This window comes from Triticum aestivum, chromosome 2A (assembly GCF_018294505.1).
Source record: "Triticum aestivum cultivar Chinese Spring chromosome 2A, IWGSC CS RefSeq v2.1, whole genome shotgun sequence".
Lineage (NCBI taxonomy): Eukaryota > Viridiplantae > Streptophyta > Magnoliopsida > Poales > Poaceae > Triticum > Triticum aestivum.
Genome location: NC_057797.1, coordinates 725,388,783 through 725,460,871, shown reverse-complemented (window position 1 = coordinate 725,460,871; position 72,089 = coordinate 725,388,783). Strand labels below are relative to the sequence as shown.

The following is a 72,089-nucleotide window of genomic DNA, read 5'->3' as shown; positions in this document are numbered from 1 at the left end:
CGCAGCGTCCGCGCCGCTGCCGGAGCGCGTGCGCTCGCCGCCACTGCAACCAAACACCGCTGCAGCACCCAACGTCCGCCTCCACCACCACCGGTCCACGGCGTCCCCGCTGCCGCCGGATTGCCTTCGCCACTGCAGCAGGATCCTGCGTCCGCTGTGGCCGCGCTGTGACGACGCCTGGCGCTCGTTCTTCTGGTAGCCAACGGCATAGCGCACGGGAGAGACTCTCCGAAACAAGCAAAAATCCGACGAACCAAGCGCAGCATATACATGTGGGAATATCCGGTTGTATTTTACAAATCTCCTGTAATATACTACCTCCGTAAACTAATATAAGAGCGTTTAGAATACTAAAATAGTAATCTAAACACTCTTATATTAGTTTACAGAGGGAGTACAAGGGTATTCATATACGGATGTAAAACTTCTACAGGGATTCCAAGCGGGGCCTTAGGGTCGATGGGGTTCCCGGCGATGCGTGCACGCTTTTCTTGCCGGCAATACGTTTCCACGACTTGGTTAGGCAGCCCAGTGCTCGACGCCATGTTGTTCCGGCAAGACTTGATCGATCTCTGCCGCCGTAGTGCACCTCAGATCAGAAGCCGGTATGCTAGGCACTGGGGTAAGATTGCGGTCTTTTATGGGCCACCTATGTGAAGGAGTCCGTAAGAACTCTGACTCCCGAATAGGCCTACATGTATGGTCCAGAAAATCAGCTCAAAAAGATCTGCATCTGTATCTATAATTTTTACTTTTTATTATATATTTTTTGTACTAATTATACATTTAATATTCTTGCTTCGTCACATAGTTTTACAAGAAAATTCCCTTACCTTTCAGAAAATCAACCCGCAGTCCATGGTACGCGTACGCATTGCTTGCTTCAGCTAGGGTCCTGCTTCGGGCCTGGGCCACAACCTCGCTATGGTTCCTGCACACCCATCCTGCCTTGACCGAGAGCAACTAATCAGCGAGTACTCCTTCAAAAGCCCTCGCAAGGGTCATTTTTCGTGGGTTGGCAGCGCGTCATTTGACGCGCTCTCAGCCGCCGTCACATGTCGCGTTATTGGCGCTCCCTTCAGATTTTATTAATTTTTTTGTATTTTCTGTTTTTCGGTATTTCCCCGGCTTATCTTAGGTTTTGGACCCCCAAAAAATCAAACTTCTTTTTGCACGAAAAACGTGTTTTATTTTTTCCCCTTCCGCGATAGGCACATTTACTTATCACGGAGCCATAGAGCCAGGCGCTAGGACGTGCTTGCCCCTTGTTTAGAGCTTGCATGATCGTGTCAGCATCAGTCGGTCTGTCATCGAGCTGCGGATTGTGTTGACCAAGTAGGTTCTTCACGGGCCGGCGATGGTGATATGCCTTTTGTGCTTCAGTTCAGGCTACGTCGCCTCCTGAGTCGACCGACATGGGCAGGGTTCTCTTCGATGAGGTCTTAGTCGGCAGTGGTGTGCTCCGCCATCGGTGTTGGTCTTTGTGGTGACCACTTCGACATGCGACGACAGACTCACTCTGGAGTGTGGTGACCACCCAAAGGTCTTACAACGTTACCTTCTTGAACGCATTGTGCCGATATGCTCGGTCTGTTTCTTTAGAGTGAAAAACTTAGATTCTGGTCTTGGGTGGATGGATCCGGTGACGCCGACGCATGAGCGTCAGTGTCTTCCCCAAAGTGTTGTTGTTGAAGAATTTTGTCATCCGCGTGAATGTGATATGATGAGATGGTTGGTGTGGATGGTCACTTGTGTAATTTGCTAATCACGGGTCTGGTCGTTTTTCTTTTCTTTCCTCGCACATGCATAGTTTTGGTCTTATTTGACTTTGCTATTTGCCACCGTGTATTTTATGTTTGTGCATTGATTTTGACGTGTATTCTAACTATACAGAACCCAGGTTTATGCTCATTGATTTTGTATTCTCTTGATACTTTATTTTAAGCCTTCATAAAGAAACAGACTTTTGATAGAACAAGGAACTAGTTTGCAAGCAATCTTGCACAACCCAGTAAGTAAGTACACATGCCATGCTCACCATCCAGGGCCGATCGCACGCTGCTCTCGACAATTTCTTTCTGCAAAGAACCTTTATCGCTGACCCGTTTCGACGAGAACACACGAGTAGCACAGCTGCACAGGCACGGATGTCACGAGTTGATGCCCAGAGAAACGTGCCGCCCATGTTCATGATGAAGAGAGTGACGGTTGAGCTGCGCGCTCGACGGTGGCGCGTTTGCTGGAGCGGCAGAAGGCTCCGTGACTACCAAATCCTTGTCAACACAAAGACAAAGGGTCCCCACAAACCACGAATTAGATAAACACAGTACAAATACTACAACCTTCGTTCACAAATACATATAAGATGTTTTAAAAAAATTCTAAATTGAATGTATATAAACACGTTTTAGTGTGTTTGTTCACTCATTTCAGTTTGTATATAGTCCATATTTTAAAACATTCGAAACATCTTATACTAGTGAAGGTAGGGAGTAGAAGATAAATCCTTCGATGGATTTAGATATAAATTTGTGTATTTAAAAGACAACAACCTAAAAAGCAAATGTTCCCGAGTAGCAATTCCCGTTTATTGTAAAAAAAGAGGTACAATGACACACAGTATTGTGCAACTATTGTATACAAAATTGTGGAAGAGGGATGCCGCAGGAGGTGACGGTGTTGCGGGCGAAGCTGCCCGCGAAGTAGCGCCGGTACCTCGGATTGGCCAAGTACATGCAAAGGAACTGTTTCTGCGCCCAAAGGTTCAAGCAACACAATACCGAGGGCGCAGTACCGTACTTGTTCGCCGTCTGGCAAGAAGTAAGCCTCTCCGGGTGTTGTGGCTTTGCCGCCATCGCACCCGCCACCACAACCGCTACGACCAGCACCCACACGGGCACCGACACTGTCCTGGCCATGATCTTTCGCGACTACAACTCCTCCCTAAACACAAAGTCTGGCAAGGTAAGCAAAGCGAAGCACACCTCTCGTATTTATATGCAACAGCGAGGCATTTGCAGGCAGTGTGTACTATGCATGAACGCTACTAAACTAAGCCTTGGGTGTACGCTTCACCAAGCATTCTTAGCCAGAAATCACCAATGGATCCATTAATATGATACCAATTTTGGCACTGAAATTCTAGATTCTACTGTGCCAAATTGCATTGCAGTTATGTGGCTAGTTGGATATATGGATGACCAGCTTACTACTTCAGTCCTGCTTTATTTGTCCCCTTTTTATTTTTTGTCAAATTTGACCATAGATTTAACTAACAAAATGTTAATGTATGTCATAAAAAATTATAGCATTGGATTTATATTTGAACACAGTTTTTGGTAATATTATTTTTCTATGTATAACTTATATTTTATAGCTAAAATCACGGTCAAAATATGACCTGAAATACGAGGGGGCTAATAAACCAGGACGGGGTAGTAGCTGAATACCTATATATATAGTTAATACCAATCAACTATTAATTTAGTCCATTTTTTACCATGACATTATAGCATGCCAAATTATAATGCATTGATATGGATGACTACAATTTTATAATGGAGTACTTACAAGACGGGTACCTGGACGCCATCACATGCATCCTTACGGGCTAGTATTTATTTGTGGCATCATATGTTTCTTGTATATCATTTTAGAACTTGGTAGATGGCTATTAAAAAGAAATAATTAGATGAAAAGGACAGCTAAAGATTTCTGGAAATAGGAGAGATAGCTCACATTTTTTCTTCGTTTTTGGTTCACCATGTTTGCATCATCTTGGTCAGGGATTAGTAAAGTAAAATGAACTTTTTACACGAAGGACCATCACTTATGGGAGGGAATCGGATCTTCTAACATTGAGAAGGAAAGTTAGAGAAGCTATAATACCTAACTTTTCTTCTTTCTATCCATATGATTATGACTAAAACAACTTAAATTAATTCACAAATTGATGACGATGGTATACATTTATCGTAATTACATACAAACAAAGTAAATAACCTACTACTATCTACTAACGGTCTCTAACTTTCCTTTTTCATTTTATACTAGGCTAACACTATAGGACGGTGATTTTTCTTGTCAATGTTAGAGAATCCATTCTTTTACTGGAGTACTTTTTTGGAGTTTCTTTTCTCTGCCAAAGACATTTACCTCCCGCCGCCGGCGAGCACCCGACGGCGTCGCCGCCAAGAGGCTGCCGGGGACACTCATTCGCCGCCACGGCCGCCCCGTGAGAGCGCCCGTCTCCAAGTGCCTTAGCTCGCTCCGCCGCCTCTCCTCTCTTGCTGATGAGGCCGTCGGTCCACAGCGACCATCCGCCACGGGCACCTCCTCCATCTCCTGCGGCGTCTCGTGACCTGCCCTGAGCTCTCGTCGCCGGCCGGAGCACGGTAGGGGCTCCGCGCTGTCGCCTCCCCTCCTTCCCCTTCCTCGCGCGCCGTACTCCCTCCCCCAACCTTCGGTCGCCAAATCGTCCGGCGAGGTGGTAGACGGCTAGACGCCCACAAGGTGTTTGCCAAATTGCCCAAGAGGTATTTTTTTTAATTTCTGGATTCTTGGCATCTACGATTTGGTTTGCTCAGTGACTTAGGCCCCGTTCGGATTCCCTCCCACTCCCCAACTCCGCTCATGCAGCCATAATCTGAGGAGTGGCTAGAATGACGCTCCCCGCGCTCCGCTCCGCAGTGGGGGAGTGGAGGGTTGCCCAACAGTGCCTTACTATTACCAAGTAAGTATTGGTAATTGTTCATGGGAACTTAATTTGGCCACCAATGATCACAATGTTGCTTGCTAAATAGTTTAGTGATTGGATATTAACCACGATAATGTGACAATATATATGATTACCAACCAATGTTCAGCTTGTAGTAATAACCAAGGACCTTGGTGACTAAAGGTCTAAATCTCTAGTAGTTATATAATAGTCCATCGCAATACCCAGTCTTAGTTTTTCCTCATTCAGTAGTTTCTTGTTAATGAAAAGCTAGATTATCCAGTAACATTTGTAGAAAAGTCAAATTTTCTTACATCTAGCTGACATGTTGACTTTTTCACTGATTGACCTTACCGTAATGATGGACCTGTAGTATTTTATCCGAACAGTCACAGAGGAATGCAGCGTACAGCTAGCTAGTAGATCTGAATGCAGAAAATACTACTACTCCACTAGAACGTGAATGTTCCTTAGCCTGCAAGGGGTAAGCTGCATGGACACATATATATTGCATCCGCAGTTGCACACTTGCAACTTCTATATACGTGTAAAAATACCACATCTAGTTCGTTCCCTCCAATCGAGGATAAGTGGACAAATTCAAACTCTGACCTGGCTAGCTTATCTCTGTCAGTCAGAGTCTTGGCATTGTTAGTTAAGAATTCCTGTATCAGATCGCCCCTCGATAAGTACGGTGGCCTAGCTTAGCTGTTGGTGCATTCCCTTGTAGCCAATTTAGCCATAATATTTTGCTTAGGAGTAGGAGGAAGGTCCCTAATGATGGCAGTAAACTGCACTCTTCAAATCCTCCTCCTCCTCTTGTTCATACTCCTCTCCCCTGTAGCCATCACCGCCGGTGCTACTGACACATTCGGCAAGGGCCAGAATGTCACTGACGGCGAGACACTCGTCTCGGCCGGTGGCACGTTTACACTGGGATTCTTCTCTCCCGGTGCGTCGGCCAAGAGATACCTCGGGATATGGTTCTCGGTGTCCAGCGATGCCGTTTGCTGGGTGGCCAACCGTGATCACCCTCTCAAGGACACCTCCGGCGTGCTGTTGGTGGCCAGCGACACGGGGGACCTTCTCCTGCTCGACGGCTCCGGCGAGGTGGCGTGGTCATCCAACTCCCCCAACACCTCCTCAGTGGAGGCGCAGCTTCTGGAGTCTGGCAACCTGGTCGTACACGACCAGAGAAGCAAAACTATCCTGTGGCAGTCGTTCGACCACCCATCGAACACCTTGCTGCCCGGCATGAAGATGGGCAAGAACCTGTGGACCGGCGACGAGTGGTACCTTACGTCGTGGCGGTCGCCGGATGACCCATCTCCGGGGAGCTACCGCCGCGTGCTGGAGTACGCGACTCGGCTGCCGGAGGTCGTCCTCTGGCAACAGGACGCCAAGGCGTATCGCACGGGGCCGTGGAATGGGCGCTGGTTCAACGGCGTCCCGGAGGCCTCGACGTATGCGCACGATTTCCCGCTGGACGTGACGGCCAGCAAGTCAGAGATCACATACGGGTACACCGCCAGGCCAGGCGCGCCACTCACCCGTGTGGTGGTGACGGACGCCGGCGTGGTGAGGCGGCTGGTGTGGGACGCGAGCAGCCTGGCGTGGAAGACCTTCTTCCAGGGGCCAAGAGACGTGTGCGATGCCTACGGAAAGTGCGGGGCATTCGGTCTATGCGACGCCAGCGCAGCGTCGTCGGCGTTCTGCGGCTGCCTGCAGGGGTTCAACCCCGCGTCGCCACCGGCGTGGTACATGAGGGAAACCTCGGGCGGCTGCCGGCGAAACGTGCCGCTGAACTGCGGCGGCAACGAGACAGCGACGGATGGCTTTGTGCTGGTCCGTGGCGTGAAGCTGCCCGACACTCAGAACGTGTCGGTGGATATGAGCATCTCGACGGAGGAGTGCAGGGATAGGTGCTTCGCCAACTGCTCCTGCCTGGCTTACGCATCCGCTGAGATCCGAGAAGGTGGCGGTGGCAGTGGCTGCATCATTTGGACGGGTGACTTGGTCGATCTTCGTTACGTGGACCGAGGGCAGGATCTGTACCTCAGGCTGGCCGGGCCTGAAATAGGTATGAAAACAATGACAGTCAACCTCATTTTTCAGTACATCAGTTCACTGGCTTTAGGCGATAGCTTTAAGGGTTGACTGCATGATCACACCAACAAGTATTTTCTTCTTCTGTAACAGCTGTGCCAAAGGGCTCGAAGTTTGCTATTGCGACTGTTCTTGCGCCGGTAGCTTCCGCTGTTGCTATAATACTTGTCTTGTTATTTGTCATTTGCTGGAGAAGGAAGCACAGAATCTCACGTAAACGACTAAACGGTACTCTGCCGTAGCTTCTAATCTCTTTGTTTTTCCTAATACACTTGCATAAATCTAACTCGGCTCAAACTGCAGATGGTATTCCACAAAGTTCAGCTATGACAGTTCCCTCGGTTGATCTGCACACTCTAAAGGAGGCTACACTGAATTTCTCCGAGAGCCATGTGATTGGTCAAGGAGGATTTGGCATAGTGTATAAGGTGTGCGCGCATCCATTTGATCCCCTCATCCAATTAAAAAGAATTTTTATAGAGATTATAGGCTAATTAAGAGCTTGATAATGGTACACTCACCAGGGCCAATTACCTGACGGGAGAACGATTGCAGTGAAGAGGCTTAGGCAGTGTGCTCTCACAAGGAAAGGCAAATGCGACTTCGCAAGAGAAGTGGAGGTGATGGCCAGGCTCAGGCATGGCAACCTTATTCGCCTCCTTGCCTACTGTGACGAAGGCGAAGAGAGGATACTTGTCTACGTCTACATGCCCAACAAGAGCCTCGATCTCTACATATTTGGTACATATACTTGCACAACTTGTCTTGCCTCTTATCAGAATTTGGAGCAAAATAGATCATTAGGTTCTCCTCTGTTTGTCTTTGCATTTGGTTTGCCAACAGCAAAAAAATGTTTGCACATTGCAGGTGAACCCAGCCTCCGTGCTACGCTGAGCTGGAGGCAGAGGTTGGATATCATCAACGGCATTGCACAAGGCGTGGCGTACATGCACGAGGGATCGGGCGAGAGCGTCGTCCACAGAGACTTGAAGCTTCAAAACGTGCTGCTAGATGACAATTGGCGGGCCAAGGTTGCGGACTTTGGCACCGCGAAGCTGTTTGTCGCTGAGCGGGTGGACTCTAGCCTCACCATCGTCAACTCACCGTAAGCCACTCTACTCTACTCTCCGTTCATATCTGCATGATTTTTTTTGTTTCGTTTGCAAATGTTGGGTGGGCTCAGATGATTTTACTGGTGTGTCATGTCTGTTGCAAAAAAAGTGGATATGCATCGCCAGAGTCATTGCGGGCGGAGATGACGCTCAAATGCGACGTCTATAGCTTCGGAGTCGTGCTGCTGGAAATCCTTAGCGGGCAAAGGAATGGCGAGACGCAGAGGCTCCTTTTACATGTAAGTAGAAACTGCATTGCCTCAATTGTCTACGGTCTTGGCCGTATCTCATGAAAATTATGTTAGGGATTCTCTTGTGTTTTGCAGGCATGGGGATTGTGGGAGCAGGACAGGAAAATGGCGCTCCTTGATCCGACGGTGAATCTCCCTCCCCTCTCCCGGCCTGATTCCGACGTAGGCTCTGAACTCGAGAGGTGCATTCAGATTGGCCTTCTCTGCATCCAGGAATCACCCGACGACAGGCCGGCCATGTCTGATGTTGTCGCAGTGCTAACCACTAAGACCTCACAGATCGCTCGGCCCAACAGGCCCGGAATATACAACCAACGAACAAGGTTTGTGACAGGTCAGGCGGATCTCACTAGGACCACAACGATCGATCTCGAGTAGAAAGATTTGAAATCAGAGTTTAGAAGAGCATGAAATGCCCAAGTGAGCTCATTTTTCGTTTATTTTGTTCCGTTGGCCGCTAGTAGCGTATTCGAAGATGAAGATATGTTCTACCAGAAAGTGTAACTTCCTCTGTGTTATCCTTTACTTGATGTGTTCCTTGTCCATGGTTAAAAAAACGCAAATGGTAAGGAAATGCTGGCATTAAAATGTACGTATACTCGCGATCTCTTCTCACAGTTTGAATTTGGGCTGTTACTAGTGGCACATGCGTGAGTGAATAATCGAGGGGAAACATGCGTTGGTTTTCGATACTAATGACAGACGGTGTGTGTTCATATCTTTGATAGGTAGGATTGTTGTCTCCTGAAATGGGCTATGGTAAGGCAGATCTCGGGATCATCAGTTCATCATCCTAGACCCAGCTGCTGGAGTTCTACGGTTGTCCTGGAAATGGGTCGCTGCAGCTTTTAATCCAGAGCAACTCAGAGTTTTCTGAACAAGGCAGGACTCAATACACTATCAAAATAGCTACTACCTCTCTTCCAATGAACATTTAAAATTGTCTTACATTTAGGAACAGAGGGTGTAGATTGTATACGTAACAGTTGCGGCAAACTTGACACTGAAAAACAACCGTTCAAATTTTAGTGTGATGAAGACGAAAATTATGTAGATTTAGAAGAAGATCGTTTTTCTTTTGACCTAACAAAATTCACATCGTCGGTTCAACCTTTTTTTTTTTCATTTTCTTTCGTCTGCCCCTTCAGACTCACTCACACGTGACCTTCCCTTCCAACGCGACCTTAGCGTCACCGCCGCCGCCTCAGTACTTCCCGTCCTCCCGCCTCTCGGGGACGCGCGTCGCCGCCGCCATTGCCGTTCCCCTTCTTCCTCGCCTCCCGGGACATCCTGATCCTGCAGCTACGGACTTCGCCCAGTCCCAGTCTTTGGCCATTAGGATTGGGTCTCCTTCCTTCCTTTGAGGTATGAGCAGCTAGATTCTTTTAGGAATCAACGTACTACTGTACGCTTGTTTTCATCCAGCGCAGCATGAACCACCTCAGATTTTAGCTCATATTTGAGTCCTTTGTAATTCAAATCGATCCCGCTAGGTTGGGGGGTTCACAATTTCTGGGGTACACCATCCAGATCCGCCCCTGCTCCCGGCAAATCCAACTGCCATTCAGATCAACCCCCACCCCCCGCCCTCAGTAACAAGAAAGGAAAGTTGCAGCAACATGAACTGCTTGACCTCTGCGTGCCGCCGCCACACAGCCTCGCGGCGCCCAGATGCCTTGGGCTCCATGCGAGGACTCTTCTTCTGGCACACTGCATCAGCTGTCTGTCGATCGCCGGCGGCACCACACATTCAGAACATTAATCATGTCATCGCTCGTCCACCTGCACTAAGGCAGGTGGTGGCGCGGCCCGCTCGGCACTACTGCACCATCCTGCCTAGACCAGTGACCCACTTCACCCATGGGCACTCTCGGTCTCGGCGGTACTCGTACCCACGGAAGATTATCGTGGCAACGGCGCCTCTCATCATCATCGGCATCGGCGATGCGGTGATCGCTGCCGACCATGGATACCTTGAGACCGTGCCCTGCACCAATCGCACTCACTTTGTTCTCCGCACTCGCCAGGAGGCCGGAGCGCGAGTACGGTGAGTCCGGCTTCGCCCACCTCAAGGAGAGGTGTGCTGCCATTATACTTGACCCACACCACCCGAAAAGCGTCCGTGTCAACAACATCACCACGAAACTTGTCCACGCCATCGACAACCACATCGCCATCAAGAGCCATGACACCGTCATGCTCCATCGTGGCAGCGTGGACTCGGCCGTAGAGGTTTTGAGGAGGAAGCTGGGGATTAACGCAAGGCCGGCAACCGGGCATCTCAATGGGCTCAAATGGGAGGTGATTGTCGTGAAAAAAAAAGCGTGTTGCTATGTGGAGCTACCCCGCTGGCAAGATCATAGTCCCCACTGGATTGCTCCAATTGTTCAATTCAGAAGATGCTGAAGTTGCCTTTATAATTGCTCATGAGGTAGGTTTATTGGATCAATTGGCTGATGTGTGCCTTTTGGATTTTCTCTTGTCAATTCAAACTAACTATCATTGGCCCTCTTTTATTTTTATAGATTGCCCACATCGTTGCAAGGCACGAGTGTCAGAGAGCATCATCTACAAGTGGCTTCCGAGACCCCTGAGGATGCCCTTCACCCGAAGGTATATTCACTTGTAAATCAACCTTTTTTTCCTTCTACAGTCGAGTGACGGAGCTCCTGCGCTTTTACACATAAAAGAAGGATATGAGCCACTACTGCTCTCCATATGAAACTGGCTGCTTGTTTGTCAGACACAGAAAAAAAGGAGTCAAACTCTAGTTATTATAGTAGAGAATGGACTTTTAGATCCCGGGTGCCTAGGCACCCTCTTATCTGTACCATCCATTCAAAATATAATGCCTAGAGATTTGAGCCAAGCATTGTAGCAATAGAATCCATTAGCAGTTCATGTCTTTCTTAAGCTCGGGTGTACCAAAAAATATTACACGGGTCTAGTCTAGCCCTGCCCTTCCTGGCATGATTCCACCTACTGAAAAAAGATGGAGATGACCTGTTGTTCTGCTAGACTATACAGGTTGAAGATTCCCCATTAACACCTTGGTGGCCACTCTCTGATGTGAAGGAAGAAGATGAACGCCTGTTATAAAAGCTCTGTTGTGGGTGCGGCATTGGTTGCACCACATGCACGCTGCCTATGACCAGTCCTTTCACCGCATGCACAAAAAAAAAGGACAAACAGCACCTCCCTGACAGTGACAGGTCTACAACAGTGCTGTCAAATCATCTCTCTCTCCATAAAAAAAGGTGCCTAGACCAGCCTTGTTCTGTCTCCTGCAGCGGTCGAGCGACCCTGTTCACACCCTGTAAAACAACTGCCTAATTAACATGCAGATGTAAGTGGCCTGCTGCTGTCTAATCATCAGCATGAATCTTCAAATCGTTGGACGCACAGGATAACAGGGTGTCAGGGCACCCGGGTGCTATGGCACCTTTCCGATTATAGTATAGTGATATCCCCTTTCCCTCCATGACAGTCCTTTCGGAACTAATCCATAAATTCCACAGTTTTCTTCCTTTTTTGCATTATCAATTCAATGTAAGTATGTCATGTTACAAGCTCTTCTGATGATGTTCATGATATGTAGGGCGGAGAGAGAGGCAGATCAGATTGGAATGATGATACTTGCTGCAGCCGGTTTTGATCCTCTCATAGCCCCACTGACCTTTAAGAAGCTAGGAGATAGTAATAGAAGATTCTTCTCTACTCATCCTTCAAATAAGAAAAGATCACAGCTTTTATCTGAACCTAAGATCATGGAGGCAGCCCTAGAGTTATATAGAGTACACAGAGAATCTAATCCCGATACTCAAGGTTCTCTCTAAGTTTGAGGTTTTGGTATTCCCATGTGCTCGACACATAAACATGCTCTTGTTGGATACATAGTGATAACCTGCAATTTTAAGAGTGCATCTCCATCTGTGAATATGTGTGCTTTCTTGGCCTGTCAGTTCCACTTCTTCCAGGGGGTGAATGGGCCTCAATTGGCCATTTCCTAAGAAGAAACGGCTAATCACTTCTTTTAGGATTAAGAAATATAAACAAAAGTTCTTCTCATGTTAATGAATTACTTGTTTGAGTGCGTCTTCTTGACCCCATTTTCCCACTAGTTTATTAATGTTGATTAGTTTTCGTTATTCAGTCATAACTGATTAATCTTGAGGGCTTATTATCTTTACTTGCTTGCAATCTTGAGGTGCTTGTGTACTTTGCGTTTCTGTTGGTAGATAGTACATCCTTATTCTCTACTTGCTGTAGATGTGCTTCGTGTGTAACTGGTCAAGGTAGAGTTACATAGGAAAACATTGATTTGCCACTGGGACACGGTTTGTCATGCATAATATTGCCACTTCTTGTCAGTTCACGGGGCAGAATTCAAATTGATTTCTGCACTGGATTTGATTAATCATTTAGAGGCGCATGTATTGGCTGGTGCTTGTTGAGTTCTGAAATTTCTTGGGCAGTAAAGTATTCTCTCCGTCCAAAAATACTTGTCGGTGAAATGGATGTATTTAGACGTATTTTAGTTCTAAATACATCATTTTTTATCCATTTCTCCGACAAGTATTTCCGGATGGAGTATGTCTGATGTGTGACTTCAACATGCCCGTCCTACTAATGTGCAGTTGAACAAAATCAATATACAATTACTAGGAGCTTGGAGAAAATGTGTGATGATGATGAATACACTCCGCTTGGAGTTGTTTTTTGAAACGAAAAACTAACTTTGTGGTAGGTGACAGCGAAAAAAGGGTAGTTCTATGGAAACCTTACCTTAGACCGGTAGTTTTATGTTATATACTCCATAGTTTTGAGTTGGAGACGCATTTCTGCATTTGTTGTTTGTGTCTTATATAAGTGATGGTCTCACATAAAATTAATAGTGTATTTTTTTTATATATTTCTATTAGGTCCTACACAAATGAATAAAAAATATACTTCTTTATTTATGTGTCTCGGAAATATTGCTAGTCCCACATGTAGATAGGGATGCATTTGTTTACCAATGAAGGTTGTTGATCTCATACGTGAATTTACCATCAATTCTAACCTTTATAAGTAGGATAAATGAAATGATTTGTCAATCTTTTATAGGCTGGACTCGGTCCACCGAAGCCCATTCTCTGCGGCTCAGCCCGCTTCTTCCCCAACTCCATCCTCTCCACTCGCACGCACGCACGGCCGGACAACGGCACAACCCCACGGTAACGACACACTCCATCAGTGCCCACTCGCCGGCGGTGTCAGCAGATATGAACGCCGCCCACCGCCGAACAAATCCATGTGTTACTGCCCTAGTTTCTCGCGCGACTTCGCTTCGCGACGGGAGGGGATATTAACGGAGGGGTTGGCCACGGCGGCCAATGGCCGCGGCGACGGGCCACCCGCGACCTGCGCGTGGCCGGCCCCACCATCGCCATCTTCATCGACGCGCAAGAGGATCTGGCCCTCCAGTGACGGCGCGGCGCCGTCGACTGGATCTGCGGGCGGCGGCGACCCCCGATTCCCCAGCCCCCACGGCAACCAGCTGGCCATTCCCGCTTCCCGGGCCATCGCGTTGGCAGTTTGGCACCTCACCATCGTGCCTCAGCCCTCAGGCGGGAGTCGTCCCAGCAGCACGGACGTTGGTCCAACCCTCGGATGCACCTTTGGGTTCACAAGTTAGAATCCGCCGAGATTCCACCCCAAGTCCAAGATTCCACCGCCGGGAACGCGGTATGTCATATTTTATCTCCTCCATCAGACCATCACTCAAGTCAAAACCTGAAAAGTCAAGCATTGTCATCATGTCGTGGGTGGGCAGGCAGATGAAATTGCATCGAAAGTCATGGGTTTGACGGGCATAATCATGTAGAGAAATGCAGATAGTAACAGCTACTCGTGCAAATAATACTGGCTGACACTAACGCGAAAGCTGCGGGGCATGTATTGTATTGCAGGCTTGCAACTTCTTGGAAGATTAACTGCCATATTATATGGGGATAAGTATATTTTTTGTCCTTCAACTATTTCGAAAGTCTACAAATGATCTCTTAATTTTAAAACCAGCAAATGCTAGTCCCTCAACTTTCAAAACCGGATAAGTTTAGTCCTTCGGACCATTTAGGGTGGTTTGGTGCTGATGTGAACATGGTTTTAACTAAAACTAAACATGTCATGCAAGTTTGACCGCCATGTCACACAGGTTTGACCGCCACATTAGTATCCACAAACTCACCGTGGCCACTGTCATCGAGCCACTCCTCCTGTAGCATGTAGGAACTCGTGACAACGTACGGGTGCCGGCCAGAGGGCGTTGTGCTGCAGCAGCAGCACCTCCTCGGCAGCTCGTCAGGAGGCGCCAGCCGGCTGGGCTCAGGCGTGCTCTACGAGATTGCATATGGGTATTTACACGCGCCGAAGCTGGCTTGGGTTCCACCGGAAGACAATACACACGTACAGTAGAGCTGCTGGACCGATTCACAGGAGACTAGCTAGCTACGTTACTAGATGGATTTTCGCCGGATTGGAAAACGCCTTGACTCTCACCGGGAGAGGAGCTCGTGCCTCCGCCACGTACAACCGGGGCTTGAGAAGCACCTCGCCATGTTCTTAAGGCCCCGCTTGGTTCGTCGTTTTGGAGCGATTTACACCGGTAAAATATGCAAGTGTAAAACAAAACGAGCCGTATTGAGTTATGCGGTTGGTTCGTCGGTTTTGGGTGGTATTTTTTACACCGGTTTTGTCAAATACACTTGTATTACACCGGTTTTGGATACAGACCTGGGCCCGACGTTTTCTGCCTCCGCATTCTCTCTCTCTCTCTCCAAATCGTGGAGGTGGGCACGCGCCGCCGGAGCAAGAAAGGGGTGAGGCACCAGCGGCAAAGGCTGCGACGGGGCCAGGTGTCGCCGCCGGCGCCCGTGCCAGTGACCGTGACCGTGAAAGAGACGAGGGGCGCTGTCGACCGCGACCACGCCGGGAGAAGCTGCCGCGGAGACATCCGGAGCTTCTCGGAGAGTAGCCGGCCGAGGACCCAGTCCCGCTAGCGATTGAGCGGGCTGCCGGCAGAGGCGGCGAGCGACGGACCGCCGGAACGCCCACCTCGATGAACACGGAGGAGATGGGTTGGATCTTGCCGGATAAACTGGAGAGCCGTGCCCTCCAACGAGGACATCGCCATGGCCTGGAGCAGCTGGACGGTGCAGTTCCTATCGAGGCAGAGCATGATGACCGGGCTGTGGCAACGCGATAGATCGCGCATGGCGAGGTGGTGAGGTTGCCGAGCACCAGGAGCGCCCACGGCGACCGGGGACAGATTGATGGCCGGCGGCCCGGCGGTTGAGGCAGAGGAGTGAGACGATGACCAGGAGGGGGATGAGCAGCAGGTAGAGCGGTAACTTGGTCGCACGGGCCCTGGCTTTGTCAATGGCGTTGGAGGTTGGACGTGATGATGCTTGTGTGCTTGAATACGGTGGCATTACAACCTGGGAGCCAAGCGCATGTTACAACCGGAAATTATTTACACCAGGAATTTGTTGGAGGTGGGTAATATACAGGTGTAAAATGTTACCGGGGTAGCAAAAATACAGCATTCCAATCGGGGCCTAAGCAACCTCGATCGACAGTGTGCACGGAGACGAGTATCAGAGTCGAGCCTGGACGTGGATTCATCCGCATCAGCCGGTAGGGCCGTGCACAAGGTCGCCCATGGACATCCTTCGCTCGGCCCAGGACGCACTGATGACCCTCGAGTGGTGACGGCGGCTGCTGCGCAAAACCGCTCATCAGAGGCACCAGAACGTTGGTCGGGCTGCTGGGCATGATCTCGGTGTCGAAGAAGGGCACGCCGTAGACCTGCTGTGCGTCCCTTGACACCACCGTCCGAAAATATAACACGCGCATGACATGTGTTTGATAAAATGCCAAGAAAAACCATGCCACGTCATCAACAAAACCACACAAAGCGGTATGAGGGACTAAACATATCCGGTTTGAGAAGTTGAGGGACTAGGTTTGCTGGTTTCGGACTTGAAGAACCATTTCTATACTTCGGAGAAAATTAAGGGATGAAATATACTTATCCCTATTATATGTAACTAAATGTTGTTGTCTCTGATCGATGGAGGACCAGAATTCAAACCTCAGTAGGTAAGCTGGTCAGCACTTTGTAGAACAGTGCTGGAGGATGCACCACCTATAAGGCTCTAACCATTCTTCTTCACCAGGAGCAAGAAGGGTCGCTGACTATGGTGTTAATCTCCAGCCTTCTTCTATGCTCGTTCTTGGCCCTTTCTCCCATAGCCTTTGCTGCTGATGTTACTGACACGCTCGGCAAGGGCCAGAATGTCACTGATGGCGAGACACTCGTCTCAGCCGATGGGTCATTCACCCTGGGCATCTTCTCCCCTGGGGTGGCTGCCGAGAGATATCTTGGTATATGGTTCACCATGTCCGAGGATGTCGTCAGTTGGGTAACCAACTCTGACCGTCCTCTCACTGACGCTTTCGGGGTGTTGGTGATCAGTGGCACCGGAAGCCTTCTCCTGCTGGATAGCTCCGGTCAAGTCGTGTGGTCTTCAAACACGACGGGCACCGGCTTCATGACAGCGCAATTGCTCAATTCGGGCAATCTGGTCTTGAGCGACGGAAGCGGAGGCGCCGCCATGTGGCAGTCGTTCGACCACCTGTCGAACACGCAGCTTCCCGGCATGAAGATTGGCAAGAACCTGTGGACCGGTGCAGAGTGGCGACTTACGTCGTGGCATTCGCCGAACGACCCTTCCCCAGGTAACTTCCACTACACGACCAATTTGGAAGGCGTGCCGCAAAACGTTCTCTTGGATGGTGATAAAGTGATATATCGCACCGGACCATGGAATGGCCTATGGTTCAGCGGTGTCACGGAGATGGCCACATATTCTGACTTTTTCGCCTACCAGTTGACAAATACCCCAAGCGAGGTAACCACTAACCTACGGTTATGTCGCCAAGCCTGGAGCACCCTTGTCACATCTACTGCTCACCCACGACGGAGTATTCCGGCGCCTAGTGTGGGAGCCGAGCAGCCGGGCATGGAAGGTCTTCTTCCAAGGGCCGAGGGACATCTGCGACGACTACGGGAAGTGTGGGGCATTTGGTATGTGCAATGCCAATGCGCCGTCGACATCATTCTGCAACTGCATCAAGGGGTTCAGCCCGACATCTCCGGTGCAGTGGAAGATGAGGGACACCTCCAACGGATGCCACCGAAACGTCGTGTTGGACTGTGGCAATGGAGCTTCCACCACAGATGGTTTCGTGGTGATGCACGGAGTGAAGCTTCCTGATACACGCAATGCGTCAGTGGATGCAAGCATCACGTTGGAAGAATGTAGGGCGAAGTGCCTGGTAAACTGTTCATGCCTAGGCTATGCAGCATTGGATATCCGGGGAGGAGGCGTTGGAACTGGGTGCATCATCTGGAAAGATGACCTCATGGATCTGCGGTATGTAGATGGAGGACAAACCCTCTATCTAAGATCTGCCAAGTCTGAATTAGGTGCGTCCAGTTCTCCTTAAAGACTTGGTGTGAGCCCACTTTTACTTTCATAGGCCCATGAAATTTACGGTGACTTCTTTACTCAAGCCTGGATGTTTATTAAAACCAGACAGTAAGATAGTGCACAATCTGGGTATCTTTTAAATTCATTTTAAACTTCATGACTAGTGATAATCTCCATCTGCAGAATTAAGATTGATGATGGTAGAGTAATTATATTTTTGTGGTAGTCTGTTGGCAATCTAGATGGTAATCTTCCTTTTGTAGTTGCATCTGTCAAATTTCTTGAATTTAATGATAAACTAAGTTAGCAATACCACGAGTCCACGACTAGCAAGATAAAGAGAATCTAAACTTATTCTACAGAGGGAATACAAGTGGGTGCTCTCCGTTGCTTATGTCTATTGATAAACCGATACCATGCACGATCATGCTTTGCTATGCTGCTGTTTTGCCATCTGCTGAACTTGCCCTAACCGTGCATCTGAAATATGTTTTAAAACTGTAACAGCTGAGGTGCGGTACCGAGCATTTCCAACTGGGCTTATTATTGGTGCATCGATAGCCTCCCTTGCCGTGGTTCTCTTTTCTCTTTGGTTGTTCGCTGTTGTGAGGAGACGACGACGGGAATCAAGAATATCAGGTAACAACATGACCATGCACACTGATTGCTTTCACATCCCTTTCTTGCAATGATAAGGAGAATGCTGTAAACATTCTGATAAGCCTGATTGTTTTTCCAGTAGACAATGCCCAGGGAGGTGCAAATGGTGCTGGTGCTGATATTCGCTCCAATCCTGCTTCGACTGTCCAGTCCGTCTGTGCAGTTGGTCTTCCTACTATAACGGAGGCTACAGGAAATTTCTCTGAAGAAAATATCATCGGTGAGGGCGAATATAGTGTCGTCTATAAGGTATTATTTATTTCTTGTACATATCAACTGACATTTGTCACAGATTGACTACACAGTACACAGAGTAATGAAATCAGACTTCCTAACCACACCCTATAGTAGTTGATTGTACAAGACATATATCTACTGAATCTACATCGTAACATGGTACTGTATTATCACCAGGGGCAGCTACACGATGATACAATAGTTGCTGTGAAGAGGCTGAAACACTATCGTCTTACTAATAAAGGCAGGGAACATTTCTCAAGGGAAGTGGAAATGATGTCAAAGCTCATGCATGCCAATCTTGCTAAGCTCCTCTGGTATTGCCAGGAAGGAGACGAGTGGATATTAGTCTATGAGTGGATGGAGCGCCAGAGTTTGAATCTCTACATTTTTGGTACTACTAGTTCCAATGCATGACATGTTAATCTATCATTATGTACAGATGTAACCCACAACTATTCCGATCTGTTTTTGGCCTCACACACCTATTTGGAAATGCAGGGGAAGAAAACGGATTCCGTTCCTCACTGAATTGGTCGCAAAGACTGGGAGTAATTCATGGGATTGCCGTAGGCGTTAAATTTCTTCACGCAGAAGGATTCATTCACAGGGATCTAAAACCTGGCAATATACTTGTCAGTGACACGTGGCATCCCAAGATAGCGGACTTTGCCACCACGAAGCTGTTTATCGATGAGCAGACAAATCCGACACTAGTACTGACGCCGTATGATTGAAATATCCAACTCTTATAGTGTTACATATTCAAGTTAGACTACTTGGACATGAAGAATGTATGATTGTTCCTTTTCCCTGTTTCTCCATGTCCAAGAGACCTGAATTAACCCCATGTTTTGTGTTAAATGAAGGGGACATGTCGCTCCGGAGTATTCATCGGAAGGGGCCCTGACGTACAAGTGTGATGTATATAGTTTTGAAGTCCTGTTGTTGGAGATAGTCAGTGGAAAAAGGAGAACAAGCATTCAAACTTTCCTTCTTCATGTAAGTCTGCTCATGACAAAACATACTCCTCCCTTATGCATCCTCTTAATTTCTTCCCACTGAAATGGTGGCACTAAGTATGACGTAATCTTTGTTCAGCGTGCTACACAATATCCCAACACAAGTTAACCATCCACACATAGCCCTATCGAAAGACGAGTGCTATTCTGTATAACTGAGTTCTTTTTCTTTTTCTTTTTGCGGGCCTGGGAATTGTGGAATCAACAAAAGATCAGGGAGCTTCTTGATCCGCAAGTGGGTGAACCTAGAGGTGAGGTCTTATCAGGGCTAGCCAGATGCATCCAGATTGGCCTTCTCTACGTGCAGCATTTTCCTGAGCACAGGCCTTCAATGTCTGAAGTTGTGACAATGCTAACCGACACCGGCTCACGGCTCCCTACGCCATGGAAACCCACACCAAACAGCGGAGCAGTACCCGGCACACAACCCGGACAGAGCAGGACCTTCTTGCAGTGGCTATTCCACTCGTGTGGTCGTGACTTCGCGAGCCCGCGCATGGTAGCTATGGTGTACTGCTTCGGTCTATCAGGGCGAGGCAGTGGCAGTGAAAGCGAAATAAGCCTAAAGTTGAGTGAATTGCAAGAAACCACCATATTTGGGGCTTATCTTGTAGAAAACAACATAGTCGCTAATCATTTGCAAAAGCCACCGCGGATTCAATAACAGTTTTGCAGATTGCACTGAACATGTAATTCCGCGCGGTTGAGGGCGTTTCCGACATGTGGGGCCCAATATGCGTGACGTGGCGTAACGGACGCGCTGACGGCGCCGTTTGAGCATACATCTTGTCGAGCCGGACCGACCAACCGACGGCGCCCGACCAGACCAGATCTGCTCCGTCCTCTCCCTCCAGCTCCAATCCATGGCGACGACGAAACCTAGCGGCGTGGACGGCGGCGGGGGAGTTGCTGCCGGTGGGGATGCTCCGGGCGGCGGTACTGGAGATCCGCCGGAGTTCTGCGGGAGCTCCAATCCGTCGAGCGCGCTGCCTCTTCCCCAACCGCCGTCGCCGCCGAAGTCGTTGGAATACGCGGCGGCTACTGCGTTCGCCCAGGCGGTTAAGGGCAATCCGACGGGCAGCCACCATTTTGCCTCCTCCTTCGGCGGTGTGGAGTAAGTCATCCTCGTCCTCCTTTGTCATTTCCCCGATTGGTATTCTAGGGTTAGGGTTGTAGTGTTAGGGTTCTATGGTTGGTGTTCTTGGGTAGTTGTAGTACGGCTAAGGTTGTAGTGTTAGGGTTCTAGCATTAGGGTTAGTGTTAGCTGTTAACTGAATTTTCAGTAAACTGTTAACTGTGTACTGAATTTATTGAACACTGTATATTGTTAACTGAATTTTTTGAAGACTGTTAAGTGGATTTTAACACTGTTAACTGAATTTCTGTTGCCAACAATTTTAACTCTATTAACTGAATATTGTGAACACTATTAACTGTTAACTGAATTTATTGATAATTGTATGTTGTTAACTGATTTTGTTTACACTGTTAACTGGATTTTAACACTCTAAACTGAATTTCTGTTGCCACCAATGAGACCTCTTAACAATAATTGTGAACAGTGTTAAATGCATTTTATCTGAATTTGTAGCTTGGATGATGAAGAATGGGAAGTGAGGTTCCATTTCCTAGACAGAGATAACTTGGAAAGAACAATCTGTTTATCAGACATAACCTTCTGGAATCTCATTGCCCTAATAGAGGTAGAAGGCTATAGTTCAAGGGATTTTATGTATTATGTTAGAGATCCAGGAGTTGGTGTGTCAGGAATGGAAGAATTAACTGATGATGACAAGGTGGAAGAAATGTTGGATGACATAGCTAGTAAAGGAAAGAATGTTGTTAACATTACAGTTATGAGAAGTGATGCACCTAGACCAGTTGATTTGAACATTGGTCATGCTTATGAAGAGCAGGTTCCTTTGTCAGAAATAGGTGTACCAGTTGTCTATGAGGTAGACAATTCAGGAGTTCTTTTCCCCAGTCCAGTGAAACCCCAACCACAGCCAGTCTAAGTAATGAACACACAGGAGATCTCTTGTTTGTTGAAGCAAAAGGGCCCAAGTGAACCTGAGTTTGCTTTGGACAATGGTAATGAGAGGCATGAGTATTTCATGGAGACAAACCAAGAGCAAGAGCACATTGAGCAGATGATGGAGCAGAAAAGAAATGAAGAAATTCAGAGGTACAGGAGTAATATGATACAAAGAGAGAAGTACAAGGCAGCAAAAAGAAAACTCCCACAGCTGCTTGCTGAGGAGTTCACTGATAGTGAAAGTGAGGATGAAGATCTTGAAGATGAGGACATATTGGCTAGGTTGGAGGCAATGAAGAGGCATAGGGATGATCCACTACATCACTTTGAAGGAGACACTGATGTAGAAGAGCTATATGGACCAGACGATGAGGAGGAGAATGAAGAAAGAGATGAAGAGGAAGAACAAGAGGAGCCACTAGATGAGGGCTTGAGAGGAGGAAGCAGTGTAGGAGGAAGCAGTTTAGGAGGTAGCAGCAGCACAGGAGGAAGTAAGAGGAGGGGGAAGGGGCCAACAACAAGATCCCATGCAAGTTTGGATCAAATCATAGAGCAAGACTGGGCACCTTCATCTGATGAGGAGAGCAACCCAGGTGACTTAAGTCAGGAAGAGAATGATTGTGCTCAGCTTCCACCATTTAAGCTACCAAATGTAGGAAGAGCAGGGCCAGAAAGAATAAAGTTAGGGTTTGGTATGATGAGGAGAGGGAAAACCCACAAGAACAATTTGTCAAGCAAATTTGTTTCCTAGATGTCCAGCAGTTCAGGAGGGCACTCCTAACATTTCACATCTCACAAAACAGGAACTACTCATTTCATAGGAATTGCTCAGATGGAGTTATTGTAGTTTGCAGTACACATGACTGTCCTTTTTTCATTGCTGCTTCCAAAATTGCACATGAGAAGACATTTTGCATGAAGAAAATGAACTTGTACCACAACTGTCCTGCTGTTGGAGAGAGCATCAAAGTCACTGTAAGATGGTTGGCACATGAGTGTGAGCAACAGTTAAGGTCTGGCATAAACACACCAGTCCAGGCAATAATTGACAATTTGAAGAAAAAACATGGAATTGAAGTGTCCATTCACATGGCCTACAGGGCAAGGAAAGCAGCTAAGGAAGTTGTCCAAGGAGATCAGAGGGCACAATACACTAGGATAAGGGATTACCTCCAAGCTGTGCTGGATACCAATCCTGAAAGTAGATGCATTGTGACAACAAAGCATTTAAAGCTTCATCCTAGCAAAAACCCTAGATTTCATGGCTTGTTCATGTGCCTCAATGCTTGCAAAGAGGGCTTTCTAAATGGTTGCAAACCCTTCATAGGTACTTGCATAATTATTTTCCCAACATATTTGCCATTGCTTTTGTTTATGTTTGGTGCTAATGTGTTATGTTTGGTTGTAGGTGTTGATGGTTGCTTTGTTAAGTTGACAACAGGGCAACAAATATTGGCTGCAACTGGAAGAGATGATAATAACAACATCTTTCCCATTGCATTTGCTATTGTTGACAAGGAGGACACTGCCAGCTGGTCTAACCCAGCTCAAGTATGCTCTTGGTGGTGAGTCAGGGAAGTATGTCAAGTACACTATCATATTTGATAGACAAAAGGTACCTCATACATCATAATTCTTATTTTTACTGAAGTTTTACCATGCTTAGTACTGTCAAATAGCATGTTGTTATACTATATTTTGAACACTAGTTATTTAAACAGGGCCTTCTTAAAGCCATAAACAATGTCTTCCCAAATTGCCCTCAAAGATACTGCCTTAGACATATTTATCAGAACTTTCAAACAGCTGGCTTTAGAGGTGAAGAGTTAAAGAAGTATATGGATCAGGCTAGTTATTCATATCTGAGCATGGTTTTGAACAAGCAATGGAAGGCATGAAAAGAGTGTGAGGCAGCTTGGAAATGGCTTAGAAAGATACCCAAGCATACATGGGCTAGACATGCCATGGACAAGAATTGTAAAACTGATTTGGTTGTTAATAATATTAGTGAAGTGTTCAACAAAATGATACTTGATGTGAGAGGGAAACCAATTAAAACCATGGTTGATGGCATCAGAACAAAATTGCTAGTTAAGTTCAATGCCAATAGGACCAAGACTGAGACAGCCAAGTGGCAGATATGCCCAACATATGCTGAGAAGTTAGAAGAAGCAAAACACCATGCTAGATATTGTCAGTCAATCAAAGCAGGACCTGATCTATACCAGGTTAGCAGTGGAGAAAGCACATATGCAGTAAATCTGCAAGTGCACACATGTGAGTGTAGCAAATGGGACATGACTGGTGTTCCATGCAAGCATGGTGTTTCTGCAATTAACAAGGCAAAACTTCATCCAGAAGATTTTGTTAGTGATTTCTTCAAGAAACCAATGTACCAAGCAGCCTACAATCCAATTGTGTATCCTGTGCCTGGGCCTGATCTATGGCCAAATACTGGGACCGCTGACATAAAGCCACCAGTTTTCAGAGACAAGCCAGGAAAGAAGCAGACTAAGAAGAGAAAGAATCAGTTTGAGAAGCCAGCTCCCAAAGATACTTGAAGGATGGCAACAATAACCTGCAGCAATTGCAACTTGACAAGGCATAGGTACACTAGCTGCCACAAAAATCTGAAGCCAGCCCTAGCAATGAGAAGGAACCAACACCAGGTTAAATCTTGTTTATATATGTTGTCACTGCAGGTTAAATCTTGTGTATATCTCTACTATTAAAGCAGAATCGAACGACGATCTGCTCACCTCCCCTCGTACGATAGTAACAGAAAGAAAAAATCTGCCAAAAACCTCACGCACCAAATCGACGCAAAATCAGGGAAAAACCCACTTCCTCCACCTTCTCCCCGACCCAATCTCCATCTCTCTCCCAGTCCCTAACTACCCACCCAGCGGCTGCCCCTCTCTCCGCCGAGAAAAATCGCCGGATCCCCGCCCCAAGCCCCCAAAACTCCTGCCACGGTTGGGGTCTCCGGTGTAGGAGGATCCACAGCCCGCGGTGGGTCTTCTCCCCTGCACCCCGAGCTCCGATGGCCTCAATCTGGGAGCCGAGTGGAGGCGCGGTGGTGCCAAGCATGGCGATTCTGATCCTGATAGCGTCCTGGCCACGGTCGCCGACGGCACGCCCTCACAAGAGTCCCGCACGGGAGCCATAGGAGAGGGTGGCACACTGGCTGCACCGATGAGTTCGCAGCCATCATGCACGTCGACATTAGCTGCGGCACGTACGAGCCCTGCATCATCGGCGAGATCGGCCTAGGTTACTACACCGGCGACCTCTGTGGTACATGCGATGATGCCAGCAAATCCACAAGATTAGATGCGTGCACTTGTAAGGCTGTTCGTAACTCCCATCTTCTGCTTTCGCTCTATTTCTACCGCGATCTGCACATTGTACATCGTTGACTGGTGCACCGCTCTGTATCTCGGTTGCAGGCTGGTGATTATAGCCATCTTGGACGCCTTCTTCGTGGACCCCGGCTTGCTCAAGGTGATGATTGCTTGTCCGACTTACTCTATCTGTGGCATAGGATGCACACTAAGTGTTTGCTCATTTGTTTGTGTTACCTTGTAGGTTCCCTGCCTGTCGAATTTTTTTCTCTGCCGAGAAGTGCATATTGTTGATTGGTCCGGCTTACAAAGAGGAGTACCAGCTTCCCGAGTCTCTTACAGAGGCACTCTAAGTCTCTCGTACTAGCATTTGTTGCTCTGTTAAGTTCGTTAGCTTGAGAATGCACTGTGCATATATAAATACTTGTCTCTGTAACTATAGCTCCATCTATCAGGTGATTCTTTGACTTGAGTTAACACCTGCTGTTTTTCTGAATGTTATCTGAATCTAGGAAATTACCTGATTGTTCAATTCATGTATATGATTTTTGGTTATCAGTGATGTGATCCTACTTTTTTTTTCGTGTGTGTGTGTGTGTGTGTGTGTGCGTGCATGCGCGCGGGCGTGCGTGTGCGTGCGCGTGTGCGTGTGCGCGCACGCGTGTTCTGTGGACAATTAGAGAGGACAGACTGTTGCACATTAGTTTGATTATCATAGGTTGCACATATACAAGTTTGCTTAGAGCTTTTATACTACTCAAATGTCTTTTAGATTCCTGTGCATATTCATGAATGATTTCTTATTTTCAATTTAGTCCCGATAGATTGAATACAAGAAGCATGCTCATCGACAATTTCATTTATGTCTATTGCCATTGCGATACAAGGTTAGGTGTGTAATATGTTCAGATATGCGTTGTGAGTTGTGATATAAATTTTTATAGTACATTTCCATAGATAATTGCTTACAGTGTATAATTCAAAATTAAGCCTCATACCTCGTTATTTATTTTTAGTTTGGATCTTGCGTAGTAAAGTAACCTGTTTTAAGAAAATTCACACCTGGAAGTATTGTACCAGATTAAGCTTATTTTTCCTTTTCTCCATGATGCTACAGATGGTCAAAGCATGACTATATTAGTACATCAGCCGTGAGGATCTTCAGGTTTGCTCTAGAATTAGACCTTGTAGTTATTCTAAACTGATATATACTGGCATGGCATGTATGCGGAATTGAAAATCTTAGCTTCAATTGCTTCTGATGCATAATACTGTCTTCCAATTCTATAATATTTATTTCCTATGCCGATACTATTAACCTGTTCCTTGGTTTATATCTTCTCTAACTGGTTCATTATGTATGTTGTAACTTCATCAGAGTATACGTTAACAAATAGAGATGTATACTCCTAATGCCTTTTCTTACAATTGTATATGGGTGATTGTGATGCACATATTTCTAGCAGCAGCAGTGCTACCTGCTATTGTGAGTCTGTACGAAGGCTGGTGTGACCGTCTTGGAGGTGATGTCGTTTTGGGGAAGCTTGTATTGGATATCTATGCTTTGGACGGGGTGAACAAAACCATGTATAAAGAGTACAACGTTTGAGATTCTAGCATGGAAAAGAGGATATGCTGACTGAACTTAACCAATCTGGTGCTACATTTAGACTTGAACAGATTAGGTTTATTCATGGTTCAAATGAAAGATAGTGTTTATTTACTATCTAAAGACAAATGCAAAATCAGATATGCACCAGTGTTCATATCTGATTTTAATTTGGAATATGAGAAAACTATGCAGAAGATGACACAATACCTTTTCTTTAGAAAGGAAAGGATTGATTTTGTATTAGAAGGGTGTGGTGTCCCCAAAAAACTGAAGGTTTTGGTTGCCGAAGTGACATAGAACACACTTTGCCCAAATCGTCGTGGTTGGCAAAGTGACATTGGACGCACTTATCCCAAATCTCCAAATAGAACAATACATTGCGTAGCGAAGTTTATTTTTCTGTCATGATTAACTAAAATTATAAACTAATATATAGCATCCCACAAATGATAACATGTCATCAGCTTTCACAGCTTTTGCAAAGACAAGACTTTGACTTAATAGCATCAAGAGCAGAAGAATACATAAATATTTGGCCTCTTAACCAGACAACTAACCTACATAGCCATGCTCTTCATGCGTCCACAGTTGGTTTTGCCACTCGACTTAGGGAGAGATCATTCATACTCTAGTGTTTTGGCCATCACATCTAGGAGATATCACTCATGCGTGAACCAAGGCGAATAGGACAGGAAATACATTAGGACTAAAAAAACATAGAAAAGGCTAGGAAGAAATTAATAATAATTACATAAAAGAAGCTAGGGGGAATAATTAGAGGTGAAACAAGGTCTTTTAAGAGATGAAGCATGTCCCCCGTGATTATGCAGAGCCGCTTAATGCGTCATGTTTTGTTTCCACGATCTGTAAATCTGGAGCCAAGGGTAATGAAGCAAAAGAGAGAGAGCATGTAATGGTGTTATGTTGGTGGAGCCAAGGGTATTACTGCAGGGAAAATGTCATGTGCCCCCATAGAACATATGCTCCCATTATATGAGAGCACTTGGAACGTTGGATGTCAGATCCAACGATGTGGAGAAAATTGCACAAAACCCCCTCAAATAGTCATTGTATTGCATTGAGGTCCACATCCTTCGAAGCTAACCGTTGGATCTCACATCCAACTCTCCATCTGCTCCCGTTCATGTAGGCTACAGGAGCACCTGATACTTTCCCTATTCCTGCAGGGACAAGCATGGAAAACACGACACGTGACAAAGAGGAAACATTAACTCAGTGATTGGGTCACAAGGGAGAAGATACAAAGAAGTTGGTGATTAAGTTGCGGTGGCAAATTTCATGTTGACAACTATTCTATTTCATAATTGGGTCGTTGTTGAACACTGATGACAGGCGTGACATGATGGTGCAACTATAAAACACGCACATGATCGTCTAGGAAAACCTAGACATGGGCGGGAAACCATGCAAGAGCAAGGTTGCAACAATTTACATGGCGCGAGGATTCCAGGGGACCGAGAAATATGGCTCCGCAGTGGACGCTGCTAGACATGATCGGGCAGGTGGGCACTACAGAGAGGGCTAAAGAGGGAAAAATAAATGGGAGCTCACCATGCCCACAAGATTAGCAATGACATGAGAGCATGGAGACAAGACATCCATCTTTAGCAGTGGAAGCAGTGAAGACATGCTCCAAGACGATATCTATCCCAACAAAGTCATAAGCTACATATGGCATACACATTGTAAATTTTAATAATATTTGAAATCAATGTCTCTATGTCTATGTTCGTTGGCCCGTGGCAACGCGCGGGCATTTAACTAGTTTAATACTATGTTCTAATCTGTCTATATGTTGTCACTGCAGGAAAACAAGAGAGTATGCACCAATGGCAACTCCATCTGCTCCACCAGCAGCAAGGGCAAGAGCTCCTGCTGCAACCAGTGCAACACCAAGGACAGCTCCACCAGCAGCAAGGGAAAGAGCTCCAGCTGCAGCTAGGACTGCAACTAGGGCTGTACCTAGGACAGCTCCTTCTGCTCCTGCTCCAACAAGGCCAAGTTCATCTTCTGCTGGTGCTGATAGGCCTAGTTCATCTTCTGCTACTGCTGCTAGGTCAAGGGCAAAGAAAACATTCATACCACCAAGACTGTCACGTACTGGAAGAGTGAGAAAGCCATCATACAAGATGTCTGAATGGTTCAATTGTTCTCAAGGCAGCAAGAAGTGATGTAATGTTGAAACATGTTTAATTCAGCCTTTTTTGGCTAGTTTGTGATGAAGAATATTAAGAATTTCATGTTGAAACCAGTTAGTTCAAGTCCAAGTGGTGGACTATGTAATGTACCTAATGGTTGTGATGCACTATGATACTCTGGTTATGATGATGTGATGATGAACTTATTAGTTATGATGTTTTGCAAGAAGTTTTCATTCTCTTGTTGTGATGATGAGCATAGTTTCATTGTTGATATGATGATGATCTTAGTTTTCATGTTGTCGATATGATGTGTTATGATGTGTTGCAAGAAGTTGGGTGCCTCGGCATCGGCGTCGACAAAACCCAAAATGTCTCCACTTGGGCATTCAGGGTGCCTCGTCGTCGACAAAACCTAAAATGTCTCCACTTGGGCATTTAGGGTGACTCGGAGTCGAAAAAACCAAAATGTCTCCACTTGGGCATTTAGGGTGCCTCGGCATCGACAAAACCCAAAATGTCTCCACTTGGCCATTTAGGGTGCCTCGGCATCGACAAAACCCAAAATGTCTCCACTTGGGCATTTAGGGTGCCTCGGCGTCGACAAAACCTAAAATGTCTCCACTTGGGCATTTAGGGTGCCTCGGAGTCGAAAAAACCTAAAATGTCTCCACTTGGGCATTTAGGGTGCCTCGGCGTCGACAAAACCCAAAATGTCTCCACTTGGGCATTTAGGGTGCCTCGGCGTCGACAAAACCCAAAATGTCTCCACTTGGGCATTTAGGGTTCCTCGGCGTCGACAAAACCTAAAATGTCTCCACTTGGGCATTTAGGGTGCCTCGGAGTCGAAAAAACCCTAAGAAGTTACTGACATATTAATTTTTTAAATCCAAAAAAATTGCACAAAAATAAAAACCCTAAGAAGTTACTGACATATTAATTTTGTAAATCCAAAAAAATTGCACAAAAATAGTTTGGCCTGGGGATCGAACCCAGGACCAGTTGGTAGTAACCAGGGGTTCAATACCAATAGGATAGTGCTAGTGATGTTGTTTTAGTAGCATCCGCAATTTTACTTATATTTAGTTAGTCATGCACTGTGTTGAGAGTGCGTTGAGGCCGCCAGCGTGGTGAGCGTCTGTTTAGTATAACTAATCGTTTCGGTTTCTGCCTTTAATACATGTCCACCTACCTCTCTCTTCGATCACTCTCCCACTCGCCGCCTGCACCGCCCACTCCTCTTCCCCCTCTCTCCCATCGAAACCACCGCCGACAACCACCCCCACCGCCGTCGCCATGGACTGGCAGCTGGCCATCGAAGAGCTCGCCGGCAACAACCACGAGCTGCGCGCGCAGTACAGGGAGATCACGCGCTGGTTCCCCAGCACGGCGATGCTGAGGAACCATGCCCGCGGCCTGGTGAAGGTGATGACACCTGCCGAAAGGCAGCGTGCATTCCCTGTCGGCCGCACCGTCCCGCCGGCGACCATTCTCTTGTGGGCGATGCGCGAGGTGCAGCGCTCCCCCGACCCCAGGCAACGCGCTCGTTGGTGGATGTACCGCTCATCCACCACGCCGCCGACCGCCGCAGATGACATCACCGACGCCATCCTCGCTCTCCCAGCCCCCATCAACAACGCCTACTAGGAGAGGCGCAATCCATGGGTGCTCGGGCCAAACGACGACTCCGACGCCGAGTCTGAGTCCTCTGATGACTACGACTCTGACGAATCTGACGGCTACTCCTCTAACGATGAGGTGGACGAGGTTGTCGTACTCTCCTCCGACTCCTCCTCCGACGAGCCTGATGTGCAGCTCCTGGCGCCCGTCCTCCACGCCGTCGAGGGGCAGAAGAACAACCCAATTGATGTGGATAAGCTGTCGGAGGTCGCCGACAACCCAGAGCTCGTCGTCGTGAAGCAAGAAGAGGAGGGCGACGGTGAAGATGTGGTGGAGCCAGCGCCGGCCAAGAAGAAGAGGGCGGCGGTGAACAACAATGACGTGCGGCACTCCCTACTCCTGAAGATGTTGAAGAAGGAGGAGTGACATGTTGTCTTCAGTTTCGTCAGAAGAAGAAAAAGTTCAATTTCGTCAGAAGAAGAAAAAGTTCAGTTTCGTCAGTATGTTAGTTTGCCAGTTCTATCTATGTCAGTTGTATCTATGCAGCTACTATCTATGTTAGTATGCCACTATCTATGTAAGACTATCTATGCAGCTCCTATCTATGTTAGTATGTCACTGTTTATGTGAGACTATCTATGCAACTATTATCTATGTTAGTATGCCACTATCTATGTCAGACTATCTATGCACTATGAACTTGCTATCTATGTTCACTATCTACTTGCTATAATCCAAGCTGTTAATTCATCACAAACTGAACTTAATACAAGCTGATAATTCATCACAAACATAGTACTCTCACAAACAACATACAATCCAAGGTTCATTGCTACAGAAATAATAGAGTTCACCACAATAAAGTTTAACACATTACAGCTTTCCTCCATAGCTACTACAAAAGACATCATTGACACACATGGTCAGACAGCAACACAAATTAGTCCTCATCACAAATAGCCTTAATCTGGTGAAGCTTCCTCTTGTTGCTATCACCTGCTGTCTTGAGCTCAACAATGCAGGAAGCAAGAGTACTCTTCTCCATGGTCAACTTCTCCTTCACTTTCATCATCTCAGCAATGCAATAGTCCAGCTTATCCTTCTCTTTCTTCAGGTCATCCTTCTCTTTCTTCAGGCCAGCATAACAAATCTCCAAAGTCCTCTTATCAGAGCTCAACTTTTCCTTCTCCTTAAGATGGTTGAACTTCAAATTCCTAATGATAGTGGCTTGAGATACATGAATTTGCTTTAACTGGTCAACAACAGCCTTTAATTTTTTGATCTCAGCATCCTTTGTCATGCTGCTTTCCACACTAACTGAAATGTTGTCAGCATCATTCTTCTGGTTTACCTCAGGCTGGCTATCCTTATAATCCAAGAGGTTGTTCACATCTTCAACAAGCTTCTCATATGTCTCCTGCAACTCTTTTTTCTGCTGTGTGAGATTGTGTACAGTGCTTGAATGCTCCAGGCATGCCATCCTGTTTTCATGCTGGCTATGCTCATACATAAGCCAGAGCTTATGAATAGAATTCTGCAGATGCTCTGGCCAATGCTCATCTACCCACTGCACTAATTCACAATTTGCAACACCCTACAATAGAAAAAAATCAGTTCAAAATTACAGACATTACTTACAGATTCAGTTAAATAGCTGATTCAGTTAATGTACCAGAATCACATTATTTAATGATGAATAATTATGAAAACTACAGCTAAGAACACTACCTATGAACCCTAGAACTAAATTCAGTAACTATAAACCCTAGAACATGAGCAGTAACTATGAACCCTAGAACATGAACAGTAACTATGAACCCTAGAACAAGAATTGGAATGCTGCAAACACAACTTAAAACTTACTTCAGTGGCACAAGCAATGAACATCCTACCAGTGCTTATCCCCTCAAATGCAACATACTTCCTCCCTGGATTTCCATGCTCACAAATCACATTCAAGTCGTCAGCAAGACCCTCGAACGACGGCTCATCAATTGTAGCTGGGATCTGAGAAATTCAACAAAAACTTGTTCAAATCGAGCAAATGTTCAACCCTACAAACCCTAGAACACAAATGAGGAATACAATGTTCTGACCTTGAGAGGGGAGTCGTCGGAGGAGATGTACTGCGCAGCGGAGCCGTCAGTGCTCTCACTGTCGGTCCAGGACACCATGGCGGACGACGGCCAGCGGCGACCGGAGAGGAGAGGAGCAAATGGGAGGGGAGCGAGCGAGCGTGGGAGCAGAGAGAGCGAGCGTGAGAGCAGAGAAATCGAGCCAGATGTGGTCGGGCGCGGGCGGTCTGTCTCTGGCGACCCGACCGCATCTGTCTTAAGCAAACGGCGCCGTCCGCGCGTCCGTTAGGACACGTCAGCGATTTTGGGCCCCACCTGTCGGAAACGCCCTCAACCGAGCCAAATGACATGTTCAGTGCACTCTGCAAATTTTTTACTGAATGCGCGGTGGCTTTTGCAAAAGATTAGCGACCAGGTTGTTTTCTGCAAGAGAAGCCCCAAATGTGGTGGTTTCTTGCAATTCACTCCCTAAAATTTACTGCCAGTCCGGGGCTCGCGGCCTGAAATTGACATTTTATTTTTGCACTTCAACACTGGGTATCTCTATCAGACTTTCACCTTCATTTTCCTTTCTGGATTTGTGCTTGTTCGAACTACAACAAGATTGTCGGAACTTTTGTTATGAAAATAATAATTGACACACACGCCAAGTAGAATGTGTGGTGGATGTTTTGTATGTCACTTTCTTACCTCTTGTCAGATCTCACAGCCTTAATGTTTTGGAAACAAGAGCAGACTGAAACACAGCAAAGTGAAATGGTACGCATGCACACTATTCAGAGCTGAGCCCGGTTCTCAGGATGGAGGCCCCGAACTGAACTGGTGCAGTGCAAAGTCAGGAGAGTAAATCTTGTGTGGGCAACTGGGCAATGCTAATATGATATGATCCACAGTCCCAGTAGCAAATGGAACATGAAGGCCTACTGGATGAACAAGTAGCATGCCAGTGATGCATTGCAGGTTTTGCAGCATTGGTGTATAATAACTGACATGGATCTCCCCAAGAAAATCCCATCACTTCCGAGTTCAGGTTCGCTTCGGGTGTCAATGAATACAGTCAACTCTTCCTTTCTCCTTCCACAAGGAGCCTAGGGCTAATTCTTCCTCCTCTCGATCTTTGCCGGCGAGGTTGTGGATTCATCTCCCCCTCTGCATGTCTCTCCGGCGGCCGATGTCGAGAGGGGAATCCTGATGCCTCGGCTCGGGCTAGTAGATGGGTCATGTTTTTCGTCCTTGCAAGGACGGCGGATGGTAACGCTTCAGCTTTGAGTCGGTCTTTTGCTCTAATCCTCGCCGAGCTCATTCGTCGGGGCACATTAGACAGAGCTCTGGCTTAGATTCTTATCGGCTCCTTGGGCTACAAGGTCAGGGTTTCTCATCATATGTACATGACAGCAAGATTTGATGGTAGGTTCTTTAAATTGATTCGAGGGTTGAACGGCGATGAGTGTGGCGATGGGGTGTTGGTCCTTAGGGGTCGGCTTTGGCACCGGAGCGGCTTCATCGCGGTGATCGTTTGGTTGTTCCAAGAACGCAATGTAATTTGTAGTATGTGCAGTCTCAAGAGGAAAACATGATTAAATTATGAAAGAAAAAAATAGCAAGCACACACCGTGTCGGTGTGTTAGTCAAACAGTAAAGCGTGCAAATGCAACATATCTACATTTCGTTTCTTTTCTTATTCTTTCTCCTCCACAAACATCATTTCAAATACTCATTAATATGAAGGGCTGACCACACCGGCCGTGTGGTGTGCTAACAGTGCCCGGAGAGCGACTTATAAACTAGCCCTACTTGATCCAGCTAAGCGGTATGATACTAACAAAGGCGAAACACAACGTTGCATCTGCGGCTCCACGGTTGGGCCGTAGCCCTGTACTCTTTGGGTGTTCGTCCTAGCAGCAGAATGGAAGTGCTGACCGCTCAAAAAAAAAAAGAAAAGCAGAATGGAAGTGCTTACAGGCGACGGCCTAGCATTGACTTTTCCCTGGCTCAGAATCTGCTTCGTCCATGCCGTCTGTGTCTGTCCCTGCAGCAAGCAGTTGGTTTTACCCCTCAAAAAAAAAGCAAGCAGTTGGTTTTCCTACCATGGCAAATAAAGTAGATGCTACATGCAGCAAATCTCTACGAAGTAGACTATATCATTCGCAAAGGGGGACTTAGCAGTTCGTCATCCAAGGTGCGAATTATTTCTCGTACTTACGAACTGAAACCAGAGGCTAACGCACATCTTCGCCATGCCGATCTTCACTGGTGGGATATATTTTTTCTCTAGCAGGTTATTTATGGTCGATTGTGTCTTTTTGTTTCATCAGTGTTGGATTCTTTTGGCAAAGGTTGGATTTTATTGACTCAAAATAAAGCACTAAGGGGATACGATCACAATATACACACATCCGACCTCTGTATAATCAGTATGCACACAAGTACACAACCAATATCAACACACACACACACACGCAAAAACACCGGCAAAGAGCGAAGTCATACAAGACTCATATCTGTACCAACCATCTCTTGACAGTACAAGCGCAATGAAAAAGTTTCTACAATAGTGACGCGTTCAGGAAGAAAACGACGCTCAAACGTCGTCGTCACTAGATCCAACCAACAAAGGCCAGACTCTAGCTTTTCACCCTAAGAACACGTCCAAGCACATCCGAGCAGTGCCTTCATCCAGGTAATGACGCAAAAACATTGTCATCGCCAGGTATAACCAATTCGGGTCAGACCTAGGGTTTTCACCCCATAACTCGAGACCGGGTACTCGAGAAGCACCACCAAATTGAAGTCATCATGTTGTCGCTACCACTTTCTGCGATCCCAGCAACTACAAGTGTGGCACAGTCTTTACGTTCCAGCATGACTGTTGCTGCACAACCATCTCCTCCGCGTCAAGCCGCCATCCATAGAATTTATCTCACCGCTGAACGCAAAATTGGCCGGATTCAGAGCCACTGAAACTCTCAGTGGAGCCTTCCAGTTACATCACACAACCTCGCCGGTGCAAGCTGCTGGCAGCAACCATCTGATCTAAAGAAAAAAAATTCTCATGAAGACCCTTGAATGGCCACCGCAATCCGCCGCTCGAGTGGCCAAACTGTGTCGCCACGGTCAAGACAAAAATCACCCCCTCGCATGGATGGGATGAACCACGTGTAGCCAAGTGACAAGCATCGGCTAACCGATCTAAGTCCCAAGGCGCCACCACCAACCACCTTTGCCCTTGTGATCTGCCAGCGGCAACAACAAGGTGCACCAAAGAATGCAGATGACCCTTATCACCGACGCTGCCGTGCTCAACGTACTGGACAGGCTGCTTGAGGAGGAAGGCCATTGCCAAGGCGTGACCATGTTTTCCTTTTTTGTTTTATTTTACTTTATTTATATTCTCAGATATTCTATATTACAAAAAATACTTCACATAAAACATTTAAAAATTTAATCAAACATTTAAAAATGATTAATGTGTATACAAAAAAATACAACGTGAAAATATGTATACAAAAAATGTAGATCATGTATTTATAAGATGTTAATCCAAGAATTCGAAAACAATGTTGAACAAGTGTTTGAAAAATGTTAAAATAATATGGAAAATATGTTGACCGTGTATCCAAAACATGTTAAACTTGTATTTGAAAAATGTTAAATGTGTCTAGAAAAAATGTTGACCATGTATTAAAAAATGTTAAACTTGTCTTTCAGAAATCTTAATCAAGCATTTGAAAATATGTTGAACAATTATTTTTAAAATGTTATTCAAGCACTTAAAAATGATAAATGTGTATACAAAAAATGTTGACCATTTATTAAAAATCATAAAAGAACTTGATAATGTATATATAAAATGTTAATCAAGCATTTAAAAACATGTTGAACAACTATTTAAAAAATGTTTATCAAGCATTTAAAAAATATTAAATGTGTATAGAAAAAATGTTGACAATGTATTAAAAAATGATTAATTTTTTATCATGTACATAAAAATATTAATCAAGCATTTGAGAAAAATGTTTAACAAGTATATTTTAAAAATGTTAAACAAGCATTTAAAATGTGAAATGTTTTAAAAAACTGTTGACCTGTATTAAAAAAATGTTGTATGCATAATAGAAAAATGTATTAGATATATGTAGAAAAACAATGAAACCCGAGGGAAAACAAAAGAAAATAGATGAAAAACGAGAAACAAACAAATAAAACCAAAGAAAAAGGAAAGAAACGAAAATAGCTATTGAAAACCGAGGATGAAACAAAGAAAACAAAGAAAAAGGAAAGAAAAAACCAATATAAATGGTGAAAGAATAAAAAAAACAGAGAGAGAAAAGGAAAAAAAACTAAAACAAAAAAAAAACCCGGAAAGCATGTGGAAACCCGGGTCGTTTTGTTCAAGTCGGTCGCGCCCTAGTAGTCGAACACCAAATCGATGAGTACTTTGTGGCTAGCAGCACCTCATTCTAACTAAGAGTATCTATTATCATTCCGCTCGGGGCCCTTTTCACTCCTTTATTCTTTTAACTTCTTTTAACTGCGCTAGTGGGCCAGCCCGTCAGTGCATATACTTGACGCGAGAGTAGCTTCTGTCTCGCTTAAGACATAGAGCTCGCGATCCTGATCCGCTCGTAGGGTCGGTGGGTAGCAGCCTTCCCTTGCCTTTTTGGGAAGGTTTTTGAACCTTCCGACCGGTCTTAACTTTTTTTCCATGTGTTTTATTTTGCTGATGTTCTTCCATTTTTCTATTTCTTTCTAGAATTCATGAACAGTTTTCTAAATTATGAATAGTTTCAAATTCGGATGCATTTTTTAGTAAATTCACAAACAGTGTTTTTGGATAGTTGTTCGACATGCGGAACAGGAGCTCACACAGTATTGCGCTTTTTTTATTGGGATATGGGCTGGATTCAGTCCCCCCCCAAAGCCCATTCGGCCCCCTCAGCCTGCTTCTTCCCCAGCCCTCCATTCGCACGTGCGGCCGCACGACATCAGTGCCCCCATTCGCCGGCGGCGGTCAGGAACGACGGCTACCGCCCCCCGCCGAACAACTCCATGTGCTACTCCCCCAGTTTCTTGGGCTACTTCGTTCCGCGACGGGAGGAGACAGGGATGGAGGATTTGCCACGGTGGCCAACGGTGGCGGCGACGGGCCATACGCCACCGGCACGCGGCCGGCCCCCACCAGCGCCATCTTCATCGACACGTACGGGGATCTGGACCTCCAGTGACGGCGGGGCGTCGTCGACGGGATCTGGGGGCGGCGGCCGCCACTCGCCGGCCTCCTCTGCTGCCCCCAATTCCCCACGGCAACCAACTAGTCCTTCCCGGGCCTTCGCGTCCTCCCAGTGGCCTTCCGCCGTGCCGACGGGGTGTGCCTGGCCTCGGCGGTGGTGGCAGGTAGTCCCAGCACCTGACGGACGCCGACGCTTTCATGCCCAACCTCCGGATGCATCTCCAGCTTCGGACATTCAGGGAATCCACCCCAAGTTCCAGATGCAGTGATCCACACCCCACACGGTATGTCATATTTTATCTCCACTATCGTGTGAAAAAAAAAACTAGATTATGAAGCATTATTGGTTTGAACTGTTTAAAAAACTAGAATCTGTCGATGCCAGCGCTGCTCAAAGGCTTGTTGCCCAGCCAGTTTTATCCATGGAGTTGCCTAAACCAAACCAATGAATTGGTCAACAGGCTAGATCTGAAATGTCCTACCAGCCTTGCTAAGAATTCGAAATTGCGAGCCACAAATTGCATCTAAAGTGCTGTTCTCTGTAACCGGTATGCGCGGCCATTAGAGAAATGCAGCAAACAGCTCAACATGGCCTTCCATCTAGGGAGGAGACCCGATCAGGACGTGTTCAAACCTCTGACTTTGCTTGTAGTTGGTGTACCGATATTTTTATCTGGAGGGTCATACAAAATGCAGCAAACGGGATCAGTAGTTGCAGTCGTTCGGTGATCTGTTGATCAAACAGAACACCATGTGTCCTGGGATGAAGCGAGCGGTACCTTGCATCGTGTCGTTCACCTTGACACCTCGTCTTGTCTGACATGCTTGGTATGAATGTACTGAAGAATCTGTCAATGCTGGTGCTCAAAAGTTTCTTGCCAGGCAAGTTTCTCGCTGGAGTTGGCTTTTTTTAATCAAAAAGGGGAGTTGTTAATTCTTATTTCTTAATAAAATTTTATTTTATATGGTGAACCAATCGGTTGGTGAACAAGTTCCTTGAAGTTTCTTCCAACCTTGCAAGAACCGTTCAATGTAGACACGGTTGATGTCAATCAAGGATAAAAAATTGCCGTGACAAGGCGCCGTCCTTACTTCCTACCCAAGACCAGCCACTGGATAATGTTTATCTTCTACAAGTGCATAATTCTGCCACTGCCCCTTCGGATGATTCAAGCACCAAATTAGGCCAGACACATCCAAACACACGAAAAATGTATAAGGCCGGGTATATGCAGACCGGCGGCTAGCCTAGTTACCTTGTTCGAGTAGTCTTTTGCCCCAGATCCCGGGACAAGAAACACCAGCCATCATGTGGTCAAAGAATCAGCCACACCTCCACAGCCTCCTGCTTATCGTCGTTCCATTCCTCCTTGTTTCCACAGCCTCTGCCGCGAATCCTGGATCTGACATCCTCGACAAGGCCCGCAACATCACCGACGGTGAGACCCTTGTCTCAGCTGGTGGGTCATTCACCCTGGGTTTCTTCCCTCCTGGGATGCTAGGCAAGAGATACCTTGGGATTTGGTTCTCCATGGATGAGGACGCCATCTGTTGGGTAGCCAACAGAGACCGTCCTCTCACTGATGCTCGCGGGGCGCTGATGATCAGTGACAGGGGAAACCTTCTCTTGATTGATAGCTCCGGCCAGGTCGTGTGGTCTTCAAACACGACAGGCACTGCCTCAACGACTGTGCAGCTGCTCGAGTCCGGCAACCTAGTCTCGAGAGATGGGAACGCCAGCGGTGCCATCACGTGGCAGTCGTTTGACCACCCGTCGAACACATTGCTGCCCGGCATGAAGATTGGCAAGAACCTATGGACCGGGGAAGAGTGGTACCTCACGTCATGGCATTCGGCTGACGACCCTGCCACAGGGAATTTTCGCTACATCACTGACACGGAGGGCGTACCACAAAATGTGATGTTGGATGGTGGCAAAAGGATTTACCGCACGGGACCGTGGAACGGCCTACGGTTCAGTGGTGTCACGGAGATGGGCACGTATTCTGACATGTTCATCTACCGATTGACGAGCAGCCCAAGCGAGATAACCTATGGCTATGTCGCCAAGGCTGGAACGCCCTTCTCACGTCTAGTTCTGACCGACGACGGATTATTCCGACGCCTGGTATGGGACGGGAGCAGTCGGGCGTGGAAGATCTTCTTCCAAGGGCCGAGGGACATCTGCGACCAGTACGGCAGGTGTGGGGCATTTGGACTGTGCAACGCCAGTGCACCGTCGACGTCGTTCTGCAGCTGCGTCAGGGGGTTCAGCCCAGCATCTCCCATGCAGTGGAAGATGAGGGACACCTCCAACGGTTGCCGCCGAAATATGACATTGGACTGTGGTAATGGAATATCCACCACGGATGGTTTTGTTGTGATGCAGGGAGTGAAGCTTCCTGACACGCACAACGCATCAGTGGATGCTAGCATCACGTTGGAGGAGTGCAGGACGAGGTGCCTGGCCAACTGTTCTTGTCTGGCGTATGCTCCATTGGATCTCAAAGGAGGAGGCACTGGAACAGGCTGCATCATCTGGAGAGAGGACCTCATGGACCTCCGGCATGTAGATGGGGGGCAAAGCCTGTTTCTGAGATCAGCCAAGTCAGAATTAGGTACTACTACACTTTTTTTTTGCAAGGATGTTTTTTTACCTTTGAAACAATTAGTAATGCAGTTTATTTGGTTTTATTGCTCTTTAAAGAAACCAACCGCTGCAATTCACCTCCTCAAAAAGGGGGTGATTCTGCAAGGTTGCTCAAAAAAAGTTGTTTCGTTACCTTTCAGTTCAGGGTTTAGAAAATCCACTCTCTTTCAAATCAGATTTCTGGTGCTGCTAACTTAGGGGTGCTCTTGAGAAGTACAACATGGATGCCCTCCTTTCCCACATCTGATCTCCACCCATCTAGCTTTGAGACTGGAAATATTAATTTTAACTAAATATCATATAGAACTCCAACTCGTAGCTAGATTGTCAACATTTAACTAAATATTTAATTTGGTGCATGCTATAGCAACTAAGGTGGTCAATTCTAAAGATGTTAATCATGGATCAGTGGTAATTTTGAACTTGCATGATGGTTTTTTCATGGACAACAGACCTAAAGAACTGCGCATTTTTTCATGGATCGGTGGTTTTTTCAATAAATTTCCATAGGGGCTAGTCCCTTCTAGTCTCTTTTTTATATAAACAATCGTCCCTTGAAACGCTTCATTTCGTAGAGGAAATGAGAAAAACTATAGTGTTAATCATATTAGATAACACCCTTTGCGTTGCTGCGGGAAATTAGTATATCAAGTTCTAAAAACGGTTGAAGTGTACTCCTAAAGGGCAAATAAGATATGAGAAGGAAATGAATTTTACCGCTGAAGTGGGATGCTTGTGAGCTCAGGCAAACTACATTTGCAAAATGATAGCTCTATATTGTTTCAATCTCGCAAATTACAGAAAGCTTGTCAACCAAAGAAAAATTATAGTAAGGCATTCATTCTTCCAAGTATCATCACAAAGTTGCAACAATAATTAGACTTATGATTTATGGACAGTAATGAAATTCGTGGACCAGAACTCTTTGGCCATGCAAGCACTCCTTGGCAATGCAAACACACTTACAACAGACATCATGGGCGGGAAGCATAGGGACTAAAACTTGCTGCCATCATTACGTCAAGCATACATCTTCAGGAAGCCGCTATCCCCATACATAATCTACCCCTTGCCATGGTTGCTCCTGGACATTGGGAGGTGCCTTCTAGTAGATTTTTGTGCCATTACAAATCTTACTTTGTTCAAGTATTCCATATCACCAGGGATCACAACTCTGAAGCTCATAGATCAGTTAAGATAGCACTTGAGGACGATAGTTTAAATGCTCTCAGGCTGAGTTGTAGTAATCCTGATCATTATAATAGGCAATGGCCTATTAGTTAGGTTATCACTCACATACATCTATAGGAAATTGTTATCATTGATGTATGACAATGAAATCAGATTAAGCGAACTTTATATATTGTACAAAGATAGATACAGATCCAAAACAAAACAGGATGTCAATTTTTTTTTTAAAAATGAATGGGATAGCCGAATTCCATACATACAAATCAATTTAATACGCATAATTTGTTGCGAGGGGAGATATTGGTCCAGATCTTAGGATACAAGTACATATACAACAAACAACCGGAACAATAAAAAAGAATAGGGACTGTCTTATCACCAGTCACACAATGGCGCAATGACATATGTGTAGCTTGTTATTGAGTTAGGTTCCCTGGTCTCAATCGATTTTGCTTTTTCTGTGTCCTGTTCTGCCCCACCCGTCCACCATCTACTTTGTCCTACCCACCCCCAAGGCTAAAGGGCCGGGTATTTTCTATGTAGAGTAAACTTCCAAGCCGATTAGGTGAAATGGCCACCACTTTAGCATCACCACACCTGACTGAAAAACCTGACTGGAACATAATCTCTGAAAAGCATAGAAGTGTTGGAGTGACATGTTCCAGATCGCAGAAAAACCGCGTGCTTCAATCTTTGTTCGCGGAGCTTCACCTACAATGTTACTGTGAAGGAGATGCAGGGTAGCTGATACAAAAGAGAGACGACTTAGTACATGATGTTACTGTAAATAAGATATAAGCAGGAATAAGACTGGACATAAGACACCTGTGCATCAATATATTTAGCACTAGGGAAACACTTCACGCTTCTTGGATGTATGCATCAGACTTAGGAAAATAATGGCAGGTGACAATAGTATATAGTTAAGTAAGATCGCTGGCCTACTTTACTTTTTACCGTGCAACTTGTCGATAGATACTCAAAAAGAATCTGCACATGGGGCAGATAGCAATTCAAGTATAAAACAACGCTTTTCTCAACAAAATCAGCTATTGTACGAATGGTGAACTGCGACAGAACTGGTAGTTCAATCTATATAATGCCAAAGATTATGAAGATAGCAATATATCATACCTATCAAGAAGAGACAGAGGATAATATTCTTATGAAACGTAATTGGGTATTCTTAAGATAAATATGGATCATAAACTTATTGAATAGGTTTTTTTTCTTTCAAAAATGCAAATAATGGCCTGCTATATGAACTAATGAACTTGTTATCAGTGACTGCATCAAAGTTTCAAAAGACATATTGGCAGTGGAGAATAAAGATTACCTTGATTTATTTTCAACCACCATTTTCATCAAAGACCTTGCCGACATAGATTAAAACATGGACATCTGCGCAAAGAAACATTAGATGGATTGGGGGTTTCAGTTGTCAAGCCACTACAGCCTGAGATGTTCTGGTAGCTGCCCCGCAAATAAAAGGTAAATCAAACCTTCTTGCAAGAATATGAGTTGAACGTATGTACATCAACCGCAGCAACACATATCATTGAGAAATTTATGGGGAATTGAGAGGGAGGGAGAGAACAGAGAAGGGCAAGATCAGGAGGCTGATAGATATATGTCCCATGTAGGAGACGGGAACCTGAGAAGGAGGAGGATCGCTTACCTACAAAAGGGGCAAATGAGGCAAGGTCATTGGCTATTGATTAGTTTTTCCCGTATTTGTTTAGCAGGACTCACTTCATAATAGATGGATAGATCAGAAATCACAGAAACAAAAATACCTAGAACAGAAATCACTCAAACTCCCATTACATGGACTCATCCATATATAGCTTGTCACGGCATCTTCCTTCTTCCTACGAGCAGGACTGGTGAACGAAGATGTCCTCTTGGAAAACATTATAACTTTCATTTTAGGGGTGACAATTTGTGTAATAAGTAAAAGGAGTAGCTTTATAGAAGCAGTTAAAAGCAAGTAAGTATGCCATAAATGGTCCGCATTTCGAGGTTCAAGTTCCGTAACATGTCCCATACCGCACTAGCTAGGTTGTTGCACAAACTGAACTGACACATACCTCCACTAATAATGTGCATGATTAAATCTGGTTTACCCTCCTCTCTGGTCTTGCCGTTTGCTGGATTGTTCTTACCTACATGTGCAATATAATGCAACACATTTTCGCCGAAGCAATAATGCAGAACTGTCACAGGTGAAGTGCAGCCACCCAAGTCGTTTCCTACTGGGATTGTTATTGGTGTAACAGTGCCCCTGGTCACTATAATTCTGGCTCTCGTTGCTTTCTGGTTTTCCCCCTGGAGGAGACGATGGAACAGAGAAAGAATATCAGGTAAAATTTCAACTATATAGACACAATGGTTCCGTTCATATTTCTTGGTTGTAGCATTGCGAAAAAGGATAGAAACAACCTGACAAGGCAATTTTCTTTGCAGTAGACAATCCTCCAAGGGTTGTAGACAATGCTCCAAGGGTTGAAGAAAATGTTGCTCCTCCGAATCTTGCGTTACTCACGACGTCCTTTCCTGCAGTCAGTCTTCATGCTGTAGTACAGGCTACAGGAAATTTCTCCGAAGCAAATATCATTGGCAAAGGCGGATTTAGTGTCATCTACAAGGTGTTAATTATTTCCTATACATAGTATGAACTGACAACTTGTCACGCATTGACTACACAGTACACACAAAAGAGTTTGAATTCAGAGTTTCAGTCATCCCAGCTGCACCCTTCAGTATATCCGTGGAATCTACATCATAACACTTCATTGTACAATCACCAGGGGGAGCTAGATTGTTATGGAACAGTTGCTGTAAAGAGGCTCAAACAAGATAGTCTTAGCGAGAAAATCAAGGGGGATTATGCAAGGGAAATAGTACTGATGTCAAGGTTCACGCATGCCAATCTTGTTAAGCTTCTCTGTTATTGCCAAGAAAATGCTGAGTGCATACTTGTCTACGAGTTCATGAGGAACAGGAGTTTGAATCTCTACATATTTGGTAATCACTGCATTGCATGACATCTAATTTATCATGCATTACATGTAGAAACGTGTAAGACACAACTTGCTATTCCTATCTGTTTTTCTGCCTCACACGCCTATTAGCAACTGTCAGGAGAAGATAGCAGCCTCCGCTCCTTGCTGAATTGGGCGCAAAGAGTAAAAATAATTCGTGGGATCGCGGTGGGTCTGGAATGGCTTCACGGCGAGGGAGTCATTCACAGGGATCTAAAACCTGGCAATATACTTCTGAATGACACATTGGAACCTAAGATAGCAGACTTTGGCACTGCTAAGACGTTAATTGAGGACCCGACAAATCAGACGTTGGTGCAGACAGCGTACGTTTGAAATCTCAAGTCCTCACCTATTAGCTGTTCCAAATTCAAGTCTAGCTAGTTGGCCAACAGCTATGGATGTTTCTGTTCCTGTTTCGCAGCGTCCAGGAGAGACCTCAATTAACTCCATTTTCTTTTTTGTTGCTAAATGAAGGGGATATGTGGCTCCAGAATATGCAGGGGAAGGGACCCTGACAGACAAGTGTGATGTATACAGCTTCGGAGTTGTCTTGCTGGAGATAGTCAGAGGCAAAAGAAAAAAAGATGAGCCGGTGTTCCTTCCTCAAGTAAGTACCAAGTACACCTTTTCTAAGTTCCAAAATAAATAATAAGTACACGTCTTCTAATTTCTTCCCACTGAAACGAGCACCGGTGAGTATGAACTCAGCGGATACCCCAACACACGTTCCACGCATTCTGAACATGGCCATATCGAAAAATGAGCGCGACGCTGTATGACGGTGCATTTCTTTCTTTTGCAGGTCTGGGAATCGTGGAAGCAATGCGAGATCGGGGAGCTTCTTGATCCGCAAGTGGGTGAACCTGAAGAGGCCTTTTCAGTGCTGGCCAGGTGCATCCATATTGGCCTTCTCTGCGTGCAGCATTTGCCTGAACAGAGGCCTGCCATGCCTGAAGTTGTGGCAATGCTAACAAACACCGGCACACAGCTCCGCATGCCAGGCAACCCCACGGCCAATAGCGGAGCTAGCCCTCGCGCACAGCCGATGTCAAATGACACCCCCGGTCCGAGCCGGACCTTGTGAGTCGTGACCATCCATCACTTGAACAGTTTGTGATATCTTGGTACGAAAATGAAATCCTTTCACGTTTGAGCGCCTCCTCCATTGCGTTTCAGCTTATCAGGGTGACACGGTGAGAGTGCGTGCAAGAGGAATATTATTCAGACAGTTGCAGCATTCTAACTTTGTCTCTTAACACTGGATGCTGCCTTCGTTTTCATTTTCCTTTCCGGGTATTTGTTCAAATTACGACATGATGGGTGGAACTTTCGATAATTAACACACTTGGTGTAGCACAGATCACACTCCTCCCCCTCCCCCGGCGCTCCCGTCGCCCCCCCCCCCCCCTCCCATGCCCTCTCCCCGTCTCGACCCCCCTCCTCGTCCATCTCTCTTCACCGCCGCCGGCAGCGGCCTCCGGCGTGTCCGGGCGGCACCGGCGGCGACGGGCGTCCCTTCCTCACGCGCCTGGAGGGGGAGTCGGGGCTCCCTCTTGCCCGGCGACGGTGGGGCTCGGTGGCGGAGTTCTCCGGGCCTCGGGTGCCCTCGAAGCGGCGGCATGGCCGTTGGCTGCGGGGCGGCGCGGTTGGGGGCTGGCCGGCGGCGCCCGCTTGGCCCAGATCTGGGCCCTTTTGGGCCCCATCTGGGCTGGGGCGGGCTAGCGGTCCGGGGCGTGACGACGTAGCTCCCTAGTGGTGAGGTGAGGCGGCCGTGGCTGCGGTGGTGATGGCTCCGGCGGCCGGCGTGCTGCAGCGTGGTTGCAGGGACTGTCCGGGCCCGTTGGGGTCCGGCCGGGCCGGTGGTGGCCTGGTAGGTCCCTGTTGCTATGTCCGGTCGGCTCCGCGCGGCGATGGAAGTTGTTCCTTCCTGTCGGCTGCGTTGCGGTTGCCACCGAGCCCAGTGTCTTCTCGTCCTACCTCTAGGTCTCGTGTTGGTGGTGTAACGCCCCGACACCGATGTGCCAGGTGTCTTTCAGTTATTCACGGTTGTTGCCTTGTCATTTGTTTGCGTGTCATGCATCTCATATCATGTCATCATGTGCATCTCGTTTGCATACTTGTTCGTCTCATGCATCCGAGCATTTTCCTCGTTGTCTGTTTCTCAATCCGACACTACTATGTCATCTGGCGCCTCCTTTTGCCTCTTTTCGTGTGCGGTAGTTGAATATTCTCAGATTGGACCGATATTTGCCAAGCAGTCTTGGTTCACTACCGGTAGACCGCCTGTCAAGTTTCGTGCCATTTGGAGTCCGTTTGATACTCCAACGGTTAACCGGGGAACCATAAAGGCCTCCTGTGTGTTGCAGCCCAACACCCCTCCAAAGTGGCCCATAACCCTTCCAAACCCCCTCCATCCTCTCGGTCGTTCGATCACGATCGCGTGGTCGAAAACCGCTCCTCATTTGGACTCTCCTAGCTCCCTCTACCTATATATATTTGTGCCTCTCCGAATTTTTCGCGGATGAAACCCTAGCCCCGCTCCTCTCGCGCCGCCGTCCCCGACGAATTTGCCGCCGCCACGTCATCCTCTCTCTCCTCCCACCGCGCCGGCCACCGGGGGCCCAGATCCGGCCCGCCCCGGGGCCAAACCCGGCCGTGCCGAGCCCGTCTCTCCGCGCGCCTCGCCGCCGCCTCTCTCCGCCGGCGCCCCGAGCCGCCCGCCGGCGACCGCGCCTCGTCGGAGCTTCGCCTCCATCGCCGCCCGCGCGCCCGTGTAGAACGTCACCGCCATGCGCCGCCGCGACGTGCGCCGCCCGTTGCCGGCCTCCTCCGCCCGTCCCGCGCCGTCCCCGGCAACTCCGGCCAGCTGCGCCGGCCACCCCTCACCGGAATTCCTCGCCGGAGCCCGTCCCGGCCAGATCCACCCCGGGTGGATGAGATCCACCCGGATCCGAACCAAACGCCACCGTCTCGCGAACCGGATCCACCCCGTCCCAGGATATCCCCATCCCGCGTTGACTTCTTCTAGAGGTTGATTTTTCCTCTAAGTCATTTTTCTGCGATGATTTTATGCCATGTTCATCGCATCATAACTTCATCACCGTTGCTCCGTTTTGCGTGCATGAGATATCAAGATGTTCATCAGGATGTCCTCTTCATGTATTGTGTGAAGTGGCGATTGTAAGCCAACTCTTTATCCCTTTGTTATTTTGTACATGGGATGTGTAAAGATTACCCCTCTTGCAACATGCCTACAATGCGGTTATGCCTCTGAGTCGTGCTCTGACACATGGGAGATATAGCCGCATCGTGGGTGTTACAAGTTGGTAATCAGAGCCTTCCCCGACTTAGGAGCCCCCTGCTTGATCGAATCGTTGGCGTTGTTGAGTCTAGAAAAATGTTTTGAGTCTTATAGGATTATATATATCGGAGAGTAGGATTCTTTTTACTCCTTAGTCCCTTTGTCGCTCTGGTGAGGCCTCCTGACATAGAGTTTTGACTCTTCTCTCCTCAAATTTCACTAAAAAAATTTAGGATCACGCGGGTATCTTGGAATCGTTCCGATGGTTTTGTGACGAGAACATTGTTGTTGGTGCCTCCTGACATTTAGGGGTTGTGGCAGTGTCCCGGGGAGTTGAGCTCCGAGGTGTTGTCGTCACAATTTGATCATTGCAGTTCTAGAATACCTGAGTTCGCCGACATCGAGAATCTCTTTTATGTAGTTTTTGGTGAGATAACCTCGACGCCACCTAGTACTGGGGCTTGAGTTCGGGAGTATTGACATAACTCGTATAACGGATGCTTTTCGAAGGTTGAGGTAAATGATTTCTGAAGGTTTCTTGGTTATGTGTTGAAGGATAGATACAGCTGGATGTAGGATTTGCTAGTTTTGGGTGAGATATTATGCTTCCCCTGTATCCCCAACACCTGATTGCATAACCAGAAAGTTTCGGGAGTTTATAAGTGGGAATTCAAGTAGCTCTTAGGATATCTTTCCGACAGATGCATGACATGAAATTGGGGTTCGACGTCTAGTGGTCCGCCCATCCACGGTTGGTTTTACAGTGGTCTCGTTGTGTCTTAAAGAGTCCTTGGCTATGCTGACTCGGGGACGCTTCGTATGTCATGTGCACTGCCTTGTACATGATGGTGCTGTACGATTGAGCCCGTGTGGGCCCCACCATGGAAACTTCGGACGGAATCTCTATCATATGTTTGTTCCGGCTTATTCTGCAAGCCAACCCTTGTTTTTGTTTTGAGTTGTGGTATTCGAGTTGCTTCAAAGTCAAATGTTGATTCCATACCTTTCCTAAGTGGTGTTCTCATATTCCTATGGGAGTACTAATCCTTCTTGATCATCGAGTTTGTCTTGTTAATTCTTTTTCAACCGGCGTGTTCTCTCTTCAAGTGGATCCGTTCATTTTCAACATCCGCAAGACCAACTCTAAGTATTCTCAACGGTGTTTGTTTCATTCGCCCCAAATTTTCTTTGTTTTCCCACCCTCCCACCATTGTTTCTTCAAGGACTCATATATCTTAATCAAGTATCCATCTTATTGATACGAAGTCTCTCCATTCTTTTCCGTCAATGTTCTTATCCGGTGATTCTTAGGAAGATACTAACGGAGCCTCAAGTTCGCCACTTTTCACTCGTTTTCTTCTCCGGTGGATTCAAGTCAAGCTTTGTTGATCATATCTTTTTCCTCGTTCCAAATGCTTTCTCATGTCGGTGCACCTCTTAATTGTTCATTTCTTGCTATTCATTTGTTCGGGAATGCTGAAGATATCTCAGAAGGCTCGTCTTGTCATTCAAGTTCCGTTCAACCTATTTCGAGGTTGTTACCCCATTCAAGCCATTTAATTCTTACCAGTGCAATTTCCCTTTCAAGTAATCATTCAACGGTGTATCTTTTGAGTGGGCCCTAACCCACAGGTATTTTCCCAGGATCTTACCTGACTCTTCTAAATTTTCTCGGAGCTATTCTCGAATCTTTTAAAGTTTGACGTAAGAATGAATTTTCATCAGTCAATTGCCTTCTCCAATATCGTTTTCAAATTCTTTTCATCGTCGGTTCAACCTTTCTAATATTCATTCTCCCGGAGTATCTCAACAATTCATGGTGGTGTTTCTCGTCGTCATTCTCGGATTTGAAGACCGAAGAAGAGTTTCTCTTCAATCTTGTCCATTCTCTCGAATATTCATTGTTCTAGCTTATTGCCATCCTCTCATAATTGTTTTCAATTGTGAGAATTCTTTTCATCCTTCTGGAGCAATTCAGGAGTCTTTGCAGTTCGATTCTCCACAGCCCATCATCTCAGGTTTATTCATTCTCAGTCAGCTCTCGTTCTCTAAATCTTACCGGTGCATCATTCAAGTATTATCTAATCAGTTCACGATCTCTTCCTTCACTTGTATCTAAATCCCCTCAAGTATCGTCATTCGTTTTCCAATTCTTTCCGGTGATTTGTGCCTTTGCCACTTTCATTTTCAATTCTTAAGGTGGCTATTCAAGATTCTTCTTCCTTCATTTTCATATCAATTCTTTTGTTGTTTCCAAATCCTACCGGTGGTTCGTTGAAGACCTTCTCAAGTTTGTGCTATATCTCTCTTAATCCTTTCTGCGAGAATAAGTAGTATGCCAAATCTGTTGCTTGTCATCAATTTAAATTGGTGAAGGGTAAGCATAATGTAATTCTTATTCTTGTTTCATCAAGTAAATTCAATTCCTTATCCCGGAGGTTCATCAAAATTCTTGATTTCATTTGGTCATCTTTCTTTTCCGGAGTTCCAGGTTTTCCGCTTTATCTCATCGCGAAGCTTCATCTAACCATTGCAAGGGTTCGATCTTATTCTCTTCATCCTTCACTTCTTTTGATCATTCTTTTATTACCGGAGTTCTTCATGGAGGCTCTACATGATGGTTCACCAAGGATTTAATTCCTTCTCGAAGTACTCATCAAGATTCTTTTAAGAGGAGCTCAAGTTTTCTTCATCTTGCAATCCGGAGTGCAATTGTTCTCCCTTAATTATCTTTTGAGGTGGTAATATATCATTCTTCATTCACAAGAATGAGATATTTAAACCCATCAGTCTCTTCATTGGAGTTATATTGGGTTATATTTCACCTAAAGATTCTCCTAAGGATTGTTGCTATTTATGGTGCTTATAAATGATGCAAGTTCTTCATTTATCCTCCTGGTGAAATAAGCTTCTCGTCTCCTTGTTCATATCAATCCAATTCTTTTTCCCGTGAGTGGCAGGTTGTCACCTCATAATTTGAGATGTATTCCATAAGACCATATCAAGCTTATTCTTTTTATCGTTGGTTTTCCAACAACTCCGTTCTAGCATTTGTTGTAAGCGTGCTCTACCAAGATCTTGTTTTCTCCCCCGTTCATTCCATTCCGTCCTCTCATTTCTTCAGGAGGCATTGTGATGTTGCTCTATTCAACCCATCATGTTTTGTCAAGATCATTTTCTTTCCTTTACGTATCCATTTAACCGGAGTATTGTGTCCTCTGCTCAAGTTCTTTCATCTTATCAAGTCTTGCATCTCTTTTCAACCGGAGTGCTGTCTGAATTTGTTCTTCCTTGTTCCTCTTTCCTAAGGAAGTGTTCTCAATTTCGATCATCTCCATTGTATTCTTTCTTTCAAGTTGTTCAACCTTTCAAGGTTCTTTGGTTTCACTCGTTTGTCAAAGAAGCAACTTAGTTTTACCTCTTCTCTTCCTCTCCCGCTTCTCTCCGGTGCCATTCTAGATCTCGGGACGAGATCCTTTCGTAGTGGTGGAGTGTTGTAACGCCCCGACACCGATGTGCCAGGTGTCTTCCAGTTATTCGCTGTTGTTGCCTTGTCATTTGTTTGCGTGTCATGCATCTCATATCATGTCATCATGTGCATCTCATTTCCATACTTGTTCGTCTCATGCATCCGAGCATTTTCCCCGTTGTCCGTTTCTCAATCCGACACTACTATGTCATCCGGCGCCTTCTTTTGCCTCTTTTCGTGTGCGGGTGTTGAACGTTCTCGGATTGGACCGATATTTGCCAAGTGGCCTTGGTTCACTACCGGTAGACCGCTGATACGTCTCCAACGTATCTATAATTTTTTATTGCTCCATGCTATATTATGTACTGTTTTGGACTATATCGGGCTTTATTTTCCACTTTTATATTATTTTTGGGACTAACCTATTAACCGGAGGCCCAGCCCAGAATTGCTGTTTTTTGCCTATTTCAGTGTTTCAGATAAACGGAATATCAAACGGAGTCCAAACGGAATAAAATCTTCGGGAACGTGATTTTCTCACCGAACGTGATCCAGGAGACTTGGACCCTGCTCCAAGGAACAAAAGAGGCGGTCACGAGGGTGGGGGGCGCCCCCCTAGGGCGCGCCCCTTGCCTCATGGACCCCTCGTTGCTCCTCCGGCGTGCTTTTTCCTCCTATATATACACACGTACCCCCAAACGATCAGAACAGGAGCCAAAAACCTAATTCCACCGCTGCAACTTTCTGTATCCACAAGATCCCATCTTAGGGCCTGTTCCGGAGCTCCGCCGGAAGAGGGTCGTCATCACAGAGGGCTTCTACATCATCCTAGCCCCTCCGATGAAATGTTAGTAGTTTACCTCAGACCTTCGGGTCCATAGTTAGTAGCTAGATGGCTTCTTCTCTCTCTTTGAATCTCAATACAAAGTTCTCCCCCTCTCTTGTGGAGATCTATTCGATGTAATCCTCTTTTTGCGGTGTGTTTGTTGAGACCGATGAATTGTGGGTTTATGATCAAGTCTATCTATGAATAATATTTGAATCTTCTCTGAATTCTTTTATGTATGATTGGTTATCTTTGCAAGTCTCTTCGAATTATCCGTTTGGTTTGGCCAACTAGATTGGTAGTTCTTGCCATGGGAGAAGTGCTTAGCTTTGGGTTTGATCTTGCGGTGTCCTTACCCAGTGACAGAAGGGGCAGCAAGGCACGTATTGTATCGTTGCCATCGAGGATAACAAGATGGGGTTTATTTCATATTGCATGAATTTATCTCTCTACATCATGTCATCTTGCTTAAGGCGTTACTCTGTTTTTAACTTAATACTCTAGATGCATGCTGGATAGCGGTCGATGAGTGGAGTAATAGTAGTAGATGCAGAATCGTTTCGATCTACTTGTCACGGACGTGATGCCTATATACATGATCATGCCTAGATATTCTCAAAACTATGCTCAATTCTGTCAATTGCTCAACAGTAATTTGTTCACCGACCGTAGAATACTTATGCTCTTCAGAGAAGCCACTAGTGAAACCTATGGCCCCTGGGTCTATTCTCATCATATCAATTTCCATCACTTTAATCTTGCTTTGCTTTTTTACTTTGCTTTTACTTTTTACTTTGCATATTTATACCAAAAATACCAAAAATATTATATCTATCAGATCTCACTCTCGTAAGTGACCGTGAAGGGATTGACAACCCCTAATCGCGTTGGTTGCGAGTAGCTATCACTTTGTGCAGGTACGAGGGACTTGAGCGTGGGCTCCTACTGGATTGATACCTTGGTTCTCAAAAACTGAGGGAAATACTTACGCTACTCTGCTGCATCATCCCTTCCTCTTCGGGGAAAACCAACGCAATCAAGACATAGCAAAAAGGATTTCTGGCGCCGTTGCCGGGGAGTCTATGCAAAAAGTCAACATACCAAGTACCCATCACAATCCCTATCTCCCGTGTTACATTATTTGCCATTTGCCTCTCATTTTCCTCTCCCCCCAATTCACCCTTGCCGTTTTATTCGCCCTCTCTCTCTCTATCCTCCCTCTCTATTGCCTCTTGTTTGCTCATGTGCTTGTTTGCTCGCTTGCCTATATGTCTGAAATTGGGGAAGTTATCGCCAATATGGACGATAGCAATATCATGGAAAATTCTGATGCTCCTACTAAAGAACCTACCATCTTTCATACAAAAAAGTTCCGTGTTGGTAGTGGTAATATTATTGGAAAAGGAGTTATTCAAGATTTCTTTACTTGTGCCGGTGCTTTACCTTCTATGGGTAGTTCTATCCTTCATAGAACTAGTAGTCTTGCGGACGCTATTGCCATGCTTATAATTGAACTTGAAAGACAATTCATGCACATGCATCCTTCCATACAAAGGATTTTTCTGGAATTTTCTAATATTGAGCATTCTTCTGTTAAGCGTGCCACTACTATCTTTTTGGTGCATGAGTTTAGATTCATAATAAGAGAGGCCAAAGAAATCTTTGCGCATTATAGGGTGGACGCTTGCCGTCCTCCCATAGAAACTATCCTCTTTGATCCAGAAGAAATAATGCGTTTTCAATCTCTAGATTATGTTACTTTCAATGAAAATCTTAGAAGAAGGGTTCCTACCAATGTTTTAGTTGATAGAATTTCTAAACTTAATGTTGATTTGGCTATTCGAAATAATGAGCTAGGATATTCTCTTGAATATAGGCTTACAAAGTTCTGTCAAAAGAATGCTTATAATGATGAATTGGTTGTGCATTACGAAGGACCAAAGGAGGAACCTATACTTACCAAGGTTGATCTTGGGGACTTTTTGTTGGAAATATGCCCTAGAGGCAATAATAAATAAGTTATTATTATATTTCTTTGTTCATGATAATAGTCTTTTATTCATGCTATAACTGTATTATCCGGAAATCGTAATACACGTGTGAATACATAGACCACAATATGTCCCTAGTGAGCCTCTAGTTGACTAGCTCGTTGTGATCAACAGATAGTCATGGTTTCCTGGCTATGGACATTGGATGTCGTTGATAACGGGATCACATCATTAGGAGAATGATGTGATGGACAAGACCCAATCCTAAGCATAGCACAAAGATCGTGTAGTTCGTTTGCTAGAGCTTTGCCAATGTCAAGTATCTCTTCCTTTGACCATGAGATCGTGTAACTCCTGGATACCGTAGGAGTGCTTTGGGTGTATCAAACGTCACAACGTAACTGGGTGACTATAAAGGTGCACTACAGGTATCTCCGAAAGTATCTATTGTTTTATGCGGATCGAGACTGGGATTTGTCACTCCGTGTAAACGGAGAGGTATCTCTGGGCCCACTCGGTAGGACATCATCATATGCGCAATGTGACCAAGGAGTTGATCACGGGATGATGTGTTACGGAACGAGTAAAGTGACTTGCCGGTAATGAGATTGAACAAGGTATTGGATACCGACGATCGAATCTCGGGCAAGTAAAATACCGCTAGACAAAGGGAATTGTATACGGGATCGATTGAGTCCTTGACATCGTGGTTCATCCGATGAGATCATCGTGGAACATGTGGGAGCCAACATGGGTATCCAGATCCCGCTGTTGGTTATTGACCGGAGAACGTCTCGGTCATGTCTGCATGTCTCCCGAACCCGTAGGGTCTACACACTTAAGGTTCGATGACGCTAGGGTTATAAAGGAAGCTTGTATGTGGTAACCTAATGTTGTTCGGAGTCCCGGATGAGATCCCGGACGTCACGAGGAGTTCCGGAATGGTCCGGAGGTAAAGATTTATATATAGGAAGTCCTGTTTCGGCCATCGGGACAAGTTTCGGGGTCATCGGTATTGTACCGGGACCACCGGAAGGGTCCCGGGGGCCCACCGAGTGGGGCCACCTGCCCCGGGGGGGCACATGGGCTGTAGGGGGTGCGCCTTGGCCTACATGGGCCAAGGGCACCAGCCCCAAGAGGCCCATACGCCTGGGGAAACCCTAAAGGAAGAGTCCCAGCAGGGGAAGGCACCTCCTAGGTGCCTTGGGGGGGGGGGAGGACTCCTCCCCTGGCCGCCGCCCCCTTAGAGATTGGATCTCCTAGGGGCTGGCGCACCCCCCCTTGGGATCCCTATATATAGTGGGGTAGGAGGGCCTCCCAAACACACCTTATGCCTTTGGTGCAGCCCCTCCCTCTCTCCCAAGTTATTCTCCTCACCCGTGGTGCTTGGCGAAGCCCTGCGGGATTGCCACGCTCCTCCACTACCACCACGCCGTTGTGCTGCTGTTGGATGGAGTCTTCCTCAACCTCTCCCTCTCTCCTTGCTGGATCAAGGCGTGGGAGACGTCACCGGGCTGTACGTGTGTTGAACGCGGAGGTGCCGTGCGTTCGGCACTTGATCATCGGTGATTTGAATCACGACGAGTACGACTCCATCAACCCCGTTCACTTGAACGCTTCCGCTTAGCGATCTACAAGGGTATGTAGATGCACTCCCCTTTCTACTCGTTGCTGGTCTCTCCATAGATAGATCTTGGTGTTACGTAGGAAATTTTTGAATTTCTGCTACGTTCCCCAACAGTGGCATCATGAGCTAGGTCTATTGCGTAGATTCTTTGCACGAGTAGAACACAAAGTAGTTGTGGGCGTTGATGTTGTTCAATATGCTTACCGTTACTAGTCCAATCTTGTTTCGACGGTATTGTGGGATGAAGCGGCCCGGACCGACCTTACACGTACTCTTACGTGAGACAGGTTCCACCGATTGACATGCACTTGGTGCATAAGGTGGCTAGCGGGTGCCAGTCTCTCCCACTTTAGTCGGAACGGATTCGATGAAAAGGGTCCTTATGAAGGGTAAATAGCAATTGGCATATCACGTTGTGGTTTTGCGTAGGTAAGAAACGTTCTTGCTAGAAACCCATAGCAGCCACGTAAAACATGCAAACAACAATTAGAGGACGTCTAACTTGTTTTTGCAGGGTATGCTATGTGATGTGATATGGCCAAAAGGATGTGATGAATGATATATGTGATGTATGAGATTGATCATGTTCTTGTAATAGGATTCACGACTTGCATGTCGATGAGTATGACAACCGGCAGGAGCCATAGGAGTTGTCTTTATTTTTGTATGACCTGCGTGTCATTGAAGAACGCCATGTAACTTACTTTACTTTATTGCTAAACGCGTTAGCCATAGAAGTAGAAGTAGTCGTTGGCGTGACAACTTCATGAAGACACGATGATGGAGATCATGATGATGGAGATCATGGTGTCATGCCGGTGACGATGATGATCATGGAGCCCCGAAGATGAAGATCAAAAGGAGCAAAATGATATTGGCCATATCATGTCACTATTTGATTGCATGTGATGTTTATCATGTTTATGCATCTTGTTTACTTAGGACGACGGTAGTAAATAAGATGATCCCTTACAAAATTTCAAGAAGTGTTCTCCCCTAACTGTGCACCGTTGCTACAGTTCGTCGCTTCTAAGCACCACGTGATGATCGGGTGTGATGGATTCTTACGTTCACATACAACGGGTGTAAGACAGTTTTACACAGCGAAAACACTTAGGGTTAACTTGACGAGCCTAGCATGTGCAGACATGGCCTCGGAACACGGAGACCGAAAGGTCGAGCATGAGTCGTATAGCAGATACGATCAACATGAAGATGTTCACCGATGATGACTAGTCCATCTCACGTGATGATCGGACACGGCCTAGTTGACTCGGATCATGTGATCACTTAGATGACCAGAGGGATGTCTATCTAAGTGGGAGTTCATAAGATGAACTTAATTATCCTGAACATAGTCAAAAGACCTTTTGCAAATTATGTCGTAAGCTCGCGCTTTAATTCTACTGTTTAGATATGTTCCTAGAGAAAATTATAGTTGAAAGTTGATAGTAGCGATTATGCGATCAGTAGAAAGCTTATGTCCTTAATGCACCGCTCAGTATGCTGAACCCCAAACATCGTTTGTGGATGTTGTGAACATCGGACATACACGTTTTGATAACTACGTGATAGTTCAGTTAAACGGTTTAGAGTTGAGGCACTAAAGACGTTTTCGAAACGTCATGGAACATATGAGATGTTTCGAGGGCTGAAATTGGGATTTCAGGCTCGTGCCCACGTCAAGAGGTATGAGACCTCCGACAATTTTCTTAGCCTGCAAACTAAGGGAGAAAAGCTCAATCGTTGAGCTTGTGCTCAGATTGTCTGAGTGCAACAATCACTTGAATCGAGTGGGAGTTGATCTTCCAGATGAGATAGTGATGTTTCCCCAAAGTCATTGCCACCGAGCTGCTAGAGCTTCGTGATGAACTATAACATATCAGGGATAAATAAGATGATCCTTGAGGTATTCACGATGTTTGACACCGCAAAAGTAGAAATCAAGAAGGAGCATCAATTGTTGATGGTTGGTGAAACCACTAGTTTCAAGAAGGGCAAGGGAACAAAGGGATACTTCATGAAACGGCAATTCAGCTGCTGCTCTAGTGAAGAAACCCAAGGTTGAACCCAAACCCGAGACTAAGTGCTTCTGTAATAAGGGGAACAACCACTGGAGCAGCATTACCCTAGATACTTGGTAGATGAGAAGGCTGGCAAGGTCGATAGAAGTATATTGGATATACATTATGTTAATGTGTACTTTACTAGTACTCCTAGTAGCACCAGGGTATTGGATACTGGTTCGGTTGCTAAGTGTTAGTAACTCGAAATAAAAGCTACGGAATAAATGGAGACTAGCTAAAGGTGAGCTAACGATATATGTTGGAAGTGTTTCCAAGGTTGATATGATCAAGCATCGCACGCTCCCTCTACCACCGAGATTGGTGTTTGCGTTGAGCATAGACATGATTGGATTATGTCTATCGCAATACGGTTATTCATTTAAGGAGAATAATGGTTACTCTGTTTATTTGAATAATACCTTCAATGGTCTTACACCTAAAATGAATGTTTTATTGAATCTCGATCGTAGTGATACACATGTTCATGCCAAAAGATATAAGATAGTAATGATAGTACCACTTACTTGTGGCACTGCTGTGTAAGTCATATTGGTATAAAACGCATGAAGAAGCTCCATGTTGATGGATCTTTGGACTCACTCGTTTTTGAAAGGTTTGAGACATGCGAACCATGTCTATTGGTGTATATGCATGAAGAAACTCCATGCAAATGGACCGTTCGGACTCACTTGATTTTGAATCACTTGAGATATGCAAATCATACCACTTAGGCAAGATGACTGAAAAGCCTCGGTTTTAGTAAAATGGAACAAGATAGCAACTTATTGGAAGCAACACATTTTGATGTGTGCAGTCCAATGAGTGTTGAGGCATGCAGTGAATATCGTTATGTTCTTACTTCACACATGATTCGAGTAGATGTTGAGAATATTTACTTGATGAAACACAAGTCTGAATTATTGAATGGTTCAAATAATTTCAGAGTGAAGTAGAAGATCATTGTGACAAGAGGATAAAATGTCTGTGATATGATCATAGAGATGAATATCTGAATTACGAGTTTGGCACAGAATTAAGACATTGTGGAAATAGTTTCACAACTAATACAGCCTGGAACACCATAGTGTGATGATGTGTCCGAACATCATAACTCCACCCTATTGGATATGATGCATACCATGATGTCTCTTATCGAATTACCACTGTCATTCATGGGTTAGGCATTAGAGATAACCACATTCACTTTAAATAGGGCACCACATAATTCCGTTGAGACGACACCGTTTGAATTATGGTTTAGAGAAACCTAAGTTGTCGTTTCTTAAAGGTTTGGGGCTGCTTATGTGAAAAAGTTTCAGGATTGATAAGCTCGAACCCAAAGCGGATAAATGCATCTTCATAGGACACCCAAAACAGTTGGGTATACCTCCTGTCTCAGATCCAAAAGCAATAAAGGATTGTTTCTTGAATCAGGTCCTTTCTCGAGGAAAGGTTTCTCTCGAAAGAGTTGAGTGGGAGGATGGTGGAAACTTGATGAGGTTATTGAACCGTCTCTTCAACTAGTGTGTGGCAGGGCACAGGAAGTTGTTCCTGTGGCACCTACACCAATTGAAGTGGAAGCTTATGATATTGATCATGAAACTTCGGATCAAGTCACTACCAAACCTCGTGGGATGACAAGGATACGCACTACTTCAGAGTGGTACGTAATCCTGTCTTGAAAGTCATGTTGCTAGACAACAATGAACCTACGAGCTATGGAGAAGCGTTGGTGGGCCCGAATTCCGACAAATGGTTAGAAGCCATGAAATCCGAGATAGTATCCATATATCAGAACAAAGCATGGACTTTGATGGACTTGCCCGATGATCGGCAATCCATTGAGATAAATGGATCTTTTAAGAAGAAGACGGACGTGGATGGTAATGTCACCATCTATGAAGCTCGACTTGTGGTGAAGTGTTTTCCGACAAGTTCAAGGAGTTGACTACAATGAGATTTTCTCACTCGTAGCGATGCTTAAAGTCCGTCGGAATCATGTTAGCATTAGCTGCATTTATGAAATCTGGCAGATGGATGTCAAGACAAGTTTCCTTACTAGTTTTCGTAAGGAAAGGTTGTATGCAATACAATCAGAAAAGTTTTGTCGATCCTAAGGATGCTAAAAGGTATGCTAGCTCCAGCGATCCTTCTAAGGACTGGAGTAAGCATCTCGGAGTTGGAATGTACGCTTTGATGAGATGATCAAAGATTTTGGATTTATACAAAGTTTATGAGAAACTTGTATTTCCAAAGAAGTGAGTGGGAGCACTATAGAATTTCTGATGAGTATATGTTGTTGACATATTGATGATCAGAGATGATGTAGAATTTCTAGAAAGCATATAGGGTTATTTGAAAGGTGTTTTTCAATAGAAAACCTGGATTAAGCTACTTGAACATTGAGCATCAAGATCTATAAGGATAGATCAAAATGCTTAATAATACTTTCAAATGAGCACATACCTTGACATGATCTTGAAGGTGTTCAAGATGGACCAGTCAAAGAAGGAGTTCTTGCCTGAGTTGTAAGGTACGAAGTTAAGACTTAAAGCTCGACCACGGCAGAAAAGAGAGAAAGGACGAAGGTCGTCCCCTATGCTTTAGACGTAGGCTCTACAGTATGCTATGCTGTGTACCGCACCGAAAGTGTGCCTTGCCATGAGTCAGTCAAGGGGTACAAGAGTGATCCATGAATGGATCATAGGACAGCGGTCAAAGTTATCCTTAGTAACTAGTGGACTAAGGAATTTTCTCGATTATGGAGGTGGTAAAAGAGTTCGTCGTAAAGGTTACGACGATGCAAGCTTGACACCTATCCGGATAGCTCTGAGTAGAGAGACCGGATACATATAATGGAGCAATAATTTATAATAGCTCCAAGTAGAACAGTTGTTTGGAATAGCTCCAAATAGAGCGTGGTAGCTGCATCTAGGAGATGACATGGAGATTTGTAAAGCACACACGGATCTGAAAGGTTCAGACCCGTTGACTAAAACCTCTCTCACAAGCAACATGATCAAACATAAAACTCATTGAGTGTTAATCACATAGTGATGTGAACTAGACTACTGACTCTAGTAAACTCTTGGGTATTAGTCACATGGCGATGTGACCTGTGAGTGTTAATCACATGGCGATGTGAACTAGATTATTGACTCTAGTGCAAGTGGGAGACTGTTGGAAATATTCCCTAGAGGCAATAATAAATAAGTTATTATTATATTTCTTTGTTCATGATAATAGTCTTTTATTCATGCTATAACTGTATTATCCGGAAATCGTAATACACGTGTGAATACATAGACCACAATATGTCCCTAGTGAGCCTCTAGTTGACTAGCTCGTTGTGATCAGCAGATAGTCATGGTTTCCTGGCTATGGACATTGGATGTCGTTGATAACGGGATCACATCATTAGGAGAATGATGTGATGGACAAGACCCAATCCTAAGCATAGCACAAAGATCGTGTAGTTCGTTTGCTAGAGCTTTGCCAATGTCAAGTATCTCTTCCTTTGACCATGAGATCGTGTAACTCCTGGATACCGTAGGAGTGCTTTGGGTGTATCAAACGTCACAACGTAACTGGGTGACTATAAAGGTGCACTACAGGTATCTCCGAAAGTATCTATTGTTTTATGCGGATCGAGACTGGGATTTGTCACTCCGTGTAAACGGAGAGGTATCTCTGGGCCCACTCGGTAGGACATCATCATATGCGCAATGTGACCAAGGAGTTGATCACGGGATGATGTGTTACGGAACGAGTAAAGTGACTTGCCGGTAACGAGATTGAACAAGGTATTGGATACCGACGATCGAATCTCGGGCAAGTAAAATACCGCTAGACAAAGGGAATTGTATACGGGATCGATTGAGTCCTTGACATCGTGGTTCATCTGATGAGATCATCGTGGAACATGTGGGAGCCAACATGGGTATCCAGATCCCGCTGTTGGTTATTGACCGGAGAACGTCTCGGTCATGTCTGCATGTCTCCCGAACCCGTAGGGTCTACACACTTAAGGTTCGATGACGCTAGGGTTATAAAGGAAGCTTGTATGTGGTAACCGAATGCTGTTCGGAGTCCCGGATGAGATCCCGGACGTCACGAGGAGTTCCGGAATGGTCCGGAGGTAAAGATTTATATATAGGAAGTCCTGTTTCGGCCATCGGGACAAGTTTCGGGGTCATCGGTATTGTACCGGGACCACCGGAAGGGTCCCGGGGGCCCACCGAGTGGGGCCACCTGCCCCGGGGGGCCACATGGGCTGTAGGGGGTGCGCCTTGGCCTACATGGGCCAAGGGCACCAGCCCCAAGAGGCCCATGCGCCTGGGGAAACCCTAAAGGAAGAGTCCCAGCAGGGGAAGGCACCTCCTAGGTGCCTTGGGGGGGGAGGACTCCTCCCCTGGCCGCCGCCCCCTTAGAGATTGGATCTCCTATGGGCTGGCGCACCCCCCCTTGGGATCCCTATATATAGTGGGGTAGGAGGGCCTCCCAAACACACCTTATGCCTTTGGTGCAGCCCCTCCCTCTCTCCCAAGTTATTCTCCTCACCCGTGGTGCTTGGCGAAGCCCTGCAGGATTGCCACGCTCGTCCACCACCACCACGCCGTTGTGCTGTTGTTGGATGGAGTCTTCCTCAACCTCTACCTCTCTCCTTGCTGGATCAAGGCGTGGGAGACGTCACCGGGTTGTACGTGTGTTGAACGCGAAGGTGCCGTGCGTTCAGCACTTGATCATCGGTGATTTGAATCACGACGAGTACGACTCCATCAACCCCGTTCACTTGAACGCTTCCGCTTAGCAATCTACAAGGGTATGTAGATGCACTCCCCTTTCTACTCGTTGCTGGTCTCTCCATAGATAGATCTTGGTGTTACGTAGGAAAATTTTTGAATTTCTGCTACGTTCCCCAACACTTTTGTCCCGTTAAATTTAGTCCTTTTGATTACTTTTGCTTGCCTCAAAGAAAGCTTGCTGCCGAACATAGAGAATATGAAATGAGTTTCAATAATCTATCTTACTATTATGGCAATACCTAGATCTATCCTCGCTTTTATGCCTAGCTAGGGGCGTTAAACGATAGCGCTTGTTGCGAGGCAACCCAATTTTATTTTTATTCCTTGCCTTTTGCTCCTGCTTAGTAATAAATAAATTACTTAGCCTCTGTTTTGGTTGTGTTTTTTGTGTTAATTAGTGTTTGTGCCAAGTAGAACCGTTGGGAAGACTTGGGGAAAGTCTTGTTGAACTTGCTGTAAAAAACAGAAACTTTAGCGCTCACGAGAACTACTGTCATTTTTATTTGAAGAGTGTTATTTAGTTAATTCTTTTTGCAGATGATTAATAGATAAATTTCTCACGTCCAGAAATTTATTTTAGAATTTTTGGGGTTCCATATCTTGCGCTAGCTACAGATTACTACAGACTATTCTGTTTTTGACAGATTCTGTTTTTCGTGCGTTGTTTGCTTACTTTGATGAATCTATGGCTAGTAAAATAGTTTATAATCCATAGAGAAGTTGGAATACAGTAGGTTTAACACCAATATAAATAAAGAATGAGTTAAATACAGTACCTTGAAGTGGTCTTTTGTTTTCTTTCGCTAACGGAGCTCACGAGTTTTCTATTTTGAGTTTTGTGTTGTGAAGTTTTCAAGTTTTGGGTGAATTCTTTTGATGGATCATGGAACAAGGAGTGGAAAGAGCCTAATCTTGAGGATGCCCATGGAACCCCCAAGATAATCCAAGGACACCAAAAATTCAAAGCTTGGTATGCCCGGAAGGCATCCCCTCTTTCGTCCACTTCCATCGGTAATTTACTTGGAGCTATATTTTTATTCACCAACATGATATGTGTTTTGCTTGGAGCGTCTTGTATTATTTGTGTCTTTGTATGCCACAATCATCCTTGCTGTACAAACCTTTTGAGAGAGCCATATATGAATTAAAATTTGATAGAATACTCTATGTGCTTCACTTATATCTTTTGAGCTAGATAGTTCTGCTCTATGTGCTTCACTTATATCTTTTGAGTGTTATAATTTTGCTCTATGTGCTTCACTTAGATCTTTTAGAGCACGGTGGTGGATTTGTTTTAAAGAAACTATTGATCTCTCATTCTTCACTTAAATTATTTTGAGAGTCTATTAATAGCATGGTAATTTGCTTAATAATAATATGCTTGGTATCCAAGATTTGTGAAACTTTCTTTTGAGTGTGTTGAATACTAAGAAAAGATTGAAGCATGATAATTGTTTTGAGATATGGAGGTGATAATATTAAAATCATGCTAGTTGAGTAGTTGTGAATTTAAAGACTACTTGTGTTAAGGTTTGTGATTCCCGTAGCATGCACGTATGGTGAACCGTTATGTAACGAAGTCGGAGCATGATTTATTTATTGATTGTCTTCCTTATGAGTGGCGGTCGGGGATGAGCGATGGTCTTTTCCTACCAATCTATCCCCCTAGGAGCATGCGCGTAATACTTTGCTTTGATAGCTTCTAGATTTTTGCAATAAGTATATGAGTTTTTTATGACTAATGTTGAGTCCATGGATTATACGCACTCTCACCCTTCCACCTTTGCTAGCCTCTCTAATACCGTGCACCTTTCGCCGGTATCATACAGCTACCATATACCTTCCTCAAAACAGCCACCATACCTACCTATTATGGCATTTCCATAGCCATTCCGAGATATATTACCATGCAACTTTCCACCATCTAGTTCATCTTGACACATTCATCATTTTCATATTGCTTAGCATGATCATGTAGTTGACATAGTATTCGTGGCAAAGCCACCGTTCATAATTTCTTCATACTTGTCACTCTTGATTCATTGCATATCCCGGTACATCGCCGGAGGCATCCATATAGAGTCATACTTTGTTTTAGAATCGAGTTGTAATCATTGAGTTGTAAATAAATAAAAGTGTGATGATCATCATTCAATAGAGCATTGTCCCAATAAAAAAAGAGAAAGGCCAAAGAAAAAAAAGAAGTCCCAAAAAAGAAAATAAATAAAAAGGGGCAATGCTACTATTCTTTTACCATACTTGTGCTTCAAAGTAGCATCATGATATAGCAAGTCTCATATATTGTGCTTCAAAGTAGCACCATGTTCTTCATATAGAGAGTCTCATATGTTGTCACTTTCATATACTAGTGAGAATTTTACATTATAGAACTTGGCTTGTATATTGCAATAATGGGCTTCCTCAAATTGCCCTAGGTCTTTGTGAGCAAGCAAGTTGGATGCACACCCACTAGCTTCTTTTATTGAGCTTTCATACATTTATAGCTCTAGTGCATCCGTTGCATGGCAATTCCTACTCACTCACATTGATATCTATTGATTGGCATCTCCATAGCCCGTTGATACGCCTAGTTGATGTGAGACTATCTTCCCATCCTTTTTGTCTTCTCCACAACCACCATTCTATTCCACCTATAGTGCTATATCCATGGCTCACGCTCATGTATTGCGTGAAGATTGAAAAAGTTTTGAAAAAGTTAGAGTATGAAACAATTGCTTGGCTTGTCATCAGGGTTGTGCATGATTTGAATACTTTGTGTGGTGAAGATGGAGCATAGCCAGACTATATGATTTTGTACCGCGGATGAAACCCTAGTTCCGCTCCTCTCGTGCCGCCGGACAAAAATTCCCGCGCCGGACATGTCCGCGCCGTCGTCCCCGACGAATCCGCCGCCGCCACGTCGTCCTCTCTCTCCTCCCACCGCGCCGGCCACCCGGGGCCCAGATCCGGCCCACCCCGGGGCCGAACCGGGCCGCGCCGGGCCCGTCTCTCCGCACGCCTCGTCGGCACCTCGCGCCACCGCCTCTCTCCACCGGCGCCCCGAGCCGCCCGTCGGCGACCGCGCCTCGCCGGAGCTCCTCCTCCATCGCCGCGCCGCCGCCTCCATCGCCGCCCGCGCGCCCGCGCAGAACGTCGCCGCCGTGCGCCGCCGCGACGTGCGCCGCCCGTCGCCGGCCTCCTCCGCCCGTCCCGCGCCGTCCCCGGCAACTTCGGCCAGCCGCGCCGGCCACCCCTCACCAGAATTCCTCGCCGGAGCCCGTCCCGGCCAGATCCACCCCGGGTGGATGAGATCCACCCGGATCCGAACCAAACGCCACCGTCCCGCGAACCGAATCCACCCCGTCCCGGGATATCCCCATCCCGCGTTGACTTCTTCCAGAGGTTGATTTTTCCTCTAAGTCATTTTTCTATGATGATTTTATGCCATGTTCATCGCATCATAACTTCATCACCGTTGCTCCGTTTTGCGTGCATGAGATATCAAGATGTTCATCAGGATGTTCTCTTCATTTCATTCCATTGCACCATGCTTGTTTGAGTCCATCTTGATGCCCTAATTGTTGATGCAAGAGTGCTTCATAATGTTAGTTCCTGATTCTTATCATATTATGAGCATTTGCCATTTTTGCCATGACTATTGTGTGCTGCATATGGGCATGAGCCCTACATGTGTTTTGGGCTATGCCATGCCATCTTTACAGGGGTGTATGTCATGTATTTTTGTGATCAATGTGGTGACTAGCACAAGCATGCGAAGTAGCTCTCGTGATGTTGCTGATTCCAGGGACTTAGAATTCTTCTAAGTCATTTCCCTGATGTTATTTTTATGTCATGTATTCATGTTGCTACAGAGTGATCCATGCCTCTTTTGAGCATGTCCAGTAAGGATGATTTTGAGACATTGTTATGTTCTATCCATCCATGTATTTGTTTGCAATTTTGGAGTACCCTAGCATGACTCAATCTTGCTCTACTTTTGCTATAAAATGTTCCTAGCAGATTGTTTACGTGTTAATCAATTTTGCCAAGGTTGTTGTAGTTGATCCATGCATGCTATGAGATTGTTCTTGCCATGGATAGCTACTTGATCATGCCTTCTTGCTGGGTGTATGCTTAGTTTGTCATGCAATGCCTTGTGGTGAGTGCATCGAGCTCGCAAACATGCCTTCATAATTCTGTTTATGCCATGTCCAGTTTTCTGCTAAGTCTGAATCTGTTAACGAAACTTGCTATGTTTACATGGGTGCCATCATATCTTCTGATCCTTTTTGGCTTATGGTCAGTAAGGGACTTTTGTTATATGCTTTGAGTAGATTCATGCCATGCCTTTGTTTGCTATGTTATGACCCTGTAGCATGTTGTTATCTTGCTCTAAACATTGCTTCCTGATGTTAATTCCTGGCATGTTAGTATTTTCAGTAAGTGTGAGATGTTGTTATCTTTTGCACTTTTCCCATGTTTGTTTGAACCTGCTCTTGTGTGATTTAGCCGTAGCTCAGTGTTCATCTTTTGTCAGTCATCTTGAGTAGTTCACTGCCATGTGCTTTGTTGCTATGTTAGAGTGCCGTAGCTTAATTTCTTGTTGCACTGTAGATGGCATCGTGCTGTTAATCACAGAATCGTGACATTATTGTTTTGCTTGACTTTTCCAAACCGTGCATCCGATTACAGTGATCTTTATATCGATTTAGACCGAAATCATCTCATCTTTCCAGCGGCACTCTTGGATTGCCAAGTTTAAGCCTGGTTCAATCTTTTCCTTCCGGAGCTCGCATATGCATTGCATATCACATCCCGCATATCATGCCATGTTTTGCATCATGTTGCTTGTGCATTGCACCGTGGTTGATTGTTGGTTCCTTTGCTTGTGTTCTTGTCTTGGGTAGAGCTAGGAGACGAGTTCGTGTTCGAGGAACCCGTTGAGTACGTTTACAAGGATCAAGCTTTCGTCTTCTCGGAGAACTTTGCAGGCAAGATGACCATACCCTCGAAATCACTTCTATCTTTGCTTGCTAGTTGCTCGCTCTTTTGCTTTGCCGCGATACCTACCACTTGTTATATCATGCCTCCCATATTGCCATGTCAAGCCTCTAACCCACCTTGTACTAGGCTCCTAGCAAACCGTTGTTTGGCTATGTTACCGCTTTGCTCAGCCCCTCTTATAGCGTTGCTAGTTGCAGGTGAAGATGAAGTTTGTTCCTTGTTGGAACATGGATATGTTGGGATATCACAATATCTCTTATTTTAATTAATGCATCTATACACTTGGTAAAGGGTGGAAGGCTCGGCCTTATGCCTGGTGTTTTGTTCCACTCTTGTCGCCCTAGTTTCCGTCATACCTGTGTTATGTTCCTTGATTTTGCATTCCTTACGCGGTTGGGTTATAATGGGAACCCCTTGACAGTTCACTTTGAATAAAACTCCTCCAGCAAGCCCCAACCTTGGTTTTACCATTTGCCACCTAGCCTTTTTCCCTTGGGTTCTGTAGACTCAAGGGTCATCTTTCTTTTTAACCCCCCCGGACCAGTGCTTGTCTAAGTGTTGGTCCGAACCTGTCAGCAGCCGGTGACCACCAGGGGCAACTCTGGGCTGGCCTACGGAATCTTGGACAATCCGGTGTTGCCCTGAGAACGAGATATGTGCAGCTCCTATCAGGATGTCGGCACATCGGGCGACTTTGCTGGTCTTATTTTACCATTGTCGAAATGTCTTGTAACTGGGATTCCGAGTCTGATTGGGTCGTCCTGGGAGAAGGAATATCCTTCGTTGACCGTGAGAGCTTGTGATGGGCTAAGTTGGAACACCCGTGCAGGGTTTTGAACTTTCGAAAGCCGTGCCCGCGGTTATGGGCAGATGGGAATTTGTTAATGTCCGGTTGTAGAGAACTTGACACTTAACTTAATTAAAATGCATCAACCACGTGTGTAGCCGTGATGGTCTCTTTCCGACGGAGTCCGGGAAGTGAACATGGTTTTGAAGTTATGTTTGAACGTAAGTAGTTTCAGGATCACTTCTTGACCACTTCTAGTACACGACCGTGCTTTGCTTCTCTTCTCGCTCCCATTTGCGTAAGTTAGCCACCATATATGCTAGTCCTTGCTGCAACTCCACCTCACTACCTTTTCCTACCCATAAGCTTAAATAGGCTTGATCGCGAGGGTGTGAGATTGCTGAGTCCCCGTGACTCACAAATTACTTCAAACAGTTGCAGGTGCCGATGATACCATGCAGGTGACGCAACCGAGCTCAAGGAGGAGCTCGATGAAGATCGTGTGTGTCGGCGTTCTGGGAACGGGGGTCCCTAGACTTGCCTGCCTGCGGCCTGCGGCGTGGCTCAAAGGAGGGCCCAGCACGGCCCATCTTCACCAACACAAACTCAAGACCCTCGCGAGGGGCCAAGCCTCGCGGGGCGGACGACACGGAGCTTCCTCAGGCACGGCCTCATCAGGCTGGCTCACGAGGAGGCGGAGAGATCAAGGCGGGGTACCTCGCGAGGTGCCCGTGACGCAAGCCATGACGACTCAAGGCGCCAGGCGAGTGCCAGCCCGCGCAATGTCCTCCTTTCCTCTTTGGTGCAAAGGGGGCAAGCGTAGCCGCGGAGTACCGAGGCGTCAGGCAAAGGTTGCCATTTCGGTGCAATGAGACCAAGACCAGGAGGACTACGAGACGGAGGTCACCGTGGAGCCCAAGACGGCATCATCACCAGAGCTTTGTGCAGGCGAAGACTACCTTTGTCAGGATAGCTGATGCTTGCTGTCCCCCTTCAAATTAGCCCGCCATTGTTGGCTCCCTTCCCGCTCAATATTTGGGAAGAGGATCAGGGCCTCTATAAATAGGACCAGCCACCCACCTAGCAAAGGGGTCGGTCGGTTGGGGGGTCGCGTTGAAGTGTCTCTAGGGATCGACTGGTTAGAGAGAGACAGAGAGAGAGAAAGGTGACTGAACTCCTCCCAGCAGTTCATCGCCCCGGCCAAGAACAGACCCTCGCGAGGCTGTTCTTCCTTGTACTGTTCATCATCCTCAGCCCAAGAGGCAATCCACCACACCACACACTGGAGTAGGGTATTACACCACAACGGTGGCCCGAACCAGTATAAACCCTGTGTCTCTTGTGCTATTCTTCCCATAGCTTTGATCCTAGCGCGGCGGAGGGGTGCAGGTAGGTAGGAGGCGAAATCTCCGCGCGCACCCCAGTGTCCAAACCTCAAGGGTCTGCCGGAACCCGAAATCCGACATTTGGCGTGCCAGGTAGGGGTGCACTGGAATTCGTCTTCCACCGCTCCGTGCCCCGTCGCGTCGTCATCACCATGCCCGGCGACCAGGAGGGCAACCCAGACCCATGGGCGTCGTGGCCCACCCGGGCAGAGCCGCTCGCCTCGGGCAACCCCTTGCCCCAGGCAGCTCGCGGTCCACAGGGCGCTGCGGGCCGCGGGCGACGCGGACAGGCTTCGACTACTCTCACACCGCGGCAGGCACGGTCGGCAGCAAGGGCCTCTAATCACGCCGCGACCATGACACCATACACCCGCCGAGAGCAGGCGAACTCGAGGGCCGCGCTCACGGTGGCCCGAGAGCTGCTGCAGTGCAGACTGCTGGAGGGCGGCCACGACGTGCTGCTGGAGCGAGTGGCAGAGCTCCTGGGCTTTCGCCGCCTTGGGGGCTCACCCCTTCTCCACCCAGCTCCCATCTCAAGCCCAGGGCGACCCACGCGGGGGCTCCGCGCGCGCCCACGGGCTCCAAGGCTACCCCGACGCCAGCGAAGCTGTCAGCGTCGGACCGGTGGCGGCCTCCCCCGCCCACGGTCCGCGAAGAAGGACTCAACGCGACCCGCGGCCCCAGTGGGCGGCTGCGCTGCCACCCCACAGTAGGCGCGTCAGGCAGGACCGCGTGGCACGCGGGGCATTACGGCGTGGTATTCAGAACAACGGCGCCGAAGGAATACGTGCCCCTCATGATGGACCAAGGACACCCTCAAGAGAACGGACAAGGCTCGCTCCTCAGCCCAAGCTGGGGGGACGAGGCACTAGAAGCTGAGCCTTTCCAGGAGCCCCAGGATGGTCCCACTGGTCACGCTGGAGGCAACGAGTACCGGGTACCGCTAACTCTTTAGGGGCAGGTATACGCTAACCATGGATCGCAGGAGGTGCAGGTTGCCACAACGAGCAGCTGCCCCGCTCCTACAGTCTCCTACCCCTCGGGAGGAGGGTGCAGGGGGCTGCAGGAGAGGGGCCGAGATTCGACATCACCACCGCGGCGTTCGGAGCAAGGTGTTCTCAGGAGGTAGGCCCTCTACTAGGGAGGTGCCTCAGGGCCTGCCCCTGGCGGAGGACCCGTGGTCGTCGGGGGAACCGCTGGCGACCGCTCTACCCCATCGGGCGGCATCCTGGTTTCCGGTCGTTGCTGATGGCACTAGAGTGTGGCGCAAGGCGGGGCCCTCGTCTGACGATATGAAGCAAGGCCAGTACCTATGATGAAGGCCTAGTGCCTGTGAAGCTCGCCGCCCCGTGACACTCTCACGTAATAATGAGTGGGGCTGTACACGCCCCGGAGTCTCAGGGGTGCTGGCCTCAGGCCCTGGGGCTCCCTCCCACGCCCAGTGGCAGCACTTAGCTCCGCGCTGGTGAGAAGACGTCCAAGACTAGACTAGGTGCCGGACGCGGCCTTTTGTTTGCTTTCATTGCCTTTTCCCTTTGGTTGTCGCTTTCCCCGCTGGTTTCAAGTTGGATTCGAATTCGAGATTTGCGTGTGTTCGGGGAAGGGGTGCTTAGTCTCCTTCGAGCAATTTCTCGCACTTCGGTTACTACTTCGCCTCAGCTGCCTCCCCTCGCGAGCCCCTCGCGAGCCGGGTCAGGCCTAGCTTGCGCGCAACCCAGACTGCCGCCGCCGCGTCCTCTCAGGAGGGCGTCTTACTACAGATCCAACGGATTCAATCAGGAAATACTCAGGGCACCATAGCCTCCTACGGGCTGCCCCAGGGCCAGCACGGGACAAAGGTAAATTAGCCGACCAGCGCGTCGCTTAAGCCAACCACTTGGCGTGGGCGCATGGGTAATGTAGCTCCTACTGATACGATAAACACAAGTTTTACATGAGGGGCTCCCCCTCCAAAATGCTCTCACAGCTATCAGGCCAAAACCTGAGTTCTATTCATGCAGGGTAAGCAGGAACGATGCACAATCAGTCAGATGAATCTCCCAATGCGTCCTCAGGAGCACCACCGGGGCCGTTGCTGGCGTCGCTGAACTCGCCCTCGCTGCCCGCGTTGCCACCAGCGGCGTCAGGGCCGCCCATCACGCCGCCCTCGTCGGCCGCCACGATCGCGTCGTCGTTGTCCGAGGCGAAGGCCCTGATAAGAGCCTCCACATTGTCCTCCACCCAG

The 72,089-nt window shown here is 46.5% G+C and overlaps 1 protein-coding gene, 1 long non-coding RNA gene and 2 pseudogenes across 4 annotated transcripts; all 4 read left to right on the top strand.

Annotated features, from left to right (window-relative positions):
• Positions 1 to 4,074: 4,074 nt before the first annotated feature.
• LOC123190595 (receptor-like serine/threonine-protein kinase SD1-8) lies at positions 4,075 to 8,878 on the top strand. 3 transcript variants are annotated; one of them, XM_044603264.1, is made up of 8 exons: positions 4,075 to 4,535; positions 4,639 to 6,797; positions 6,917 to 7,051; positions 7,127 to 7,251; positions 7,348 to 7,564; positions 7,691 to 7,928; positions 8,045 to 8,174; positions 8,241 to 8,878. In XM_044603264.1, the coding sequence occupies exons 2-8, from the start codon at positions 5,495 to 5,497 to the stop codon at positions 8,562 to 8,564; spliced, it is 2,472 nt and encodes an 823-aa protein (XP_044459199.1). In that variant the 5' UTR covers positions 4,075 to 4,535; positions 4,639 to 5,494; the 3' UTR covers positions 8,565 to 8,878. The 3 variants fall into 3 exon arrangements, with proteins under 3 accessions (XP_044459199.1, XP_044459198.1, XP_044459200.1); XM_044603263.1 differs by having other exon boundaries at positions 4,075 to 6,797; XM_044603265.1 differs by having other exon boundaries at positions 4,080 to 6,797; positions 8,262 to 8,878.
• Positions 8,879 to 16,367: 7,489 nt separating this feature from the next.
• Positions 16,368 to 21,086, top strand: LOC123190594 (putative serine/threonine-protein kinase receptor; annotated as a pseudogene).
• A 2,005-nt stretch (positions 21,087 to 23,091) lies between these two features.
• Positions 23,092 to 25,578, top strand: LOC123186232 (uncharacterized). The gene is made up of 3 exons (XR_006493579.1): positions 23,092 to 25,021; positions 25,126 to 25,180; positions 25,265 to 25,578. It is a non-coding gene; the product is annotated as an uncharacterized lncRNA (long non-coding RNA).
• An 11,843-nt stretch (positions 25,579 to 37,421) lies between these two features.
• Positions 37,422 to 45,884, top strand: LOC123190593 (receptor-like serine/threonine-protein kinase SD1-8; annotated as a pseudogene).
• The last annotated feature ends 26,205 nt before the right edge of the window (positions 45,885 to 72,089 follow it).

What these genes read in the sequence shown, in the direction of transcription:
- LOC123190595 (XM_044603264.1), top strand. Translation starts at nt 5,495, where the DNA reads ATGATGGCAGTAAACTGCACTCTTCAAATCCTCCTCCTCCTCTTGTTC. An exon ending in CTCACCATCGTCAACTCACC is followed by an intron (nt 7,929 to 8,044) that starts GTAAGCCACTCT and finishes TTGCAAAAAAAG; the next exon opens with TGGATATGCATCGCCAGAGT. An exon ending in CGCAGAGGCTCCTTTTACAT is followed by an intron (nt 8,175 to 8,240) that starts GTAAGTAGAAAC and finishes AAATTATGTTAG; the next exon opens with GGATTCTCTTGTGTTTTGCA.